General features: G+C 42.5%; 3 protein-coding genes across 3 annotated transcripts in view; 1 reads left to right on the top strand and 2 right to left on the bottom strand.

Moving 5' to 3' along the window:
• PPDPF (pancreatic progenitor cell differentiation and proliferation factor) overlaps positions 1 to 500 on the top strand; it is a 6,803-nt gene extending 6,303 nt beyond the window's left edge. The window contains exon 5 of the mRNA XM_043988608.1: positions 83 to 500. Within this exon, the coding sequence (XP_043844543.1) occupies positions 83 to 197 (115 nt within the window). The 3' untranslated portion in view covers positions 198 to 500. The remainder of the gene's footprint in view (positions 1 to 82) is intronic.
• Positions 501 to 5,104: 4,604 nt separating this feature from the next.
• Positions 5,105 to 23,539, bottom strand: PTK6 (protein tyrosine kinase 6). The gene is made up of 8 exons (XM_043988146.1): positions 23,304 to 23,539; positions 20,527 to 20,648; positions 16,376 to 16,539; positions 12,840 to 12,993; positions 10,607 to 10,768; positions 9,632 to 9,813; positions 6,351 to 6,504; positions 5,105 to 5,292 (listed from the first exon to the last, which is right to left on the bottom strand). Exons 1-8 carry the CDS (start codon positions 23,537 to 23,539, stop codon positions 5,105 to 5,107), a joined length of 1,362 nt encoding a protein of 453 aa, XP_043844081.1.
• Positions 23,540 to 45,986: 22,447 nt separating this feature from the next.
• On the bottom strand, positions 45,987 to 71,170 carry SRMS (src-related kinase lacking C-terminal regulatory tyrosine and N-terminal myristylation sites). The gene is made up of 8 exons (XM_043989637.1): positions 70,776 to 71,170; positions 58,217 to 58,338; positions 54,771 to 54,937; positions 53,320 to 53,461; positions 51,880 to 52,038; positions 49,275 to 49,456; positions 47,900 to 48,056; positions 45,987 to 46,283 (listed from the first exon to the last, which is right to left on the bottom strand). The coding sequence occupies exons 1-8, from the start codon at positions 71,153 to 71,155 to the stop codon at positions 46,090 to 46,092; spliced, it is 1,503 nt and encodes a 500-aa protein (XP_043845572.1). The 5' UTR covers positions 71,156 to 71,170; the 3' UTR covers positions 45,987 to 46,089.
• Positions 71,171 to 71,709: the final 539 nt, after the last annotated feature.

Raw genomic sequence — 71,709 nt, 5'->3', positions numbered from 1 at the left:
CCCAGCACCTCCTTGAGTGCTGGTGCTTTCTGTAGCAGGGAAATTGATTGATGTTTGACTTCTCCTAATGCTTGACTTGCAGCTCAAAAACTTTCCAGGTTGCTCATGGCACGATCACCTGTGACCTGGCTCAGGAGGCCATGAGGAAGCGGCATGTCAGCGAACCCAGCAAAACCAACACTGGGCCTTCTGCATGAGCAGCAGCACCCTCTGTGCTGCTCCCCTGCTTCTGAAGTGTGCTAGGCATCAGAGCCCATTTCCCCTTCCCCCCCCCTCCCCCTTCCCTTCCCTTCCTTCTCCGAACCTATTCCCTTAGAATAGACAGGCTGCTTAAGTGTAGAAATAGTTGTGTTGTGTGTGTGGTTTTTTAAAAAAGGAAAACAAAAGCAAAACACCAAAAAACAAGTAAAAGAAACCACACTTATCGTTTGTTTTTTTTTACTATCCAAATCACCTGTGTGCTTTCCAGCAGCCTCAGTAACTTTGTTTACTTTGTACTCAACAGAAACTAATAAACTTTGAGCAGCCTTTTAATGCTGTGTGTGCCTTAGTAGAGCATTTTCCTCCCTTTTGGCTTGGCCCATTCCTTCTCTTGGTAGCAACTCTAATCACCTATTTGCAGCCTGGAGTGTGAACCAGATTAAAAATCCAGTTTCTTTGAAAGGGCATTTCCTATATTAGAAAGAACCTGCTGCAGGTGGTTAAGCAGGAAGCAATTAGCAAGAGAGAAGTGGGATGATCAGGAAAGAAGAGAAAAAGACTGAAGAGGAGGAACTCAGTCTTGCCAAAACTGAGGAATATTCAGTGCTTGTCTGTGTCTACTGAGGAATGCTTGAGGGGGTATTGTGCTTCCCCTGCCCCTCCCTTTCACTTTAGACTTCCCTTCTACCTGCTGTATTCTTAACCCCAGACCTCCCTCAGGATCCTACCATCCTAGGGCAAAGAAACCAGGGCCCCAGGCTATCTGCTATGTATCCCCCAAGAAAGACTAGAAAGGTAGGGACCCCCCAAAATAAGGCCTGCATTGTTAGGAATGGAGAAGAAAGCATACGCTGAGGAACTGCCAGGTACTCTAAGCCCCTCTTACTATAGGAGAAACTAGATATTTCTTAGAGACCCTCAAGGAACCAAGGTCAACTAGGAATTAGCTGTGACTTCCTTTCATTTCCCAAAGAAATTGTAATTACCAGAGTCCCAACTTTGGCACTCCCTACCCCGCTTCACCCCTAGCTGTAGGGGGACAAAGGGGTAACTCCTAAATGAATTGGCAGCACGCTTTGTCTGCTTTTTTCTTTCTTTTATTTTTTTTGCAGAGCAGTGAAGGTTAAGTGACTTGCCCAGGGTCACACAGCTAGTAAGTGTCAGATGTTTGACACCGAATTTGAACTCAGGTCCTCCTGAATCCAGGGCCAGTGCTTTATCCACTGTGCCACCTAGCTGCCCCCTTTGCTATTCTAAGAGAGAATATGAGTGTTAAGCCCCATGCTCAATCACTAGAAGGTGAACTTTATGAAGGAGGGCAAGAAATAAGCATTTACATCACACCTGGTATATGCTTAGCACTTAACTCATTTAATCCTCACAACAACCCTAGCTGGTAGGTGCTATTATTTCCATTTTAAGGAAACAGGCAAATGGAGTTTAAATGACTTGTCCAGGGTCCACACAGCCAATATAGGTCTGATTTAAACTGGAGTCTACTTGACTCCAAGTTCAGTGCTCTATCCACTGTGCTACCAACTGCCACATGAGCCAAGAAAGTCAAAGCATCATGGGAGGTTTGTCCACCTTTCTTCCCTTTCTCCCTTACCCCTTTCCTGTGCCGTCCAGACAACTAACTAGCCCTGATTCATCCAGCAGTTGCAGTTATATAGTTAGGCACTGACTCGGGTAAACACCTGAAAATCTAGAACTATACAAAAGATGGAGGAACAAGAAAAGTTTGCTGGTTTATTCAAATTATGAAATAATTGTTTAAACAAGTTACCTAATGCATGGAAGTAGGATTGTATTTGTGCTGTTGTTAGAACCTGTGTAGTGCTTGAAGAGACCCTGGGGCATAAATTAGCCTTGAAAGCACCTGCTTGCCTTCTCATGTAGGCAGGTGGATTTATGAGATTGGGGAAGAACTCTTCCCAAGAGGGAGATTTCTCTCTGGAGTCACTCTCCCTCCATTCCTAATCCCATTAATCCTGGCATTCAGGGCTTTTACCCAGGCCTTGCCATATCACCTTGAAAGGTAATGTTGTTCTTAACCCCAAGACTCAGGGCTCTAACACTGATTAGCTGTGTGATCCTGGGCAAGTCACCTTCTCTGGGCTTAGCTTGCTATTAAAAATGAAGTAGTTGAACTAACGGATCTCTAGGGTCACTCCTGCTTTAAGACTGATTCTATAACTACCTGAAGTGAAGGAAGAGGGGGTAGATGATAGTCATAGCTGCAACGATTAGGAAAGCTTGCTGTCTTGTCCTGGGCACTGGCATTGCCTCCACCCCACCACCAGGGTGCAGGTCAGCCCTCCAGTCAAATATGTCCTAGGACAGAAGAGCAGATGGCTCTTTTTAACCTAAACCTAGCCCCTGTTTAAAAATAGCCATTGTTAGACTGGGAATAGGTGGCATCTCTGTCAGCAGTGGATCCTGGGACCTGCATGGGGACCACTCACCCTGCCCAGGCAACTGCCCTTGACTGTCCTGTATTCCATAGGATGTAACTGGCCTATTCATTTTACAGTCTTTCTTTACCCTGGGATCTTAAAAGTAAAGGGGGACCAATAGCCTCTGATTTTGTAGCAACCCACCAATCCCACCAAGCCACCAGCAAGACCTGCCTAGCACCTTCTCTGGTAGAGAGGTCACAGGTAGGAGAATGACTAGAATGTGCTCTTGCTTATAATCTGCACAGGGATTTAGGAGGAAGAGAAGGGTTCCCCACACATGACTAGCCTCAGCACAGGCAGCTATTACCATTGGAAAGCTGACTCATCCCAGTTGGGTCAAGGGTGGGGCTCAGCATGAGGGAAGCCAGGAAGCTTAGAAGTTTTCAGGGTCAGTGGGCCATTTGAACCAATTCTACCACTTGCACTAGTGAAATAAAAGAGAAGTCAGGTCTTAATGGATGTGTAGTGCCTGGATCCAGATTTAGGAATTCAGATGCCAAAGGCCAACATAGCTGGAAACACTTCAAACAAACTCTACCCAGAGGAAGCCTGAATGTCCTTAGGTTCAGGGCCTACTCACTCTACCCCCAATCCCAAAGGACCATCGGGAAAGTGGTCCCAGAGCTCTGCCATCTTTAACAGGCATCAAAGGATCATTAGATATTAGACTTAAAATGGTATGGTAACCTAGAGGTTAACTAGTCTAACCCTCTCATTTTACAGATGAGGAAACTGAGGCCCTAAGAAAATAATGTGAATCAAACAAGATAATAAGTGCCAGAGATAGGATTTGAACTGAGATTCTCTGGCTCTATCTTCATTCCAGCCTCCTCTCTCTCTCTCTCTCTCTCTGAGGCAGGAGATTATTAATTTGTAAACAACAATGTTTATAGACCAGATGATCCAAGCCTTACAATTCAGAGAGGATAAAAAACTACCTCCCCAAGTAGCTATCTTGCTTGTCAACAGACACTGAGTTTTTTGGAAGCAGGGATCAGGGCTGAAAATAGTACCTGATAGCAGGAGGATTGCTGCAGTTTCCACTAAATATCAGCTTTAGACTCAGGCTGTACCCCTGCCAAAGTCTGAGCTGGATACAGCTTAAATTACAAATTAGAAGATAGAAAGTTCTCGTGATAAAGAATTAAAAGAGGGGCAGCTAGGTGGCGCAGTGGATAGAGCACTGGCCCTGGAGTCAGGAGTACCTGGGTTCAAATCCGGCCTCAGACACTTAACACTTACTAGCTGTGTGACCCTGGGCAGGTCACTTAACCCCAAATGCCTCACTAAAAAAAAAAAAAGAATTAAAAGACCCCTTTTCCTTTCCCCATTGCTGTTTTATTATTTTATGCTAAGACTGCCTCCTCAGGTCAGAGTTTTTCCCTTCCAAATAGAATGAACCATGATATGGCGCAGGTACACCTCAGAATAGGGCAAGAAAGGACCTGAGAGGCATCACATCCAAACCTTCTTCTTTAACATGTGAGGAAATTAAGGTCTGGAAAGTTTGTGAATTGTTCAAGGTGACAGGTCCTCTGGCACCAATCCAATGCATTTTTCTCTGCACCACATGGCCTCTAAATGAGTCTTTTTTTTTTTGTGGGGCAATGAGGGTTAAGTGACTTACCCAAGGTCACACAGCTAGTGTCAAGTGTCTGAGGCAGAATTTGAACTTGGGTCCTCCTGAATCCAGGGCAGGTGCTCTATCCACTGTGCCATCTAGCTGCCCCCATCTAAATGAGTCTTGACCAAGTATGCTGAAAGCCTCAGGAAACTTGAACCTCCATTTTCTGAATTTCTCATAAATATTCCCTGTAGCTTAGAGCCCATTTGAGGAAGAGTCCAGGAGCTTTTAATGTTTCATTGTAAATGAAATTTACTCATTTCATTCCAGGAAAGTTTTAGTAAATGAAATAGAAACAAAACAACCACTTTGCCTTCTGGGCACTTTTGAAGTTCAGCATTGACCCCAGTGTATTTATAGACTTCAAGTGACATTATATTTTGCATCCTCAACACAGCCCCAACTAGAAGGCCTGGGGGCCGGAGGAAGGAGTAGCAGCAACCACAGCAGCTGACATTTCCCCAGAGCTTTAAGGTTTAAAAATGTATTTCCTCACAACAGCCCTGGGAGAGAGGTAGCATTCATATTATTATTCCCATTTTACAAAAAAGAAACTGAGGCCCAGAGAAATGGAATGATTCTTGGAAGTCTGAGCAACTAGGGAATATTGGAGACTCAAATGCAGATCTTCTGCCTCAAGGTCCAGCAGCACTTTCCACTGGGACACACTGCCTTCAGATACAGTTCCCGTGGATCTTCTACATGCCCAAGGTTCAGGATCCTGGAGGAAGGGAGATCACTGAGCTTGCTCACAGGGTGTCAGGTAGAGGAATCTGTGGTCAGGAAACATGGAAGTGTGTCTCTCAGGCAGGCCCCCAACTCAGAGTGGGTTTTCATAATTGGTGAAGCTAATAAGTTTTTCTTTTAGGCTTTTGAAGCAGGGTCTCTCTCCTGGAATCAGATTCCAGCATTTACACATGAGGTCATAGATGGACGGTGGGCACTTTGTGGGGCGGAGCATCTGGAAGCCATCTAGGACTTTTATGTGAGCCTCATTATTGGACATCCCTAAGAAATAAAGGGAAACAGAAAGGATAAGAGTCACGGATATAGAGACTAAAGAATTTCTGAGCATAAGAAATAATAATTATCTGCATTTTATAACACTTTATAAAAAATCAAATATTATTATCTCCATCATATACATGAGATTAAGTCTAAGGGGGGGGGGTAAATGAATTTCCCATGGGTCAGAGGGAGGATTTGAACCCAGATTTTCCCTGATACTAAGTCAAACACTCCACAAGAGGTTTTATAGCTTCATAGATAAAAAAGACCAGGAAGATAACATCCTATACATTTGGACTCCATTCTTCCTCTGGCATCTGAGGTGACTGGGCACTAGTTCTACCAGACCTTTGGATCAGAGGGCAAAAACAAAATCTTCCTTCTGCCTTTGACTTGTAGGCTTAGGGGTATCAGAGCCTAGAACCCTTTTTACCTACTGTTGATCTGTGGGAAGTTGATCTATGGGGCAGGAAGGCAGCATTTGCTACCAGTAGCATTTTGAAAGTGGCTTAAGTCAGCTATTAAAGCAGGCAGAGCCCAGGACCCTGAGCTAATGTTCCTAAACTGGTCTTTAGACTGAGTTTGCTGACAGAAAGGAGAGCAAAGAAACAAGGTGTGCATTAGGCTATGCTTTAAACTACCTAAAGTATCTGACAGAAGGTACATCAAGGACTAGGAAGTAATGGCTCCGTATCACAAGAGCTGTATCATTGACAATACTCTTTGTTTATTTTTGTGGGGCAATGAGGGTTAAGTGACTCGCCCAGGGTCACACAGCTAGTAAAGCTAGTAAGATGTCAAGTATCTGAGGCCAGATTTGAACTCAGGTCCTCCTGAATCCAAGGCCAGCATCTTATCCACCGCACCACCTAGCTGCCCCCTTGACAATACTTTCCGAGCTTTCCCCTATTCTCTTGGGCATGTCTATGTCAAAAGTTATGGGACCCTTTCAGTAAATACTCATGGAACTCTGACACCTGCAATGTAGGACTACTTTCCCTCCCACCATCCATCCGAATTCCTTTGCCCTTCTGTTGGTAGTTCAGAGAATGCTATACCTGCATAAGGTATCTGTCCACCACTGAAAATTTCATAGAGAAGAATTCCAAAGGACCAGACATCAGATTTGGTTGAATAATACCCATAGGAGACAGCTTCTGGTGCTGTCCATTTGTAGGGGATGTTGTGTGCATAGGAAAGGTAAACATCATCCTGTAAACACAAAAGTTTTGTGAGCCAAGGAGAATAATAACAATAGCACCTACTATGCACCGGGCACCATCCTAAACACTTTAGAAAAATTATCTCATTTGATCCTTACAACAACCCCGGGAAGGAGGTGCTACTATTTTACAGATGAGGAAACTGAGGCAAAAGAGGTTAAGACATTTGCACAGAGTCACATAGTAAATGTATGAGGTCAGATTTGAATTCAGGTCCTTCTCACTCCAGGCAGGGTACTCTATCCACTGTACTACCTAGGTGGCCTGGGATGTGTCTGGTCTCAAAGCAGCTGTGAAATTCTCAGAAACCCTGCCTGAATTCAATATCATAAGACTGTTCAACTGTTTACAGTAGTTGAAATGGAATTTCCCCTAAAGAATGTTCTTTGGCAGACATACTATGGGGCCCACATCTCCTCCATTTTCCAATTGTTTAGAAGCACTGTTCCAAAGCAGAGACTGAAAGGCTGACCTCTTATGCCACTGTTTATAAGGGACCATTCTTTCTGATGCTTAAGAAAAGCCAGGAATCTCCCAGCATTATAGCATTAAAAGCACAAATAAGACTACCAAGGTTTGGAAAGTAGAGAGGGAGAGCAGGATATATAGTAGGACTGGGGACTCAAATAAGAGAAACCTGCAAATTATTAGGTTATACACTACTTAAGAGTAAGGCCTTTGTCCCAGCTATCTTTATGTCTGCGGTGCCTTGCATGTAATAACTACTTAATAAATGTTTGATGAAGGCCATCCCTTCTTCTCAATTCTTCAGCCTTTTTGTATCTCAATTTCCTCACCTGTAAAATTAAGGTAATAATAATGCTCAGTCCACCTTCTTGGCAGGGTTCACGTGGCATCAAATGACACAACCTCTGTGAAACTCTTCACAAACTTTACAAATAGTACCAATGTAAGACAATGCTATTTCTATCATCCCTTGGTGGAAAGAGGATTTCCAAGGCTTTCCAGACACCGTGAGGGTCTTATCTGGGGCCAAGTAGTCTTCCTATACACGGATCTGATCATGTCACTTCTCTCCTCAAATAATCTATGGCTCTTTATTGCCTAACAAGGGTAACATTCAAACACCTTTTCCTGGCATTCCAGGTCCTCCATAATCACCACAGGTGGTGCCACACCACTTTTCCAGCCTAATCTCCTTTCAAGGAATGTTATATTCCAGTTAAATTGGACTCCTTGCCACCTCCTGTTCATGACTGAGTTTCCTCTTCCCCAGTCCTTGTTTCCCATGCCTAAACATTTTCCCTATCAACCCCTTGACTCCAGCAGTAGCTTGTTAAATTCTTTTGTTGTTGTTCAGTCATTGAGTCCAACTCCTTGCAAGCCTGTGGACCATAGCAATCCAGGCCCTTCTATCCTCCACTATCTCTTGAAGACTGTCCAAGTTTTTGTTCAAGGGTAGGAATTTTTTTTTCTTCTGGGTAAATTCCTATCCATCTTTTAAAGACCAACTCAAATGGCACCAACTTAATGAAGCCTTCCATAATAGTTAGGAATGGCCTTTCCTCTCTGACTTCACAAACTACCTTATTCCTATTGCTCTCATGCACTTAGCTTGTGTTATTTTGTATTAGAACTATTTCTCTGTGTGTTATGCTCTTCTACTAACCTGAAATTCCATAAGAACAGAAATGATCTTCTCTGGAACAGTGAACAATACAGAGTAGGTGCTTCCTAAAAGCTTATGGAATTGGATCAGTTCGTTGAGGTGCATTGTACCAAGTGTGGCAAGTTTAAAGAAGCATGATTCTAGCCCTTGAAGAGTTTACTATCTAGCTGTGCAGACAAAATGTGAAGGTCACTGAAAAGATAACTAGGCAGTCAGTTATATGTGTCAGAGGCGTGGAACAGATAATAGATACTGTAAGAGGTCAGTGGAGGGAAAAATTACTCTGGGCTGGAGAAGTCAAGAAAAACTTTACAGAAGAGGAAAAATGTGAACCAGCCTTTTAAGGTTGGGTAGAATTTTGAATGAGCAGCTAGGAGTGTTGGGCCTGGAGTTAGGAAGACTCATCTTCATGAGTTCAAATCTGGCCTCAGACACTTACTAGCTTGTGACCCTGGGCAAAGTCACTTCACTTTGCCTCTGTTTCAACATCTGTAAAATGAACTGGAGAAGGAGATGACAAGCCACTCCAGTATCTTCGCCAAGGAAACCTCAAATGGGGTCACAAAGAGTTGAACATGACTGAAAGGACTGAGCAACAACAAAGAATTTTGAATAGACTAAGTGTAGGAAGAAGGAAACTCCATTTGCAGTAAACAATGAGCCAGATCCTGGAGGTAGGAAAGTCTATGTCATATTTGGAAAACAATGAGGTAGTTTAGTTTGGTTGGAGCACGGAACATCTGTAGGAAAGAAGGAAGAGAAGAAGACAAAAAGATTACTGAGTTCTCCAATGACTGCTCCCTGACCCAGTTGGCCAGCACTAAGGACAGCTACCCATCAGTCAGGAATCATAGACTCATAGACTGCGAGCTAGAAGGAACCTTAGAAGCCACCTAGACTAACACTGTCATTTGACAGATGAGGAAATGGGGACTCCTAAGTGGCATGCTCAAGACCACACAGGTAGCAATGTGGCAGGGCTGAGTTTTGAGCCAAGGTCCTCTGACTTGAAATACGGCATGCTTTCCACTGTACTACATTGCCTCCAAGAACTATAGTCATTTCCCTAATCATAAAACAAAGGAAATGAATCTTAGCTTTTTCTCTCCTGGCTCAGACTTCTTCTTTATAATGTTGGTATCCAGGGAGAGAAGTAACATTCATATTATAATGGAAAATACTGTGGACATGAAAACAATTTGGGGGGCAGCTAGGTAGCTCAGTGGATAAAGCACCGACGCTGGATTCAGGAGGACCTGAGTTCAAATTCAGCTCACACACTTGACACTTACTAGCTGTGTGACCCTGGGCAAGTCACTTAACCCTCATTGCCCAGCCAAAAAAAGAAAGAAAGAAAGAGAAAACAATTTGACCCTGAGTGGAACCAAATTAGCAATAGAGGAAGGAATCCTCTAAAGTAAGGTTTTTATGTACACTGCTGTGAAACGAAATTTGAAATGAAGGCTTTGGGATCTGAAGTTTTTACCTTGATAAGTCGGGCCAGCCCAAAGTCTCCTACTTTGCAGATGTTATTTTCCCCCACAAGGATGTTCCTGGCAGCCAGGTCTCGGTGAATATAATTCTGTGACTCAAGGTAGCACATGCCATCTGATATTTGAGATGCTATGTCTACAAGCTCTGTGGTGGGCAATTTTGCCCCTTCAGGGTCTGTGAGAAGCAAAGAATAAAGTCTCCATTGTCTTTACAACAGCTGTTCAGCCAGGCCAATCAAGGGGAAAAAATGGTGATGATAGGGATGGGGCAAAATACAGCAGAGGAGGAGGGAGTAAATCATTCATCATCTATACCAATAGAGAGGACTCAAAAGATGGATATTTTTAAAATTGCAGCTAATTATCAAAACTTACATTCTCTTAGGCTTTCTCATGCATTATGAATGTCTATGTGGAGGACATTTACTTTGCTCCCTTTCTCTTTATGGGATCTTAGGATCATAGGAATTGGAATTTAGTGTTCATTTGATCCAATTGCATCATTTTACCCAGGAGAGTAAGGGGACTTGTCCAAGGTCACACATGTAATATATAGAAGAGCCAAGATCAAAGAATGTCAGAGGTAGAAGGTACCTTAAAATTATCCAGTCTAGTTTTTTATATCCCCATTTGATAGATGAAGAAATTGAGTCCCAGAATGGGGAATTGACTTTGCTCAGGCCCATTGGAAGAGTCAGGATTTAAACCCAAGTCTGACTTCACAACCAGAGATCTTTTCCATTCACCACACTCCCTGCCTCTTTAACTCAGGTTAGAGTTCTCTGAGTACATACTGTTAGGGAAACAGGAGCTGGGGAGGCAGTCAGAGACTGGAGGACATTAGTCCTGAGTCAAGCGGGAAGGTCATTCTCATGGGCCAACTGTATATTATATCAGGCCTTGTTCTCCCAGTGCTAGTGTTTTGTAAGCCAAACCCTGGTCCCTTGGCTATCTCCTCCTGCTCTTACCTCGAAGGAGTTCCAGAAGGTTTCCTTTGGACATCAGTTCAGTGATGATGTAGACAGGGTCCCCAATGGAAGAGATAGCATACAGAGAGAGAATGTGTTTGTGGCGCAACTTCTTCATGGCCTCAATCTCTGAGTAAAAGGTGTGCTGGTGCATCAGGTCATCTTCAGGAATAGAAAGTCAGCCATGAAGTGAATTGATATAAACTTCCTGAATAGGGGCAGCTAGGTGGCGCAGTGGATGGAGCACCAGCCCTGGAGTCAGGAGTACCTGAGTTCAAATCCAGCCTCAGACACTTAACACGTACTAGCTGTATGACTCTGGGCAAGTCACTTAACCCCAATTGCCTCACCAAAAACAAACAAACAAACAAAAAAACCCAATAAACTTCCTGAATAAATGTACTATACATGGAAAAGAAAGAAGACTCCTTCTGGGTTGACCTCCTAGAAGCAATCCTAAATCAAGGGGGATATTGCACTGGATCCCATGAAAGAAGTGAATCATAAGATTTAGAGCTAAGAGGCAACTTCGATATCTACTCCACCACCTTCATCAATCAGCCTAACATGTATTAGGCACTTCCTATGTGCCAGGCACTATGCTAGATACTGGGGATACCAAAAAAAAAGAGAAACAGTCTCTGCCCTGAAGGTTCTTACATTGTACTAGGGGAAAGAAGCTATAAACAGATAAACAGCTCCCCCCACTTCTTTGGGAGAGTGAATCCATTTTGGAACTCCACTATGACTCAGCCTTGCTGACAGATGAATTGCCGTCTCACCTAACCCATCCTATAGTATGATGTGTCTCACATCTTTCCACCCCAGAGTTCTTGCCATCTGTCCTGCTTCTGTGTGTGTAATTTGACCCAGCTTTCCACCTCTTAGATTAGGAACAGCAATCAGATCAATACTACCATTGCTTCTGGAAAGGTCTGGACAACCTACCCTATTGCTCCACTCACCATTCCCATAACTCCCAAGGCCAAAATTCCCTTCCTTGGCCACCTTTATCATATGTATGTTGTCTCCCTCTATTAGAATATAAATACCTTGAGTGGAGGGACTTTTAACTTTTGTATTCTATGTCTCAAGCACATAACACAGGGCCTGAAAGGAACATCACAAGCATTTAAATGGTTTTTCATTCAGTCATTCATATGTAAACACAAGATCATTTAAGGAAGGATAAAGCATTATAAACAAAGGATATGGTGGCAGGGAAGGAGAAGAATCTTCCTTCCCTAACAAGACTTGAATAGAAATGGATAAAGCTGAAGGAGGAAAGATTAGTCTCCAGTCCCAGACTGAGAATGTATGGGGTGGGGATGGGGAGTGAGTTCTTTAGACCCCCCACACACACACACACACAAGCACAGAGAGGACTGAGGGAAGTAGAGGTCTTCTAGATATGGATAAGGAAGAAAATTCAGTGCAGAAGAGATTCAGGAATACAGATACAATTAAGAGATTGCTGGTAACCTTGAGAGAGAAGTTTCAGTCAATTGATTGGGATAGAAGCCAGATTACAATGATTTGTGGAGTAGGAAGAAAGGAAGTGGAGGCAGTGGACAGCAGCTTGGTTCTCAAACAGAAGGTGAGATATGAGATGATAGTTTGAGAGGATGACAGAGTCAGATTAAGAGATTTTTAAGCAAGGAAACAAACATTTACTTAGTAACTACTATGTAACCAGGACTTTGCTAAATGATTTTTATAAATATGATCTCATTTGATCCTCACAACAACCTTGGAAGGTAAGTGCTATTTATTATCCCCATTTTACAGTGGAGGAGACTGAGACAGACAAAGGTTAAGTGACTTGCTCATTATCAGACAGCTAGTAATTGTCTGAGATCAGAGCTGAACTCAGGTCATCCTGACTCTAGTCCCAGTGTTCTATCCCCTGGGCCACTTTAGATACTTCTGAGGAAGATCTGGGTTTTAGTAGGCAACAAGAAAAGAGCCAAAAGATAAAGAGAGATTGAAGATGAGAGCAAAATGATCAAAGGACCGAACTCCTAGAAGAAATAGGGTCAAGGATACAAGTAAAAGTCTTTTTCTTAAAGGTTCCCTGGAAGTTCTCTGACTTGGAGAAAGAAGTAGGAGGAATACTGAGAACAGGAGTGTGGAGAGGAATGCCCTACCGAAGGAGTTCTAGTTATATGCAATTATAGATCAAATGGGAACCAAGGTTATATTGTGACGCCCAGCCAAGAAGAATGATACTTACCCTTGGCAATGGCCTTAATGGCCACTTTGACTTTCCCTTTCCAGTATCCTTCAAAGACTTCACCAAAGTGTCCTGAGCCCAGCTTCCTGGTCAGGCTAAACTCTTCCCTGGGTCTTTCCCAGTCATCCCAGTGAGGCAATGATTTTGGCTCATGCTATAGAAACACAGAAATAGGTTGAAAGCTGGTTACACCCAAGGGAGGAGAGCATGATTAAGAACTTACTCTAAAGCTAGCTGAGCAGGATGAGTAGACTCATCTTTGGATTCATCTAGGACACCTTGCCCCCCCCCCACCATCCCCCATTTTATAGATGAAAAGAATTGAAGCTGAGAGAAGATAAGTGGCTTGCTCAAAGTCACACAGGTAGCAAGTAGTAGAGTCAGACCTGAAACCCAAGTCTATACATTTTAATTTGACATTTCTGACACTACACCATAGAACAAGCCCATTCAATAACATTTGCTGAGCCCTTCCATATGCTCACCCTTACAGAAGGGGATAAAGGAGGTAGCTTTCATACCTGTTCTCAGGGGCCACCATTAGTTTCCTCATCTGGACAGTACTTTTTGATTTAGGGAGTACCTAATTATCATGTGGCCTAAATTTTCCATGACAGTCTGGTCTGCCTTTGGACTATGTCCTAGGGGGCAGGTACATGGCACAGTGGATAAAGCACCAGTCCCGGATTCATGAGGACCTGAGTTCAAATCCATCCTCAGACACTTGACACTTAATAGCTATGTGACCTGGGCACTTAACCCCCAATGCCCGGCAAAAAAAAAAAAAGATGGAATATGTCCTAAACATCTATATTATCACAGCCTCCCAGAAGCATATCATCTCCTTGGCAAGTGTTCAGGCCAAAACTATAGAGGAGCACACATAATAGGTACCTAATAATTTATATTATTATTCTCTCTATGGTTTATCCCTTAGTGATCAGTTCCCATAGGTTCAATCTTCTTAATGCTGATGGTTCCCAAATCAGTTATAAAGAGTTTTAATCTCTTTTCTCAACTCTAGTCCTGAAATACCAGTTATATGATAGATATCTCCACCTGGATATCCCATAGGCAACTCAAATTCAAGGTGGCCAAAAGAGAACTTCCTATATTTCTACCCAAACCCCTCTTTCCTCTAGAATTTCCTACTTCTGATGAGGGAACCAGCAGCCTTGCAGCCATCCAGTTTGAAAACTTTAGAGTTATCCTTAACTTTTACCACTCTCTCACCCCATAGATCCAGTCAGTTCCCAAGTCTTGTCAATTCTACCTCCACACCATCTTTGCAGATGTAGCATAATGGATAGAGTACTAGACTTGAAGTCAGAAATATTTCCATTCAAATTCCACCTCAGATGAGTCACATAACCCTGAACAAGTCATTAAAATTTTCTTAGGGAATTCCTTCAATAGTTACTAAGGACCTATTCAACTCTAAATCTATCAATCTATGATCTATTATCTGTTCCCTTCTCTCCACTAACACAGCCACCATCCTACTTCAAATCCTCATCACCTCTGGAATGGATTGTTTATTGCATTTGCTTACTAATTGGTTTCACTGCTTTCAGTCTGTCCCAGTTCAATTCCATCCTCCAACTGTTGCCAAAGTGATTATTCCAAGACACACCTTTACTCATAAATATTCAATAGATCCCTATTGCCTACAAGATAAAATATCAAATCCTTAGCTTTGCATTTTAAGCCTTTTACTATCTGACTTCCAAAGACTTTTCCAATTTTACTTCATATTACTCCCCTTTGTACTCCCTCCATTCTGTTCAAACTAGACTATTGGCCTACACATGACATTCCTTCTCTGGCCTCTCTACCTTTTTGTCAAATAGTAGTCCATGTCTGGAATCCTCACCTTGGCTGCTTAAGAGCCCTATCTTTCTTCAAAATATAGGTTATGACACTTGAGACTTACTAGCTGTGTGACCCTGGGCAAGTCACTTAACCCCAATTGCCCCACAAAAAAAAAAAAGAAACAAAATATAGGTTATGTGCAACCTCTTACTCAAGACCTTCCTGTTCCCTATAGTTGCTAATAATCTTCCCACTTTCCACCCCTTTTGAAATTACTTTGTATTTGCTTATCTGTCTATGTGTGGTGGGCAGCCAGGTGGTACAGTGTATATAGCCAGGAAGATTCATCTTCCTGAGTTCAAATCTGGCCTTGGACACTTACTAGCTGTGTCACCCTGGGAAAGTCACTTGACCCTGTTTGCTTCAGTTTCCTCATCTATAAAATGAGCAGGAGAAGGAAATGGCAAACCACTCTAAAATCTTTGCCAAGAAAACCCCAAATGGGGTCACAAAGAGTAGGACATGGCTGAAAAATGACTTGGCCACAACAACTATGTATGGTAGAAACTATCTCCCCAATGGAAAGTAAGCTCTTTGAAGACAAGGATAGCCTTGCTTTTGTCATTGTATTGCCAGCACCAGGCAAACTGCCTTGTACCTTATAGGCACTTAAAATATTTGTTGTGTAGAATTGATGTTTACTTACATAAATTTCCAAATTAAGGTGCTTCCTAGCAAAATGAAAGAATATTCAGCAACAAGATCACACTAGGGACCCCTAACCTACTCTCAGCTTTGGGTAGCTACTTATTCTCAGCAGAAATGGACCTCTCTCTCCAGATGTTCTCTGAAGAGTCTATCTCTAATAATGGAATAATAAAAATAATAACTAGCATTTATATAGCACCTACTAAGTGTCAGACACTTTGCCTAGTGTGTTCCTTAAACAAAACTCTCAGGAGCAGAGAGTCCTTGCCCTCCATTACTCACCACCAATATTGAAAAGCAGCTCAGAGAGTGCCTCACTTGTGTGTGAAGGGAGATTCTTGCTGAGTTAGAGAATCAAAATTCTAAGTTAATGATTGTGCTTATTCTTTCGCCCACCCCTATGCTCCTTCCACAGTAGGCCCTTGTCTACTGATACCACCAAAGTCCTAAAATGAGAAAGGAGGAGTGGTCTTTCAATGGTCCCTGGGCTAAGTGAGACATGAAGGCTAAGATTCCAAGAGTCTTCCCACTGCACCTATCCCAATTCTTCCCTTTCTTGGTCCAAGATAGTCTTTCGCCATAAAGATCCCCAATGCCCCTCCCAACACAATTCCCACATCCCTTTTCCAAGAGCCTAAAAGACCAGCTGATTCTAGACTCTCTCCACAGTTGACAAATTTTATTGAGAAAAAATCTTGCATGGTTACAGAAGGTGGGGCTTACAACACAAACCAAACAAAAAAAAGACATAAAACAGTTTAAGAATCAAGTGGGAGTGGGGGAGGGAATAGTGGTGGATAGGACATCTCAGGAAAGGTTTCCAAATGTAGTTGGAGTGACTGAGGGACCATGCCACAGTGGCTAAGCTTGGAGGCAAATGGTTTATCACAAAAGTTCTCAAAGTCACTGCAAAGGACTCATTCTGGGTACTTATAGCCTAGGCTGGGGAAGGGAGGGGGCAGGTGGTTCTCCCAGCCAAGACTTAGAACAGAATCCTGATCCAGACCTTAATTTACCTTCCAGCAGGGTGTGGTGAGCCTCAGGCCATGGGACAGAGTCTTATTTTTGTGATACTGCACTAGGCCAGCAAGATCAGGGAAGGACAGTGTCGAATTCATGTAGTATCTTCCCTCAGCGTTCCTACAGATCTTGTAGTGTCTCACAATCTGGTTGTCCCGAACTTTGAAATCCAAGAGATAGAAAAGGAGAAAAAAGAAGATACATGCACATAACAGTCATCCTCAAAAATTGGAGAACCCCCCCCCCCTCGCCAAATCCAAGATCAGCAGACAATCACAAATTCAAACTAAGTGTCCATGGGGCGGCATGTTTTTCAGAGGAATTATATTTGGCATTCATAAAGGGAAAGACCTTTCAACTTCTATGTCCAAAAATGTGAAGAGGCAGCATGGTCCCTAGTAAATTACCAGGAAGTTGGAGCATCTCTCCCAGGTTCTGTTTGAATTAGAAAATTACTTAGCCTCTCTGTCTCCTCATTTTCCAATGATGAATATATTTTTGTTCATATCTTCTTCATCAGGATGCTATGAGATAAAGTGATTGTGAGCTCTAGGAGGGCAAGGCCAATGTTTTAGAGAAGATTCCATTCTTCACCTGGCTGCCAAATTGATATTTCTAAAACAGAGATCTGACTATGTCACCCCCAACTAAAAAAAACCAAAAAAACCCAAAACTACTCTTACTAGCTTCCTATTGTCTCTCTGATAAAATACAAAATCCTCAGCTTGGCACAATTTGGCTTCTACTTATCTTTTCAGTCTTAATCCATATTACTTCCTTCCATTAACTCTATTCCTTTCAGTTCCTTTCAATCTGGCCTAACAGTCCCTTGCACAGTGATATTCTACCTGCTACCTTTTTGACTTCACACAGTTCTTCATCCCCTCTTCTCTGACCTCCCAGAATCTCCAGCTTCCTTCAAGCACAGTTTATGGACTTCCTATGATCCTTGTATTAATTTCATTTTGAATCTGAGTTAACCATGGGATATGCCATAGCTTCCCTAGAATTTTGTCATTGTTCAGTTGTTTGCAGAGTCATGTCTGACTCTGTGACCACATTTGGGGTTTTCTAGGCAAAGAGTGGTTTGCCATTTCCTTCTCTGGTTCATTTTACAGATGAGCAAACAGGGTGAGGTGACTTGACCAGGGTCACACAACTAAGTGTCTGGGGCCAGATATGAATTCAGGAAGATGAGTCTTCCTAGCTCCAGGCCCAGCACTCTATCCACTGTGTCACCTAGATGTCCTTCTTAGAATTAAGGGAATACCCAATATATTTCACCAAGTAAGGGTCCAAGGCTAAAATGACAGATCTCACTTTTTAACTGGTCCCAAGCAGTTTTTGTTTTAACTCACAGAATCTTAAAATGAACATAGATTCAGAGTATCGTAAATTTAAAGCTGGTAGGGACCTTAGAGATCATCAAACAAGCAAATATTTAATAAATATTTCTTTTATGCCAAGTACTGTGTCCAGTGCTGAAGATACAAAGAAAGAGCAAAAATAGCACAGGCTCAAGGATCTTACATTCTAATGGAGGGGGACAACATATAAAAATCAGAACATAAAGATGGGTAGAGAAAAGATAGATAGTAATGTTTGAGAGGATGGCATTAGCAGCTAAGATGAGAAAAAGTCTCCTGGAGGAGATAGTACTTTATCTTGAGTCTTAGAGGTAGCTAGGTATTCTCAGAGTTGGGAGACAGGTTGGGGGTGAGGATAAGAGAACATTTTATGCATGGGAAACAGTTGTTATAAAGGTTTGGAGTGTGGAGATATAATATCATGTTTGAGAAATAGCAAGGCAGCAAACATGACTGGATAGTAGAGTGAATGGAAAAGGGCAGCATATAAGAAGATTGGAAAGGTAGGATAAACTTGGTTCTGGAGGTAAGAGAGAACCACTGGAGTTTATTGATCAGGGAACTGACATGGTCAGACTCAAATTTTAGGAAAATCACTTTGCCAACTTGGTGGAAGATGGATCGGAGTGGGGAGATATTTGAGGAAGGGAAAACAATTTTAAGGCTATTGCAACAGTCCAAGAATCTGAACTAATGTTGTGGCTGTGTAAGCAGAGAGAAGGGGACATGTGTGAGAGTTATTGTAGAGGAAGAAATTACAAGATTTGGCAACAGATTTTTGGATGGGGGACTACAGTGAGAGAAAGTGAAGAGTTGAGGGTGATACCTACATTGAAAACCCGAGTGACTGGAAGAATGGTAATCTCCCTTGACAATAAAAGGGAAGTTAAGAAGGGGTGAAAGAGATTGGGAGAAAGAAAATGAGATCTGTTTTGGACATATTGAGTTTGAGATGCTTATAAGGCATTTCATAGTTAATATAGTTGATATAGGACTAGAGCTCAGGAGAGAGTCTAGGGCAGGATACATAGACCTGGGAATCATCTGCATAGAGATGATCATTGAACCCATGGAAGCTGATGAGATCAATCAGTGAGAGTGTAAAGAAAAAGGAGAACAGAAACCAGGGCACAGTCTTGGGGCAACACCTCCCATTAGTGGGCATTACACGGGTGAAAACACAAGAGACTGAAAAGGAGCAATTAGGCAGGTGGGATGGGAACCCAGAAATAACCATGTCATGAAAACCTAGAGATGAGACAATATGCAAGAGGAAAAGGGAGTCAACAGTATCAAGTGCTGCAGAAAGGCTACAAAGGACCGGTGTCAAGATTTGCAAATGATAACTTTGACAATCAGTGTAGTTTCATTTGAATGATGAAATTGGATGCCAGATTCCAAAAGGCTTAGAAGGTAGGAAGAGGAAAGCAGGTGGAAACACCTGTAGTGGATTACTTTTTCAAGGAGCTGAGATAGAAGAGATATGGGATGATTGCTAGTGAACATGGCATTATCTAGTGAGGGTTTTTAAAGGATCAGGAGACTTGAGAAAGTTTGTAAGCAGCAAAGGAGCCAGTAGATAGGGAGAGATGTAAAATTAGAGAGTGGGGATAATGGTGGGTAATTTACTGGATAAGATGGGAGGAGAGAAGTTCAAGGATGTGTGTAGTAAGGTTAGCCTTGGCATCATCATCTCATCCTACAATAAAGGAAGAGGTACTGGGGGATGCTAGTAGAGAGATGAGATAAAGAGGGGACAGAGAGGAGTTCCAGCAAATGAAATCAATTTTTTTCATTGAAGTATGAGTTGTGGTCCTTAGGAGAGAAGGTATAGAGAGGGAGCTTAAGAACAAAAGAAAAGGCATGGGACTGGCAGTGTCATGAGTGGGATAGAGAAACAATTGGGGGACAGCTAGGTGGTGCAGTGGATAAAGCACTGGCCCTGGATTCAAGAGGACCTGAGTTCAAATTTGGCCTCAGAAACTTGACACTTACTAGCTGTGTAACCTTGGGAGAGTCACTTAACCCTCATTGCCCCAGAGAGAGAGAGAGAGAGAGAGAGAGAGAGAGAGAGATTATTAGGAAGGAGTAGTAAGATTGCCTTGTAGTTTTTAGGGCCCAGTTGAGATTGACTAGCAAACATTTGTAGTAGCTCCAGTCAGCACAATTTCATGACTTCTTCCAGTTCTATCTCAATGACCTCAGTCAACTAGTCCAAACTCCTCATTCTATACATGGGAAAACTGAGGTCAAAAGAGATGAGATAACTTGTCCAAGCTCGCAGATGTATTAAATGGAAAAATCAGGATTTAAATTTCAGTCCCTGACTCCAAACCTTATATTGTACCATGAGACTCATAGACTATTAGATCTGAAAGAGATATAGAGGAGGAAACTTAAGGCTCAGAATATTGGAATAATTTGCTTAAAGTCACATGGTTAGTAAGTGATGGAGTCAAGATTCAAATTGCCCAAGCCCAATATTCTTCCTAGTATACCACATTACCTCTCCCTGCACCATGTTTAAGGTGACTCAGTTTGTCTTGGGAAACATATTTGTGCTAGATTTTACCATTAATGGTAGGGAGAAGGATGCTGGATGATCAAAGTAACACTTCCCATTAATGAAGGAGGTGGGGTAAGGATGTAGAAGGGGAGTTAGATTAGAGGGATGTCTCAGGTCAACTGACAAATAGAATGGCCAAATAAAATTCTGCAGGTTTTCAGAGGAAAGTCTGGAACTCAGTGGATTGTTCTATCAGAAAAAAAGAGAGTTTTACCTGAGAGAACATAGTCTGCTCCTATCTTCTCACTGATCCTGATGAGGAAGGTACCAGTTGCATTCTCTTCTGCAAGGAGCCTGTGCAGAGCTTCTGAACGAGAGATCTGTCCAAAAAACCAACTGCAAGAAATAGAGAAAGAGTGGTCCTAACGCAAACTCCCCAGAGATGTCTTGGCCCACAGAAAGGTCATTTGTGCTCCCTCTGAGTGAGGGCTCTTTGATCCTTCATCCATTATACCATAGTCATAGAATGACTTAGAATGATAAAACAGCCCAAGGTAGAAGGAGGCAGCAGCAGTGGCTCTGTATGGAGGGGTTACAACGCAAATTCAATTTAATTTAACCAATATTTACTAAGTGTTTACTGTTCACCACTAACTCTGCCCCTGGCCTGAGTTGGTCCCAGGAACAGTGCAACCAGGAATGATTTCTACCCACCTCCTTAACTCCCCACTACCCCATAGAGCAAGGCTTCATTAGGGCAGACCTAGGGAGGAAAGAAAACTTGAGGTATGTTAAATAATTAACCAGGAACCATATAACTCCTGGAATAGATTGTGATCCAAGGGGAAGTGATTGAAAAACTATAGGAACGAGTCATCAAACATTGTGGGGCAAAGGCAGACCATTAGCACAGAATCAGCAAGACAGAGACAGCAAGGAGAAGTAAAATGTCATAAAAGTACCCCTGACACATGGGGTTTGGGACTTGGAGGTGAGGAAGACAAAGCACTAATGTATATACCCTCTGGATATGGGAGTATTGCTTTCTTTTAGCTACTAGCCCTTTAAGACATATCACCAGTCTCCAAGTATCAGGAATAACTCCAAAGTATGACTTTGGACTATGAGCTAGGGGACATGTACTGCTTTGGTTCCACAGTCTCAGCACATTAATCCACCAGTCTTTTAATTGCTTGCACTACCTCCTTGGACTCTTTGGATGGCACTAATTGCACAGCTGTTCAGCTCTTATGTCCAGGCCAGTTTTGTGGACATTTCTAGCTTCCTATTGACTTCCTTCTTATTCCCTGAGAGCAGAAGACACTCAACAGAATCTCTAGGAGCTGTGTTCTCAGACTGTCAAAGCGAGTTTCTTTCATAAATGTTCAGCTAGCTCAAATGTTAGGGAAAATAAATGATAGCAAGAGGTTCTTAAAGAAATCATAACTCGGGTTGTAGGTGTTCTTTGGGTATACATGCTCAATACAGGAGGGGGTGGGAGAGGACAATGGGCAAGGAAGAAGGAAACTTAATCTGTTCCAAGGTCTCATCTCCAAACCCTGACTGCAGGCCACAAAATTACACAACACAAGCCCAAATGCCCATCTTCTCATTTGCTATTTCATTTGAGGACGCTCAAAGACAGCCGTGTAGCTGGGTTAACATCAGTTTATTACTGCTAGTGGCGCACTGGTTCCTCAGAAGCCATGTAGGAGGGGAAAATCCAGGAGTGGACACCCACTCGCACAGCTGTCTGTGTTTGGCAACACAGCCTTCTCCACCAGCTCCTCCACCCTACAGAGCTGGAAGGTGTTGCAACACTATTTCCCTCCCCCACTAACTAGGTTGTGATTCCAGTTTGTGGTTGTTTTGAAAGTGAGTCCTGCCATGTTCTTCCTTCTCTGAACTTTGAAAAGTCAATGAAGGATTTCTCTCTACACCAAGCTTCCCCTATTTATCCACTCAGAAAATAACATCAACTGGTCCCCAGGAAGCCTGGGCCACCATAGCTGAATGACAATAGAGTTGGGCTAGTGGCCCCCCCACACTCTTCTCTGAACAAGCTAGTATCCCAGTCAAAACTAGTATCCCTATTTCCTCCCAGCCCCAAATACAAAACTCTAAGCAATTGATCAAACCCTAAAAGAATCAGACCTTCCCCTACTTTATACTGTGAAATAGATGACATTAACATAAAGCCTTGTCTTTGGTTCAGAGAGGTTAAGTGATTTATCTATGGTCACACACTTAGTAAATATCAGAGGTAGGATTTGAACGCAGCTCTTCCTAGTTCCAGATCCATCATTTAGTATACCACATTGCCTCTTGTAAAAAAGACATTCGGACTTTTTTTTAAACCTTCATTCCTATTTATGCCAAAGAGGACTGGGCTGCAGACTACTCAGTAAAAATACTACAGCAATAGCACTGATCAATATGTTTGGCCACTATAATTGTTGAAGCTCTCCACTGAGGCATGGAGGAGTCATAATCTATACTGGTGAAGGAACATCCAGGCTAGTGAAATCACAGCTCTTTGAGGTACTGACAAGTGTTGTTCATTCCTTGGGATGACAGAAATTAACCAAGAATAACAAACTAACAGATCCTGGAACACCTGAACCCTTTCCCACTTGAAGTACACCCACCACCTTCAAAAAGCCCTCCTCTCTAAGTTCCAAGGAAGGGGCTGAAGGTCACTACAATAAACTGCTTTCAGATTTTCTCTGGCTTTTTCCTTTAAGAAGCTCCTGGGTTTTCAGTGGGATCCAGTCCCCTTCTCTGGGATTGGTAGTAGAGGAAACAGAGCACTAGCTCTGGAATTAGAGGGACTGAATTCAAACCCTTCCCCTGATGTTTACTAACTGTGTGACCTTGGACCTCCCTGATCTATAAACTGGCCCTTCAAGCACTGCCCCTTTGCCAATGCTAAAGGACCAACTGAGACCCCACTGGAAGCTACTCCCCCTGAATGGGATCCACAAGCAACAAATGTGACAATCCAAGATTTGAATAACCCTGGGCTTCTGCTCTCTGCTGGGTCTTACTTACGGTTCTGTCTCCACTGTCTGTTGTTCAGCCAGGTAATTGTGAGGGACATAGCCTTCCCCCAGGCTCCTTCCAGCAGCATCAAGCTTTGTGGCCCTCCACCAATCTTCCTTCTTCTCTATTACATGAAAAAGGTCTCCAGCCTGAAAGCTCAATTCATCCTCTGTCCTCGCCTCAAAGGCCCAGAGACTAACGTAGAGGTATTTGGGACCCAAATGCAAAAGATTTCCTGAATCCATGTTGAGAGGAGCTTCCGGATCCAACCTCTGGAATCCTCCTTTCTCAAAGGAAAGTGTCACTCAGAACACATTTCACATCCCCTGGGAACTTTAAGTATTTTGGCATCAGAGACTTGGTCCAGCTGATCTCGGGGCCTCACCCTGACAGAACTCAACTACGTGTAAGTGATTGCCACCAACTTGATGGGCTCTTCCCACAAAAGCTGCACCACTTCCTTCTGACTTCAGTGGCAACCTGCCCTGTGAGCCACTCCCCTGCTGATACATGACAATAGCAGAACCCCAACTAGATTATTGCCTTGTCATTAAGGTCCCTGTAAAACATACGAACTCTGAGCCAGAACTCAACAGCTCTTCCCACTCACTCACACCACTCCCTGACCTTACGACTTTATGCATAGATGGACCCAAAAGGGACAAATCCATATTTGGGATATGGATAATCTAATTAACAACTAATTATTAATTAATCCAATTAATAATATAATTAGATTGATGTTTTTTCTTCTCTTTCTGCTAAAGTCACTTCTAAATGGTTAAGGGATAACATCAGGGATAAAAAAGGAAAACAAGGGATTAAGAAAAGTAACAAGCAAATGAAGGACCAATCAACAAGGCAATAGGACACCCAAGTGAACTAGAGAGGACATATGAAGAAAGATGTTATCTGCATCCAGAAGAAAAGCTGATCAATAGAAGTACGTGTAGAATAATTTTACTTAGACACATATACAGGCATACCTATTTGTCTAATGGTAGCCATTTCTAGTAAAGGGGTGGGGGAGAAAGGGAAAAAAAGAAATCTATATGATAACTTTATTATATATTTAAAAGTGTAGGCGGCTAAAATTGGCCTCAGGTGCCCCAAATGGGCCACCCCTCCCCCAGCGTGACGGGCTCCCTGAAACTGTCCCAGGCATGCAAGCCTCGAACCACACCCTGCTCAGCAGGGATGTGCATGAAGGGCCTCAGAAATGCCGGAGCTTCCTCTGCCCAGCCCCCAGCTCCAGGAGTGCCCGGCATGGGGCTCCTCCAGGCCTGGGGGAGCCAACGAATTATCTTGGTGCGCATGGGTGTGGCCTGGCCCTAGGTTTGAGGAGAAAGAAGGGATATATAGGCTGGGGCATAGAGACACTCGAAGGTCAGTCAGGAGGAAGAGTGAAAGGACATAGTGAAGACGTAGGAAAGGAGGTCAGTTGGTAGTGAAAGCGGCCGGTAAGAGGAGAAGAGCAGTGAAAGGAGGACTGAGAAAGTTGCGGGGCGGTGGACAGTGAGAAGGAAGACTGAGAAAGGGGGTTGGTAGGGGACTGAGAAAGGAGACAAGAAGAAGTGCAGTGAGATCTAGAGTGAAGGAGAGCGCAGGCGGCAGACGGCTACCACACCCACGGAGAGGGAGCAACTGAGAGTTCAGGGTGGCAGGAGAGAGACTCGCAGGGAGAAAGGCAGCAGCAGAGTCCGGGTACCAAAGTTCACAGGTTGTATTTCTTGCTTTATCCTTATCTTTAAGTTTATTCTCATAAATAAACCCTGTGTTTGAGTTATATTGAAAGAGGCTTCTTAATCTTTTTTTTTATCAGTCTGGGAGAGGCAGTGGGGGAGGGGGAGCCTCCCAATTGGCTCTTCCCATATTAATTTAAAAGCTTACAGATTGGCTCAGTGGAGAAGACAGAGCTAATATTTTTTTACAGATTAGAGTTAATATTTTTTTACAAAAGGAATAGCAAGGTGTACACAAAAGATTTGTAGTTTCCTGTGCAATTATCTTTTTTATTATACTATGTTATGGAAATATTTGTTTTATTCCATAAATTAAAAATAAAACAAATTTTTTAAAAAACAAGGCAGTAGTAGATAGAGCACTGGCCCTGGATTCAGGAGGACCTGAGTTCAAATCCAGCCTCAGACCCTTGACACTTACTAGCTGTGTGACCCTGGTCAAGTCACTTAACCACAATTGCCTCACAAAACAACAACAACAATAAAAACCACCAAAAAAACCAAACAAAAAAAACCAAGGCAGCGGGCAGCTAGGTGGCGCAGTGGATAGAGCACTGGCCCTGGAGTCAGGAGTACCTGAGTTCAAATCCGGCCTCAGACACTTAACACACACTTACTAGCTGTGTGACCCTGGGCAAGCCACTTAACCCCAATTGCCTCACTAAAAACAAACAAACAAACAAACAAAAAAACCAAGGCAGTAGGGAAAGCATGTTGCTTCAGAGGACAACAACCTCAAAGCAATGAACTTGTTGCATGCCTCCTTAAGCTCCTCTTATCTGGGCACCATAGAGGATGGCACTTGGAGGACAGTCATTTTCAGTGACTCATGTTAAGTCATCTCTGAAGCTTCACTAAAATCTGGTCAGTGACCAGGGGAAGGTAGACAATGAGTCAAAAGATAGGAGAATCACTGCTCACAGTGTGATAAGTCTACCTTCACTCACTCCCACAGCCACCATCCAAGTCTTGCCCTCTTTCTCTGGAACAAGATACATACCTACTCTTCTTGCTAGTCTGTTCAGACCAGTCCTGTCACCTTCCCTCCCTCCCTATAGCCTTTTTGTTACTGATAGCAAAGTTCAAGCTTTCTGGGGCAGCTAGGTGGCACAGTGGATAGAGCACCAGCCCTGGAGTCAGGAGTACTTGAGTTCAAATCCAGCCTCAGACACTTAACACTTACTAGCTGTGTGACCCTGGGCAAGTCACTTAACCCCAATTGCCTCACTTAAAAAAAAAATTTTAAGCACTTCACAATCTGGCCCCAATATACTTTTTCAGCCTTATTATTATATGTTCACTCCATTCATACACTTTATAATCCAGTCAAACTGGATTTCTTACTGTTCCTCATGCCCAATACTCATGACTAGAATGTACTTCTCCCTCACACCTGTCTCTAAAAATCCCTAGTTTTCTCTAAGGTTCAGTTCAAGGATCACCTTCTACACTAGAGATTTCCTAATCCCCCCCCCAATAGTTCTTGTGCTTATTTTGTATATATTTCATAAATGCCTATGTTTGTGGATGTTGCATCCCCATCTATAGAATGTGAGTTCTTGGAGGGCTGGGACTTCTGTTTATGTATCTTCAGAGACTAACACAATGAATAACTGACTGGTTCATGGTAGGCACTTAAATGCTTATTGGCTGACTGACTAAGGGTCAGCATGGATACATCAGGGCTGTTTCATTTCAAGCTAGACTCTTTTCCTTTTTTGAAAGTATTACTAAATTACTGGTAGAGCAAGGGAATAGAAGCTCCATCACAAAGTCTTTTAAGGTTAACACTATGGATAAGAGAAAGACAGGAGCAAGATGACTGAATAAGTAGAAGTCCAACATGTAGATGGAGTTAAGACTGATACTACCCACATGAAAAGGGGCTGTTAAGCTGATACAGTTAACCTTTCCATGGGGGGCACCACCCTATACTGAAACACTCACCCTCTCCCTGGATACAGGAGGAGGAAAAGCAAGTAGTTGGGCATCAATGCCCAGGAGCCCTACCTCCTAGTGCTTTGGCACAAGGTCCTCTTGACTCAATCTAATGATAGGAGTTAAAATGCAAAATCATTCTCATGTAATATTTTATAAATTAATCAAAATTGGTCAGTTTTCTCCTACTAAGAGATCTGGGAAGATCTCAAAATAGAACTTGTATCCCATTTCCCATTAAAATTCTTACCTGGGGGGGGGGGCAGCTAGGTGGCACAATGGATAAAGCACCAGCCCTGGATTGAGGAGGACCTGAGTTCGAATCTTGCCTCAGGCACTTGACACTTACTAGCTGTGTGACCCTGGGCAAGTCACTTAACCCGCATTGACCCTCCCCCTAAAAAGCATTCCTACTTCCTCAGTGATTTCCTTTGACCCAGAAGGAAAATACACAGAATCACAGAATTTGAGAGATGGAAGGGAACTCAGACATTTAGTCCAACCCATATATAAAAAGAACCCCCACCATAATCTACCTAACAAGGTTCCATTCAGCCTCTGCTCAAAGACCTCCAAGGAGGGGGAAACCATTATTTCTCCAGGGAGCCTATTCCACTTTGGGAAGCGCCAGTGTCATCTGGAACCAAGCTCACAGTCTGGTGAGAGGGCTGAGCCCTGGGCAGGGGGGAGACTACAGGGGTCTATGCTGGTGCTGAGGCAGAACTTGGATTTTTCACCCCTGCTGAGAACCAGGAGGCAGGCTTGAGTAGCAGTGGCCCAGGTGGGGGAGGGGCACAGGCTTGTCAGAGCTAACAACCACAACACACAAAGCTGGTTGATCAGCAAATTGGCTTGTGGTCATCTACAGACCAGGGAACAGGCCAGGCAAGTGAAGAACCTCATCCTCCTTAAATCATATCACCTGGGACGTCTGAAGCTTGGGATACTGCAGCCTGGAAACAGTGCCCCACTTTAAGGAGCTAAAAGTCAAGTAAAAGAAAGGCAAGATGAGCCGACAGAGAAAGGTGAGGACCATAGAATGTTTCTTCAGTAACAAGGAAGACCAAGGTGCACCCTCAGAGGAAGATGTCAACATCAGGGCCCCTATATCTAAAGCTTCCAAGAAAAATATGAATTGGTCTCAGGCCATAGAGGTACTCAAAAAGGACTTTGAAGATAAAGTTAGAGAGGTAGAGGAAAAAATAGAAAGAGAAATGAGGGTGATGCAGGAAAGACATGAGAAAAAAGTCAACAGCTTGAAAAGCCAGATTGGCCAAATGGAAAAGGAGGTACAAAAGCTCTCTGATGAAAATAATTGCCTAAGAATGAGGACTGAACAAATGGAATCCAGTGACTTTATGAGAAACCAAGACACAATAAAGTAAATCCAAATGAATAAAAAAATAGAGGGCAATGTGAAATATCTTTTGGGAAAAACTACTAACCTGGAAAATAGGTCCAGGAGAGATAATTCGAAAATTATTGGTCTACCTGAAAACCTGATCAAGAAAAGAGCTTAGACACCATCTTCCAAGATATTCTCAAGGAAAATTGCCCTGAAATTCTAGAAGAAGCTAAAATAGAAATTCAAAGAATCCACCGATCACCTCCAGAAAGAGATCCCAAAAGGAAAACTCCTAGGAATATTATAGCCAAATTCCAGAGCTCTCAGGTCAAGGAGAAAATATTGCAAGTGGCCAAAAAGAAAGAATTCAAGTACTGTGGAGCCCCAGTCAGGACCAGAGGGCATGGAATATGATATTCCAGAGGGCAAAGGAAATGGGATTACAACCAAGAATCACCTACCCAGAAAAACTCAGCATAATCTTTCAGCAGAAAAAATGGGACTTTAATGAAAATGAAGACTTTCAGATATTTGTGATGAAAAGACCTGAACTGAATGGCAAATCTGACTTTCAAATACAAGAACCTAGAAAACTATAAAAAATTGGAGCTGGGGGACATACCTGGGGTGGTACAGTGGGTGACTGTCTTATGTCTGAGGCTGGGTTTTGGCTGAGATACCCCTGGGTCCAGGAATGATGCTTTGTCCACTGTGTCACCTAGCTAGGTGATGACATCTTTAGGGTTAAATTGAGGGGTGAAGGGAATGTACTGGGGGAGGGGGAGGGCAGAGGTGAAATCCTACATGAAAGAAACAGGAAAAGGCCTATGGAGTAGGGGAAGAGATGGGAGAGGAGCAGGGCAGTAAATGAATTTTACACTCATCAGAAAAGGCTCAAAGACCTTAAACTCATCAGAGCTGCCTCAAGGAGGGACTAACACACACCCAACTGGGTGGAGTAATCTATCTAATCTGGGCAGTAAATAAACCTAACACTCATCAGAATTGGCTCAAAGACCTCAATCTCATTAGAATTGGCTCAAGGAGGGAATAATGTACACACTCAATTGGGTGGAGTAATCTCTCTAAACCTGTAGGAAAATAGGAGGGGAAGGGGATGAAGAGAGAGGGGCAAAAGAAGGAGGGGCAGAGTCAGGGAGGGGACAGACAGAAGCAAATCCCTTTTGAAGAGTGATAGGATGAAAGAAGATGGATAATAGAATAAATATCATGGGGAAGGGAATAGAATGGAAGGGAAACAGTTAAAAATAGTAATCGTGAAAAAGAGAAAGGGGGAGAATTGTACAAAAAATATTTATAGCAACTCTTGGTGGAGGCTAAGAATTAAGAATCAAGGGAATGTCCATCAATTGAGGAATGATGGAAAAAACTGTGCTATATGATTATAGTGGAATGGTCTTGTGCTGCAGGAAATGACAAACAGGATGATCCCTGAAAAACTTGGAAAGACTAATGAACATCGATGTATTGTGAAGTGAGCAGAGCTGGGAGGACAGTGTACATAGTGACAGCAGTATTGTTCAGTGAGCAATTGAGAATGACTTAACTACTCTCAGCAATGCAATGATCCAAGAAAATCCCAAGGAACTAATGAGAAAGGTTACTATGCACCCCTATAGAAAGAACTGATAAAAAGAACACTTGTGGATTGTACATATATAACCTGGTTGAGATCTTGTGGAGGGGGGAGAAAAGGAAGGGAGGAAGGGAGAAAAATTTGGAATTCTAAATCTTATGAAAATGAATGTTGGAAACTACCCTTACATGTAACTGGAAAAAAATAAAATAAATGTTTGTTGCAAAATTAAAAAAAAAAACCACCAATGTCCAGTTTGGTCAGTTTTATGTATACTAATCTTTTTGGGGGCACGGGGCAATGAGGGTTAAATGATTTACCCAGGGTCACACAGCTAGTAAGTGTCAAGTGTCTGAGGCTGGATTTGAACTCAGGTCCTCCTGAATTCAGAGCTGGTGCTTTATCCACTGCACCATCTATATGTCCCAATGTATTTTCATTTTAACAAGGTAATAACAAAATGTTCTTGCTTATAGCCCTTTCTGACCTACTTTTTGTTTTCTTTTGTATATTTATAAATATTATGTTGATGTTTTTTTTCATCTCTAACAGTTCCCACATCACCACCAAGCTGACCCAATAGTCACCTTATCCTGGAGAAAAGCATAGCCAAGCAATACAAATTAACACACTGGTCAGGTCTTGAAATTTATGTTTCATTCTGCACCTCTAATCCATAATCTCTCTTTTTTGCCTTTCTTTGTATCCTTAATGATTAGCACAGTGCCTGGCATTTAATAGATGCATAATAACTGTTAATTGACTTGCCTGCCAGGAGGCAAAAGGTCTGTTTCATCATTAGTCTTCTGAAGGAATAATATTGGTCACTGTACTCAATTAGAATACTGAGACCTTTCAGAGATGTTTTCCTTCTGACAAATGGTGATCAAATTGTTCTTGTGATTCTGCTCATTTGATTCTGCATCAGTTCATATAAATCTTCTCACATTTCTCTGAATCTTTCATATTTATCAGATATTAAAATACAAGAATATTCCAGTACATTAACACAACCTGAGTTCTTCAGCCATTCCCAAATTGATGGGTATCCACTTTGTTTCCAGTTCTTCACTACAACAAAAAGTGCCATTCTCTATATATTTGTATATGTGAGTCCTTTCAGATGGCATGCTTTTACAGATGACACAAGGTTTATAGTGGCAGCTAAAGCATGAGATGACTGAGTCAGGATGCAAGAGATCTCTCTAGGATAGAATGATGAACTGAATCTAAGATGAAATTTCACAAGCATAGTGTAAAGTTCCATATGTGAATCCAGAAAACCAAATTCATAAGAATGCAATGGAGGAGACATGGTTTGGAGATGAAATGGAAATAGGGTGGAGACCTAACAGTTTGATGTTAAAGAGATTGAAGATTTTAGTGCACTGCATGTTCAGCATGAGACATCTATAAGATATAGTGGCAAAAAGTAGTCCTAATTCAGGAAGCATTAATAGAAGCAGAATGAAGATGGTGATAAATAGTTCAGCTGTGCTCTGCTTTGACAGACCACATCTAGAGTATTATATTCAGTTCTGAAAACTATGTGTTAGGAAGAGCAGTGGCAAACTGCAGTACATGCAGGGGAAAGATATTAGGATGGAAAGGGATTTAGAGACCATGCCATACAAGAATCAATTGAGAGAAGCTGGAATTTTTAACCTAAAGAAGGATACCTAAGTGGAACAAGATATTTGCCTTCAAATGGTTGAAGAACTGTCATATGAGAGAGAGAGATTAAACCATTCTGCTTAGACCAAGAGGATACAACTGAAAGCAATAGATGAAAGTTGTGGAGGGTTGTAGAGAGTTACAGGTTTTGGTTTAATATAAAAAGAATCCTCCTAGCACAATTATCCCTTCCACATCATGCGGGTTAGGGGCATGTTATTCCCCCCCCTTTCCCCCCCCAAGAATCTGGAAAATCCACATAAAAGTTTTTTGGGGGCAGCTAGATGGAGCAGTGGATAGAGCACTGGCCCTGGAGTCAGGAGTACCTGAGTTCAAATCTGGCCTCAGACACTTAACACTTACTAGCTGTGTGACCCTGGGCAAGTCACTTAACCCCAATTGCCTCACTTAAAAAAAAAAAGTTTTTTGGCCCTCCCTTCTTTGTTTGTTTTTTTTTTTATTTTTGCAGGGCAATGAGGGTTAAGTGACTTGCCCAGAGTCACACAGCTAGTAAGTTTCAAGTGTCTGAGGGTGGATTTGAACTCAGGTCCTCCTGAATCCAGGGCTGGTGCTTTATCTGCTGTGCAACCTAGCTGCCCCGGCCCTCCCTTCTTACCAGAGAAGAAGTCTGAATTAGTATGGTATTAAAAGATAAAATGTGTTGATATTATACAATAATATACATATATTTTATGCATTTCTGAATTTCTAAACTTCTGTGTCACTCTATTACCTTTGCATATTGTCTGTGGCTTCTGCGAAACTTCCCCCAAAAATCCCATTTAATTTCTTATGCTAACCCCATGATATATCAAAACTATGATGGGTAAAATGTCACTGTGGAAGGGATAACTGTAATTGGAACTGTCCACATGTGGAATGGACTTATCTCAGGAGGGAGGGAGTGTTCCATCACTAGAGATTTTTAAGTGGAGACTGGATGGTCACAACAATGATGATGATGATGATGATGATGACTGTTGTGGAGGGATTTCCAGCTTGGTTATAGAGTGGACTAGGGCTTTCTGAGGTCCCTTCTGGTATTCTGTAACTCAGTAGGATTTATGAATTCCATATTGACCCATGAAAGGGATGAGGATTCACTTTTTGACTTTTGTGTAGTATTTGTGCCAAATGGGTGATACAGAAAAATCAGTATTATGGGAGCTAAGTAATGATTTCTAAGGTCCCTTCCAGCTCTTGATCTTATTATTCTCTAATGAAAATGTGGGCTGCAGTGGTCAGGCAAACTTTCATGAAGGGGGTAGGACTTGACCTTGGTCTTAAAGGATAGGTGGGATTAGAGATACAGAGAAGGAAAACAATTTGTTAATGTATTTTGCTTAGCCATACATTTTTGTTATGAAAGAGAACTTCTACTGGGGGGTTATGAGTAAGTGGGTTGTGAAAGAAATGCAAAGGAAGAAAAGGAGGGAAAAGGGAGGGAGAAAGAAAGAAAGAAGAGAGAGGAAGGAAGGAAGAAGGAAGGAAAAGAAAGAAAAAGAAAAGAAAGAAGAAAGTATCAATAAAACATTTTAAAATACATAAAAGAAAATGAAAAGAAGTTCATAAAGGGATACAAATTTTGATTTTGTTACTACCTTGTTAAATTTATATATATATATATATATATATATATATATATATATATATATATATAACTGCATGTAACAGAAGTCCTCAGTTTCAAATATAGTCCTATTTTCTTGGTCTTCCTTTATTAAAACATTTTTTTGTTTGATGATGATTATTAAGTTTACCACAAAAAAAGAAAAGTGAGGAGATTCTGAACAAGAAAAATGAATAAGAGCTACCCTGGGAATAATATACAAGACACATTTGGGAGACAAGTAGACAAAAAATTAAACAGTCCCTGTCTTTAGGGCATTTACATTCAACTGGATTACCATTGTTATTAGGATTAAAATTATTATTCCCCTAAAGTGGGCATGATTCACTAGAAAAGGGGAAATAAAGCTTCCCAAGACAGCACTCTCTGACTTCACACTTTCTCTAAAATTCTTATGATATAATAGTTTATTATTGGTATCTTATCCTCTTTTAGACTATAAGCTCCGTGAAGGCATCAACCATTTCATAAATGTGCATGTCCTCCAACTCAGCCCAGTGCTTAATACATAACAGACAGATAAGAAATATTTATTGAATTATATTTTTTTCTTGTTAAAATAAACTCTGCCTGGACTCTGTTGTCTGGCCTGGACATACTTCTCACATAATTTGGTGCTGGTTCATCTCCCATAAAGACACTAGATGGCACCCAAAGACTACATTCCAAATTTCATCTCATAACTCAAGAGAAGCAGGAAATTCTGGCAGGATCCCAATCTTGGACAATGGTGACAGGTCTGACTAGAGTGGTTCAAATAAGGTAGTAGATTTAAAATGTTGGAAATGGTGGAAGGGGTCAATGTCTGGAGGGATTTAGACATTCAACTCCCCAAAAGCTGATGGCTAAGTCCCAGAAAAGTACTCCACCACCCCTAACTTCTCCAACTTTTTTGGACTGGAGTTCACCATAGAATAGGTCTGCCAGAATCATTGGCTATCTCCATTGTCCAGGATCACATAGCAAAGGTAAGAGGCAAGATTTGAACCCAGGTCTTCCTAGGCCTGTATCTATACTGCCTCTTTAAGACAAAGTTTGGTCTAGGAAATAACAAACACAATTTAGATCAGGGAGAAACATGTCTCTCCAGGTCCGTGGAAGAAGAGGAAAAGTAAACTGAGGGCCATATAGAAAAAAACAACTTAATTTAGATGTATCCTCTCATAGAAAAAGAAATACACAATTAGCTCCTAGAATTCTTTTAAAACCATGGAAGGGAAACGTAAATTTTCGTTCAATAATTATTTCACTCTAAACTCAGGCACTTACTAGCTCTGTGAAAGTGGGCAAGTCACTGAATTTCTATCTGCCTGTTTCCTCAACTGTAAAATGGGGGTGATAATAATAACACCTACCTCCCAGGATTCTTGTGAGAACCAAATGAGATAATTGTAGAGCACTTAGCATAGTGTGTGGTATATAGTAGGGGGCTTAATAAAAGTTTGTTTTCTTCCTTCTTTTCTAGAATGTAATTAAATTCCACATGAAGGTTATGTCAGGAATGATCACAGAAAAAGAGGGGAGAAATGGGAGATTATAAAGAGAAGACCAAAGAAGAGAAAGGGTTTATTCATAAAGGAAGAAAAAAGGAAAAGGGGAAATGAGATGAAGGGAAGAAAAAGAGAAGACAAAGGGAGGAAGAAGAGAAGAAAGTTGAGTAAATTTTAGGTGAAGTCATTCATTTTTGCTCTCTCTTTCAGTGATATTCACCTTAATCTAATGGCTTTTAGAATGTTCAAAAGATAACAGGATCATACATTTGACCTGAAAGGGAATTTAGTGGTCATCTAATCCAACTATTTCATTCCACAGATAAGGAAATTGAGTCTGAGTAACATTTAATGAGATCTCTGTCCAAAGTCACACAAGTAGTAAGTAGAGGAACTGAGATTTTAACCCAGGTCCTTTCACGCTAAATCCATTAATCTTTTTGCTCTACTACATTGCCTTTCTCCCTCACATTTTGGACCACCTGTGGGTAATTTCATAGGTTATGGGAGTCCTTCCAAAATATTATCTTCTACATCACCCCCAACCCCCACCACCTTCCCCCACCCCCACCCCATGCCTTAGCAAATGCATAATATTTAGAGCTGGAAGGGACCTTAGAGATCAGTCCCCTTAGTTTATGGATGAAGAACCCGAGATATACAGAAATTAAATGACTTGCATAAAGTCACATAGGGCAGCTAGGTGGCACAGTGGATAGAGTTCCTGGCCTGGAGTCAGGAAAACCTGAGTTCAAATCTGGCCTGAGACACTTACTAGCTGAGTGACCCTGGGCAAGTCACTTAACCCTGTTTGCCTCGGTTTCCTCATCTGCAAAATAAGCTGGAGAAGGAAATGGCGAACCACTTTGGTACCTTTGCCAAAAAAACCCACGTGGGGTCACGAAGTCAGACACAACTGAAAATGGCTGAACGACAAAGTCACACAGACATTATTTTGCAGAGTAGAGGTTGAACCCAGGTCACCTTATTACAAATCCATTCTCATTTCCACTGTACCATGAGGTTATCTTCATAAATCGCTGTGCCAAAACATTTCCCAGTGTCTCTTTCTGGTGAGGAGCTTCCCCCAATTTAACTATGCCGGTCCTCTCAAGACAACGCATAATTTAGCCCCAGACCTTTCAAGCTAACAGGAGGTTCCAGAGATTACACTATGGAAGATTTTGAGAGTCCAGGCACCAAGTAATAACAATAGCTTCTACCTAATATTGTTTAGTTTTTTCAGTCATATCCAACTCTTTAGGATCCCTTTTGGAATTTTCTTGGCAAAGAGACTGGAATGGTTTGTCATTTCCTTCTTTAGTATGCCTCCACTTTACAAATAAGGAACTTGGGCAAATAGGGGTTAAGTGCCCTGCCCAGGGTCTCCCAGCTAGTGTCTGAGGCCATATTTGAACTCAGGTCTTTCTGACTCCAGACCCAGCACTCCATCCACTGGGCCACCTTGCTGCTTCAGTATCTACATACCACTTTAAAGTTTTACACTGCACTTTGCATATCCCCTGCCTCACTTAAATCCAATTCATGTGCAAGTCATGACATCACCTTTCTGATGTCATTGGTCCTCTTCAAGAACAAGGACAAACAACAACAATCATGTATGCTTTTTCATTTTATCCTTACAAACCTCTGGGATAGGTTCTATTGTCATCCCCATTTTTATAAAAGGGGAAACTGAAGCTGACATAGGTTAAGTGACTTGCCCAGGGTCACAGAGCTAGCAAACATTTGAGGCTGAATTTGAATAGAAGTCTAACTCTTCTCTTCTCTCTATATACTATTTCACATGAGGATCTCAGCAGTTCCCATGTTTCATGGGATTCAATTATTATCTCTATGCTGCTGCTGCTGATTCTCAACTCTACTTGGAATTTTTTTTTTTTATCATGGAAGTTACCCAATCTGCTGAACTCCAGTCTCACATATCCAACTGCCCTATTAGACATCTCAAAGTAGATAGCCTCTAGACCTCTTACATTTAACACATCCAAAACTGAACTCATTATCTTTCTCCCCAAACCAGCCTCCCTTGCTTCTAAACTTCCTTATTACTGTGGAGGATATCACCACCCTTCCTGGACCCCAGGCTCACAACATAGGTAGTATTCTTAGCTCCTCATTAATTCTTATCTCCCATCTACAATTTCTTTCCAAGGCCTTTTTTTTTTTTAAAGAGATACTTTTCTTTTTCTTGTTCTTTTTTTTTTTTAAGTGAGGCAATTGGGGTTAAGTGACTTGCCCAGGGTCATACAGCTAGTAAGTGTTAAGTTTCTGAGGCCAGATTTGAACTCAGGAACTCCTGACTCCAGGGCCAGTGCTCTATCCACTGCGCCACCTAGCTGCCCCCCAATTTTTTCTTTTTTTTTTTTTTTTGCGGGGCAATGGGGGTTAAGTGACTTGCCCAGGGTCACACAGCTAGTAAGTGTCAAGTGTCTGAGGCCGGATTTGAACTCAGGTACTCCTGAATCCAGGGCCGGTGCTTTATCCACTGTGCCACCGAGCCGCCCCAAAAAGGAGTGACTTTCTTTTTTTTTCTTTTTTCATCAGGCAATTGGGCCTAAGTGACTTGCCCAGGGTCATACAGCTAGTAAGTGTCAAGTGTCTGAGGCCGGATTTGAACTCAGGTCCTCCTGAATCCAGGGCCAATGCTCTATCCACTGTGCTACCTAGCTGCCCCTCCAAGGCCTTTTGATTTTACCTTTACATCTCTCAAATATTCCCACTTCTTTGACATTGCCACCACCTTGGTATAGGCTTTCATCTATCTCCTCATGCTCCTCATGGCAATAACCTGCTGGTGGGTCTGCCTGCCACCAGCCTCATCCCATTTGCAGTCCATTCTCCAATCAGCTGCCAAAGCAATTTTACTTAAGCACAAGTCCAACCATGCCACTGCCCCCCCCACCCCACCCCACTCAAAAAATTCCAGTGACTCCCTTCCACTTCCAGAAGCAAATATCAAATTCTCTGTTTAGCATTCAAAGCCCTTCATAATCTGGCCCCTCCCTATCTATACTCTTTGATCCAATGGCACTAACCTCCTTAATAGCTAACATTTATATAGGTCTTACTTTGTGCCAAGCACCATGATAAATGCTTTACAATTATTATCTCATTTGTTCTTCACAACAACCCTTGGAGGTAGGCACTATTATTATCCCATTTTATAGATGAGGCAAACAGAGGTGAAGTGACTTTCCCAGGGTAGCATAGATAGTAAGTGTCTAAGGCTGAATTTGAATTCAGGTCTTCCTGACTCTAGGCCCAGTGCTCTATCCACTGCTCCACCTTGTTGTTCCTCAAAAAAGATACTCCAGGGGGCAGCTAGGTGGCACAGTGGATAGAGCACCGGCCCTGGAGTCAGGAGTACCTGCGTTCAAATCCAGCCTCAGACACTTAACACTTACTAGCTATGTGACCCTGGGCAAGTCACTTAACCCCAATTGCCTCACTAAAAATAATAATAATAATAAAATAAAAAAGATACTCCAACTTTTGGCTTCACATATTGTCTTTCAGTATCCTTACCTGGAATGCTTTCCTTCCTCACTCTGCCTACTGGCTTCCCTGGCTTTAAATTCCAGCTAAAAAGCATATTTTTTTGAGAGCCAGTTGTTAAACATCTACCAGCCCACATCTGGCTGCCTCCCTTACTTTCTACAAGAAGTCTTTCCCAATCTCTTCTTCATTCTAGTGCCTTCCCTCTGTTGAGTATTTCCTATTCATCCTATACATAACTTATCTGTACATAATTGCTTGCATGATGTCTCCCCCATTAGATTGTGTTCTCCTTGAGGATAGGAAATGTCTTTTGCCCTTCTTTGTGTCTCCAGCACTTAGAACAGTCCCTGGCCCATAACAGGTACTTAATAAATCCTTATTGACTAAGTGACTCTAAGTTCATCATTAGAACCATTAGACCACACAGGTGTCTAGGTCTGGCATCTTTATTCCCTTATTAACCATTATTCCCAACTCTTTGGTTTGGTCCTATCTGAATGGATTCTTCATGGACATTCTCCTACAGCCACGGAACCCAAAGAAAAGATCTGGCCCTAACTCTGTTTAGGTCCCCGCCCTGGAAATGGGACAGAAATATTGGCTTTGAAAGCTTGAGCACTAGCAAGAGCTGGGAAAGGTGACAGAAATGAGGAAGTCCCACAGTCCCTCCTTTGAGGCCCAGAGGACTTTCAAACCTGTTTGGCTTGTGGCTGGTAAGATATGCAAAGAATCTAAAGGTGTGAGGATGACCCACTTACCTAAATAGAGGGACTGTTCTCCAAATACACTTCCAAAGCCTTTAATCTCCCAGCTCAAGCCTTTTCTTTGCCTGACTTCTCCCCACTGCTGCCACAGTCTTCCACTGAGGAGAGACTGCCCTTTAAATAGCAGGAAAGAGCAAAACATTTCTAGTCTTCAGATGATTTGAGTGCAGGATGAACCAGCCCCAATCATTTATCCCTATCTGTGCTTGTAGAGAATTTCCCTTCCATTTCATCTTTCCTTTATAATACAGTAGTATTTTTCTTCCCCCTATATGTGGCCCCTAGTATCAGGGATGATAGGAATCCTTTGGAATTCTTAGAATCCCATTCAAATACTGGTCCTACCTACAATTAGTCAGTGTCCCCAAGATAAAACTGCTGAAGTTCTGACATGGAAATCATTAATATCTTTTCTGAATGAGGAGCTATTTCTCATTTACTCAAGTTGGTGACCTTTGACCTAGACTCCTAACTTTTCCTATAACACCACTTTTATCATGTTTTTCCCCTAATTAGAAACTATCCATGACTTCCCAGTGACTACAGGATAATGTACAAATTCGTTATCCCAGAATTCAAAACCATGATGATCTGTCCCCAACCCTCAATCTTGTCTGCCACTGTTTCCTTCCTTGTGTGACTCTCTTCAGCCATGGTGGCCTTTCCATCATCCCCTCCAATGGCCCTAAAATTTCCTAGTTTTATGTCTTGGTGAATGTTGCCTACTGGGATAAGGTGAGAATCCCTAATTGTTAAATTTTCAGAATCAGCAAATGCTACAAATCTGGACTTGATTTATTGTTTTGTAGACCATCTAGACTTAAGAAAGTGATAGAGAAAATATTAATAATGCAGATTAAACTTTAAAATGTTTCATGCATAATTTTCGAGGGGAGAACCAGTTATTAAACACTGACTAGCTCATCTATGGTTGCCTCTCTCTCCTCTCTGCCTCTCTGAATCCTTTCCTTATTTCAAGGACAACCCAAATCCTTCAACCCCTCCAGGAAACCTCTGACCACATAAACCTGCAGTTCTCTTTCCTGTCTTTGAATTGAATTTATCTATCATATCACCCATTTGGCATGTCCCATGCACTACCTCATAGAGTCAATAATATGTGTGCAATTATATTGTCTCCCCAGCTAAATTACAAACTTCTTGAGGTCAAAGTGGACTTTAAATAACTTTGTAGCCCCCAGAGGACATTAGTGTTTTGTATGTGGGGGGTACTTAAGAAATGCATATGGAGTCATTAATTGTTCATATGTATCCAGATGCTTGCAGCTGTTTCTACAAAGGCAATGTAAACTTAGTGGGAGAGATTATTAAATATGGTCTCTCACTGTCCATTCTACAGGAGTGACTGTGGACTCCCAGTCTCTCAGAAGCTCCCCCACCATTCCTTTCCTGCATGGCTATATATGTCTTTGGATGGGAGGAGACCAGTAGATGTGGGAAGCCCTAGAAGATGGAAAAAAGTGGATATTGATTGAACTGCTGACTGATTCATACATCAGTTCTTCAGCTTGCCATTAATTGGAGAGACACATGTACTCACTTTTACTCCCTCCCCAATTCCCTTCCCCACAGAGAACACACAACCTTTTAGAAAGCAATTTATGCCTGTTCCTGGGTCAGAATCCTCACCACTTTCCCTGGCTTATACTTAGAGACCAAACACTTTGGCTAGTTTTGATTAGTTTAACTTGGGCCTTGGCGAGGGGGGAGGGGGGAGGGGGGGCGGGGCCCAGGCGTGCTGTCTCTGCTCATTCCAGAGTATAACATAATTATAGAGCTTAAAGAGACCTCTAGGGCCTTCAGAGTCTGGATTCAGTCCCTGGTCTGTGGACTTTAAATACAACACTTCTTCCAGTTAACCATGCTTCTTCCTGCCTTGTCTCTACATTGGCATTTGGGTCATCTGCAAAATTAATTCTTCTGAGGTCTTGGTGTTCCAGACCAAGCAGACATATATCATCACTGAGAAAAATACTGGCATTAGAGCGATGGACTTTTGCAACAACATGCAAACAGTATCAAAACTGTGCACTGTGGGAAGCTTTGTAAGCCTGCTTTCCTCGTAAACTTCCAGGGACCAGGATTAGTCATCCTTTCCACCAGGATCACTCAAATCATACTGAGCACACACACACACACACACACACACACACACAACTTCTGAAGACATCCAGAGATAGGAACTTGCCAAAAACTAAGCCCCAAGTCCCTCAAAGTCACATTGCTAAATATTCACAATTGCAAAATTTTCTCTTCTGCTTAACCTAATTTCTATCTTGACAGTTGAAGTAGGAGGATGGCTTGTCAAAAATGCCTCTTGATGGAGATGGAATCTAAATTCTGGCCTCAGTTTTTCTAGCATCATAGAAAGTCAGAGAAGAAAAGGATCTTAGATCACCTGATCCAAGCAAGGCCCTCATTTTACAAATAAGAAACCTGACACTCACGTTTGAACCCAGGTCTTCTGACTCCTAATTTAGTGCATTCCCTCCCCAACCCCTACACAGTATTATCTCACCCAATACTTGGGTTCCAACTAGATACTAAAGAGCAAAAGTATTTACTTGACTTCAAATATCTGGATCTTTTGTGGGTAGAATACCCCTGGGGGTCTGCCAAGGAATTGGAGACTGCCAATTATCAAGAAAAAATCTACAGTGTGCCTGGACCCAGTGACTGAAGGGTTCAGGGCTATATTTGAAAGAACATTCTCTCTCATTCTAAGGGAGGGGTAAGAGTAAAATTATTCTCATGCTGTAGAATTCACTTAGAAAAAGGTCCAAAAAATTCTGGATCTCTTGTAAAAAAAAATGATTGAAAACCTAACTTTGAATATTATTTTGTTTTTTTAATGAACTGATATCCCCAGACTTGACCCCTGAGATTTTGTTTTTGTTTTTGTTTTGCAGGGCAATGAGGGTTAAGTGACTTTCCCAGGGTCACATAGCTAGTAAGTGTCAAGGGCCTGAGGCTGGATTTGGATTTAGGTCCTCCTAAATCCAAAGCCAGTGCTTTATCCACTGTGCCACCTAGAGTCCCCTCCAGATGTTTTAAAGTCCAGAAAGTCTCCTGTTTTGACTGCCTTTGGTAATGTCCATTTTGTGTTTCTAATATTAATCAGAGGTTCTTAACCTCAGGTTGGTGGATTTGTTTTTAATATATCTATGTCAACATATTGGTTTCCTTTCTGCATTCTTCCATAAAAAATAAAAATATTTTAGAAATTGGTTTCCTATGTGTTTCATTTTCTGCAGTTAAGAACGTGATTCCAAGAAAGGGGTCGAAAAGCTCCATCAGACTACCAAAGGGCTCCAGGACACAAAGGTTTAGAACCACTGATTTAAATAAACCCCACAAGCATTCCTCTAATAATATAATCTTTTTTTTGTTTTTGGGTGTTTTTGCAGGGCAATGAGGGTTAAGTGACTTGCCCAGAGTCACACAGCTAGTAAGTGTCAAGTGTCTGAGTTCAGATTTGAACTCAGGTACTCCTGAATCCAGGGCTGGTGCTTTACCACTGGGCCATCTAGCTGTCCCCCTCTAATATAATCTTTGCCAGATGACTCAGGTTTATGAGCCTGACCCTGGGATGGGGATGTGTTCTTCTCCCTTCCCCTCCTCATACCTTAGTCCTAGCTTTTCTTCAAGGTCCAGCCCAAGTCCCTCTACACCCCTGCTCTCTGCTGTTCAATTTCAGGCTCTTTCCCACAGCGCTTTACTCAGCTCAAACTTCAGATCATAGGATTTAGAACTGGAAAGAACCTTAGAGATCATTTAGTCTGTCCTCTTTTTTAACATGAGGGAATTGAGATCCAGAGAGGTTAAGTGACTTTCCCAAAGTTACATGGTAGAGGCAGAGATTGGTGCCCTGTGTGTATATTCAGAGCTCTTCTCACTTCTTTTGTTTTTTTGTTTTTTTTAGTGAGGCAATTGGGATTAAGTGACTTGCCTAGGGTCACACAGCTAGTAAGTGTTAAGTGTCTGAGGCCGGATTTGAACTCAGGTACTCCTGACTCCAGGGCCGGTGCTCTATCCACTGCGCCATCTAGCTGCCCTTTTCTTCTCACTTCTTGAGGACTCAGAAAAACCCAGCTCAGGGACCTCGGCAGAGGAAGTGTTTGTCTTCAGAGATAAACCAGGAAAAGTGTAGAGAAGTCTGACCAAATGGACTTTCCTTAGGTAACAAATACGTGAGAGCACATATTGTGTAGCTGTGGTCTTCGGGACGTGTAGATATGTTCGTGTGTCCCTACATGTGCCAGTGTGTTTCTACATGCATGGTACCTTTGTATTCTACTTTCCCTGTACCTCTGCTATTCACTTGCATTGTTAGTGCCAGAAGGGACCTTCTCAAAGTGTGGTCCAAGTACCCCTGTCCCCAAGACCTTCTCACAGAGTCCATGAGGTCAAAACTATTCTTGTAATAATACGAAGATATTATCATTTCTACTACAATAAGTATCAATAGATATAATCCACATAAACCAAAGCTCTTTGGGCAGTCAATCATTTTTAAGAATGTAAAGGGGAAAAAAATAATTATTGGGGCAGCTAGGTGGCACAGTGGATAGAGCACCGGCCCTGGAGTCAAGAGGACCTGAGTTCACATCCGGCCTCAGACACTTGACACTTACTAGCTGTGTGACTCTGGGCAAGTCACTTAACCCCAGTTGCCTCATCAAAATAAATAAATAAATAAATGAACATAAAGGGATCTTGAGATGAAAAAGCTTGAGAATCATTCATCCAGTTCAACTGCCATTTCACAGATGAAGAAACAGGATAAAATGAGATAATAAAGCATTAATACGTCCACAATGAATGGTTACCCAAAAAGCTTCTGTGACCTCGGGCTCCACTGACAGCAGCAGTGATTCCAGAAATTAAAAGATGGTAGTTTCACAGTACCGTGTCCTGGCCAAAGCATAACTGGAACACTTTATTCGGTTCTAGGCCCTGCATTTTAGAGTAGGCATTGATAAGCTGGAGAGGAGAGCAACCAGGATGGAGAAAGGTCTTGATTTTATGCCATCATGGATGCATTTTTCTTACTATCACAAGAAAGAGGGATTCAATTTGTTCTGTTTGGTTCTTAGAGGTCAGAACTAAGAAAAATGGATGGATGTCACAGAAAAGCAAATTTAGGCTTGATGTAAGGAAAAACTTCCTAACCATTAGAACTATTCAAAACTGGAATAGGATACCTAAGGTGGAAATTAGCTTCCCCACCCCAGGTCCTATAGAAAGAACCTTCAAGCAAAGGCTGGATGACCATTTCTCAGATATATTGTAAAGAGGGTTCTTTGAGAAGTATAGATTGGACTAGGAGGCCTCTGAGATTTATTGCAACTCTGCCATGTAAATGTCAGTTATTGCTATTATTACTATCATCACTACCACTCCATCTTCCCACTCTGTTTGTTTGGGGGTTTTTTTGGCAGGGCAATGAGGGTTATGTGACTTGCCCAGGGTCACACAGCTAGTAAGTGTCAAGTGTATCCACTGCACCACCTAGCTGCCCCCCATCTTCCAACTCTGTCCATCATGCCTAGAACTATCTCTTCTTCCCATCTTCACTGGCTTCAAGTCTCAGCTAAAATCCCACCTTCTTGGAAAAAGCCTTCTTTTCCCAATTCCCCATAATGCTAGTGCCTTCCCTCTATTATCTCCAATGTATCCTGTATATATCTTTTTTATATGTAGTTGCTTATATGTTGGCTCTACCATTAGACTGTGAGAGTAGGGACTGGGTTTGTTGAAGTTTGGAAGTTTCTTGCCACACAGTAGGTGCTTAATGCTTGTTGACATAACTATTAGTATATTTATGTATATCTTATTTCCCTTGTTCCTCCATAAAGGCAGAAAACATGTCTTATTCACATTAATATTCCCTGAAGCCCTCAGTATAGTGTCTTGGACATAGTAGGTGCTAAGTAAGTATCTATTGAATGAATGAACATATTGAAACTTATGCTGACTCAGTTACCCATTGTTCCCAGTCCTGCTTATAAATCAGTGTTGGGGGAGGCTTTGTTGGGAGAGGCATCACCCAGTCTGCAGTTTTTACACTACCTGCTATCCATCATGTAGCAGGTCACCCCCTACCTAGTCCAAAGCACAAAAGGCCTGTAAAACATACAATTTCACTTCATGAGCCAATGGCTTTGTCTCCAAGGTATTAAGCCTGGTTGACCGAATGGCTTACTAAATTGAGTCTTTTGGTCTACAGACTAATTTCATATCTCCCACCTGTTAAACATCAAATACAAGCAATTGGGGAGAAGCCTGGATGCAATGACCCATCCCCTTTTGCTGATGAGGGCCTATCTGAATTGCCTTTATTTCATTCTGAAAGTTATCAATAAAACCTGGCTCCATCTTGAATCCCCTGCTAATCTCCAGTGATCAGCCCATCAACATGACGCTACTTTGACATACTTTTAATAAACTCCCTTTAATTTTCTTTTTCCTGAGTTTTGCCTCATTAATCAGAATGAAGTCCTGAACAAAGAATTTTCCTTTTAACAAACATGTATATAATGAAAATATGTAACCATCAACATGCCCCCAGATAAATTCTATAGACATACTATTCCAGGATATTCTTGACATTCAGATGTCCTCTGTACAGTATTTACAATAAATATTTTCCTGAGGATGACTAGCAGTAAGGAAGGTTCCTTTCTTCTCCATTCTTTTCTCCCATAGGGGAAAGAGAATGATGAGGAGAAGAGGGGCAACAAAGGAGGAAATAGAAGGGGTTGTGCTGGGAGGTAGTGAATTTCCCTTCATTGGAGATGATCTAGCAAAGGCTAGAAGACCACTTGTCCAGTTTGTGGCAGTAGGAGCTTAGGAGTATAGGTTGGTTGGTCTGTGTGGTCTCCAAGGATCCTTCCAATTCTGAGATTCTGTGAGGAGTCTGAGAGCAGAGGGGTATCCAGACTCAGAGGGCATCAGGAGGACACTGGCAATTCTGTTCCCAAAGCCAGAGGTTGGGTTGGGGATATGTACAGCTTTTGGTTTGGGGAAGGAAAATGGGGAGAGAATGTAGGGGAAGACAACGGGGCATAGGTCATGTGAAGGAATGATGGAGACGTCTGTAGATGGAGCTAAGCTTCTCCCTGAGCACAGCAAAGGCAGGCCTCTCCTCAGCATTGCCCTTCCAGCACTCCAACATGAGCACATAGACCTCAGGGGAACAAGTGGGTGGTCGAGGCAGCCGGTAACCACGGGAGATCTGCTGAATGGTCTCCTGATTGGTCATTCCTGGAAGAAGCAACATACATTGGTGTTAGGAAAGAAGGAAGGTCAAGATGCAAGGAATTCATCTCCTTAAAGAAGTTTCCCTCAGAGGGGCAGCTAGGTGGCGCAGTGGATAGAGCACTGGCCCTGGATTCAGAAGTACCTGAGTTCAAATCCGGCCTCAGACACTTAACACTAGCTGTGTGACCCTGGGCAAGTCACTTAACCCTAATTGCCTCACTAAAAAAAAAAAAAAGGTTCCCTCAGGAGGAAGATAGCCTAGCTATAGGCTGTCACTTTTCCCAGGAAGACTTTCCTAATTAATGAAATGCATTATTCATTGTTCCAAAGCATAAAGAGCCTGTCAAAAACCCAATTTCACTTCATCACCCAATGGCTTTGTCTCCAGTGTATTAAGCCTGGTTGACTGAATGGCTTACTAAATTGACTCTTTTGGTCTACAGATACCGACTAATCCATTGCGTCTAATTTCAGTTTCCTGGGCTTGTTTCTTTTCTATCCTCATCAAACTGAAGTGAAGGTGGAGACCATGTTTTTTTTTCATCAGGTAAGACTCATCAAGGAAGAAAGCCTTGACTGTTTGCTTAGACCAGACACACTCTGAGTCAAGGCTATTTCTCCTGCCTGGGATTAGGGAAGCTGAGGAGTATGGAGCCATGCATGTCTCCTCTTCCTCTAGAATTCCTTACAACTCCTTTTTTTTTTTTTTTAAGTGAGGCAATTGGGGTTAAGTGACTTGCCCAGGGTCACACAGCTAGTAAGTGTTAAGTGTCTGAGGCCGGATTTGAACTCAGGTACTCCTGACTCCAGGGCCGGTGCTCTATCCACTGCACCACCTAGCTGCCCCCTTACAGCTCCTAAAGAAAGTCTGAAAGACATACTGAAATTGACTGACAAGGAAGTCTTTCCAAATTCATCAGAAGACAGGAATTTTTGAGCTCTTTGAAGATGACATTTATGTATTTTCTAATTTAATCATAGGACCATAGATCTAGAGCTGGAAGGGACTTCAGAAGTCATCACACCCAACTCCTTCATTTTACAGATGAGAAAATTAAAGACCTAAGAGGTTAAAGAACTTGCTCAATATAAGAAAGTGTCAGGGCAGCTAGATGGCGCAGTGGATAGAGCACCAGCCCTAGAGTCAGGAGTACCTGAGTTCAAATCCGGCCTCAGACACTTAACACTTACTAGCTGTGTGACCCTGGGCAAGTCACTTAACCCCAATTGCCTCACTAAAAAAAAAAAGAAAGTGTCAGAAGTGGGATTTCCATTTCCTGGATATGTCTCTTCTCTTCCTCTTCCTCATCAGGCTGGGGATACATCCAACTGGGACTCCTGAAGACCTGGGCCTTTTTTCCCATCATGTTAAGGGTTCCCTGAAGAAGAAAGCCTTGACTGCTCAGTTCAGAGGCTCCTGAGGCAAGGCTCAATCTATTGCCTCAGACTAGGGACTCCCAAGGGACAAAAGCCAACCTAACCCAGACCTAAAGATGTACAGGTATTGACTCACATGAGAGCCTTTGGAAATTCATCCAAGGTCAGGCAGGTATAAGCTCCATGGGGTAACACTGGCGTTCAAAGGACAGGCAAAAGAAAGCATCAGCTGAGGACCATACCTTCATAGGGACACTGTCCATATGTGAAGACCTCATAAAGCAGGATCCCATAGGACCAAACATCTGACTTCTGTGAGTAAATTCTATAATTGGCTGCTTCTGGTGCTGTCCACTTTACAGGGATTTTGGTGCTGCTTTTTGTGGAATAAATATCATCCTAAAAAGCAACTGAAAAATGAATCATTCTGGGGGTAAGAGGAAACAAAACACATTCCCCAGTCCCATCTCAACCTAGGAACCTTGAAAGAGGAGGAACAACAAACACATCACCCCCTCCCATACCTCAACTGGTTCTGGGCTATAAAGACTGTCAATCTGTTGGGACTTGGACTTTGCAACCAACTCTCAATTATTCATGCTAATTGAAACAAAGCTAAGGCAAAGATAAACCAATAATTTGGATAAACCAAAATCACTTATGTCATATTTATTTTAAGAATGAACAAAAAATTTTTTTAATAAATTTAAAAATAAAAAAGAATGAACAATATAGGGAAAGGAGAGAGAGGGAAGGAGGGATAAAAATTGGAACCCCAAATTATAAATTAAAATGTTTATTACATTAAAAAAAAGAATGAGCGGGGCAGCTAGGTAGCGCAGTGGATAGAGCACCGGCCCTGGAGTCAGGAGGACCTGAGTTCAAATCCAGCCTCAGACACTTAACACTTACTAGCTGTGTGACCCTGGGCAAGTCACTTAACCCCAATTGCCTCACACCAAAAAAAAAAAAAAAGAATGAGCAATATTATGTCATACTGACAATGAAATTTCGTTTCGATTGTCACTATAAGTCATATTTCAATTTGCTGAGCACAGGCTTGAGTGCATGTTGGGAGGAAGGCAAGACAGAAGATTACTGGAGGCAAGAGTAACCTACCATAAGTTTAACATACATTCAGAGTTTCAGGAAGTCAGACCTGGAAAAGACCTTATAGCTTACCTAGTCCAACCCCATCATTTAACAAAAATGGAAAATGGGGGGCCAAATGTTGTGTCTTGCTCAGGATCCCACAAAAATCCAGAGACCTAGTTTTAATACTAACTCTATTACTCACTACCTGTGAAATCTTAGGCAATCCCAAGGTACTATGAATCTTACTTTTTAACCTCTTAATGAAAAGGTTAGAAAAGGTTACCCAAAAACCTAAACCCTAGAGGGTAACCTATGTCTTCTGAATTTCAGCTTAAGGACATTTCCCACTACATGAGAACCAAACTGTGGTCCAGTACATGTTTCATTTGTGAACCACATATGATAGAGAAGGAACTGTTGCTATAGAAGGCAGAACTTAAAGGGATACAGATGGGAATAACCCAGCCGAGGATGGATTGGTGGCAGGGGGTAAAAGAAGAAAACCAGCAACCTTGATCTGACCTTCAGCAGTCTGGCCAAGCCAAAGTCTGCGATCTTGCAGGTGAGGTCATCTCCCACCAGGATGTTTCGAGCAGCTAGATCCCGGTGCACAATGTGCCTCTCCTCCAGGTAGGTCATCCCCTCAGCCACCTGGCAGGCAATACTCACGAGGTGGATGATGCTGAGGGCCCTTCCTTCTGGACCTAAAGGAGCAGCAGAGAAATTCAAGCCAATGAGGGTGACAATGGCTTCCTAGGGCTGGAAAGCCACAGAGACTGTGATACCTTCCAAGTGTCCACCATAGGTATGCAGGGTAGATGTGGGAGAGTCTAGTGTAGTAAGTATGTATGGGGATATGTACTGTCATGTATAGATATAGTCCCCCCCACTCCCCTAAGGTCTGCTCCAGAATGGGTTATTTTCCAGGGAAGGTACTCAGAGGATGAGGGAAAACGGGACATTTCTAGTGCTTGGTAATGGGCCTTCTTCGCACTGTCAGGTAGTTAGAAAGATGCTGCTGTCCATTCTTCTGAGGCCTGAAAACCAAGATAGAAGAGAGAGAATGCAAGGGAAGGGGAAGAGAATGTTGTAGAAAAGATTGAAAAGAAAGAGAGAAGAGATGGAGAGTGAGGATGTGAGAGGAGGTAGAAGGAAACAATTTCAGAGAAGAGATGAAGAAAGGAGAGGATATAGAGGAAGGGAGAATCTGAGGGAGATGAGGAGGGAAGGCTGTGGAGGAAAAAGAGAGAGGGAAAATAGAGAGATTGTGGTTAGAATGAAGGGAGGCTAGAGAGAAAGATAATTTGAGGGTGACATGGAGGGATGGAGGAGAGAGATGATTCAGGGATAGGGAATGAAGATGAGGGGAAGAGAAATGGAGGAAGGGTAGAGGGGGAAGGGAAGAAGGGGATGATGAGACAATAGATGTTCCAGAGAGCTGGAACAGAGGATTGGAGGGAAGAGGGCAGGAAGAGAAGGATGTGGGGAGGGATGTACAGGAGACTGTAGGGGGAGAAGTAGAGAATAGGACAATGAGGAGAGGAGTCTATGCGGAAGGGAGAATATGAGAAAGGGTATTAGAGTTGGGGGGGAGATAGAAAAGAGGAAGAATGTTGAGAGGAAGGTATGGAGGGAAGGAGCAGGAAAGGCCTTGGAAAAGCTGTAAGCCCCTCCCCTCCAAAATATGTCCTTGGTCCTTGTGGTCTTTTTTTTTTTTTTTTTGGTCCTTGTGTTCTAAAACTTTTGCATAGCAAGGCTGTAGCTCAGATCTCCTGGGGAGCACAGCTGTGGGACTGAAATGATTTCCAAAACCTATTCTTTTCCCTTTGGCCTTTCAGGAAGGCTGATTCATCCACGTAAAGAAAGGAAACTGGGTTTTCTAGGTCAGGACTTTTCACAGGTGACTGAGGATCAGTGGCATTCCCCAAAGACTGCTGACTCACACCCAGGCCCCTCCCTTCCATTCAGGTCCCTAGTCCCAGGATAGGAAATTAGGAGACTTAGACACCCTCTGCAATCAGAGAAAGGGCACAAGTTGTGGGAGCTAAAGAGGTCACACCAGGAACATTCTCCAAACTAGGACCATCATCCCAGTAGTAACATACCAGGGCAGCAAAGCTAAGAGCTGGCCTTGTCCTGGCAAGACCTGAACTTGTCAAATGGACATCATTTTCCTTCTTAAAATGTGTAATTATTATCTATGTAATCAGAAAGGGCTTTTTATCTTCAAAGAACTTAGTACATGTTTCTTAATTAAGCCCCATAGCTTCTCTGGAAAGTAAATATGTATCATTAATCTCATTATACAAGTGGAGAAACAGAGGCTGAGAGGTTATTAGTGTTATCATGATCATCTTTATTATCATTAGTTAGTACTTTGTAACCATGGACAGGGCCCTAACAATAGAACTAATGGGCACTTGGGTCCAGCTTTCTAGTGGTATCAGGGTCAGAGTTAAGGCTGAGTCAGGAAACAGGCTTTCTCCTCCATACCCACAGAGGCAGCAGAGTACTCGCCTGGGCCAAATGGGGCCTGGTCTCAATGTCAAAGCCCCAGAGGACCATTTGTCTGTCCCCAAGGCAGCACTTTGGACTCAGAACAAGCTTGCCCCAGAACCTCACACATAAGCCTATGATAGCATTTGTCTCTGGACCACCCACTCTAACCTAGACTGTTCTCTGAGCTTTTCATGAGTGTCAGCCTTGTCTAATGAGCTCTCCAGGACAGGGTCTGTACTGCCTCATTCTTCTATCTCTTCCACAGGCTAAGAAGAGACCTCTCCCTAAACATACCAACTGTTGAATGGGTTCTCTCTTCACTAAAGGGGCTGGGGATTCTGCTGAAAGCAAGGGAGCTGTGGAGATGAGGCTGAGAAGGAAAGCCATCGAGGGGGGCTGAGTAGGTCATGAAAGGGAGGAGCCATAGGAGACACAAAGAATAGGACCTGAGGGGGAGGGGTCAAAAGAGGACTCAGAGAGGGAGGCTGACAGGGAAGGACCGTGCTTGGTAACGGGGAGGACTGAGAAAAGGTACCAGTCCCTGATCAATCATCTGGATGTGGATTAGGGTTCTGCCTCCCCAGTGGTCTGTGGTTGGCAGAGGAATTGGGGAGAGGGGAGTACTCACTGCTGAGGAAGCTCTGGAGGTTCCCTTTTCTCATGAGCTCTGTCACAATGTAGACAGGCTCCCCGATGGAGCAGACCGCATGCAACCTGATCAGCTTCTCGTGTTTTAGATTCTTTAAGTTCTGAATCTCCTTGGTGAAGTCATCAAGCTTCATGTCAGCTGCAAGAAAGCAAGCAAGCATGGCCCATGAAGGCCTGGAGGCCACATGAAAGAGTGGGTACTGATGGCAACCTCCATCACCCAAGCTCGACCTTCTCCCCAATCACAGCCCTTCTGGCCTCTCAGGGACAATGGAGACCTGAACAAAGAAGGAACAGCAGACTCTCAGATCTTGTCCAGGAGTATATCAGGGGCAGACAATGGCATGAGAAGTGAGGATACTTGCATTTTCATGCATTTGGCTGTTACTTTGGACTGCTTAGCTATGCATTCCCGTTCATCAAATGTTCAAATAACACAAATCTAGGAGAGTTAGCTCATTTGACGACTGTCAAGATATACAGGCCAGAACAATGGACCAGATCTAACAGGATGAAGTTGAATAAGCATCCATGCAAAGCCCTACACTTGGGTCCCAAAAGTTAATTTCACAAGGGGAGAGAGGAGGTCTAACTAGGAAAGGTTCTATGGAAAAAGATCTGCAAACTCAACATGGGCCCATCAAAATAAGCTCAAGAGATCTTCTAGTGGATTAGTGAAGGCAGAGTGTCAACAACAAGGGCGGTGATGGTTTCCCTGACTCTTCCCTAATCAGAATACGCCTGGATAGCATTGTGTTCTACATGTCACATTGGAGGAAGGACATTTTAAAGCATATCCATAGGAGAGAAGCAAGGGCAATAAAAGGACTGGAGACCCTGCCATTTCTAAATCTACTGAAGCACCTTAGCCTAGAGAAAAGAAGTCTTGGGGGAAGATGATAGTCATCTTCAAATACCTAAAAAAAATCACTGGGGAAGGCTTCTTCTCCTTAGTGTTAGGGGGTAGAACAAAGAACAATGAGTAAGAGTTGCTATGGAGACAGATTTAAGCTCAGTGTAAAGAAAGACTCCCTAATAAATAGAGCTATACAAAAATAAATTGGACTACCTTGGGAGGTAGTGAGTTCACCATCACTGTAGGTCTGCCACTAAAGGCTAGATGACCACTTCTTAAGGATGTTGTAGGGTGAGTACATGTTCAGGATAGGACTGCATGACCTTTAGGGTACCTCCTAAGTCTTGAGAGCCTAGGATTTGGAGAAGTCTAAGCTTATGGGAACCATCCTTCTCTGGGCCAGTTGATGCTTTTCTTCCCCTGGCCACAATCTCCAATCCCAGACTGAGCCTTGCCTTACTAATGATCTCATGAAAGGCTGTTTTCCTTACTTATCAACTTGGGGGCAAAATGGGAGAGAGTAGAGTGAATGACAGGCCTTTACTCATCCCTCCCTAAACATACCAGACTTTATGATCTTTATGGCCACTGGAATCTTATTCAGCCACAAGCCTTCCCACACCTCTCCAAAATAGCCTTCTCCCAGCTTTCTTCGAAGGGCAAACTCAGACCGAGGCCGTTCCCATTCATCCCTCTCCAGTGGCCGCTGAGGGATGAAAAGAGACAGAGACAGAACAGAGATGAGCAGGGAAGGAAAGGGGAAATGAATAGACCTGCCTAGGGTTGACATGTAATGTGCTTGGTTACTTTTTTCTGGCAGAAGTGCAATTTCTTATTAGGAGGACGTAGACTCCCTCCCCCCACCTCCCCCATACACACACACACCTGCTGAGCTGGAAAGAAAGGAAGTTAATGGCTTCAAGGTGTAATCAGGGTGCTGGGGAAGCTCCTTGGCCCCCTCCCAGGAGGAAGCAGTCCTGGAGTGCGGAAAGTTACCTTGCTGAAACCAACATCCCAACAGGTCTTTCTGGCTGTTTCAGAGGAAGGCAGGATATGCTAGCATTCTCTATCCCTAAAAGCTGAAACCAAACCCTCTCTAGCATTCAAGCCTGATTCCTGCTGATGACCAAGAAAGAAAAGCTAAAAATTCATCTCAGAAAAGTTCTCTTCACATTTGGCCTGAAAGCAAGATGTTCCAAGAGCTCCAAATAATTACACAGGGGACTTAAGTGGCACTTTTCATGGTGTATGTGTCCCTCCATCAACCTTTTCCAAACACTAATTACCACCTGATGGCAAGTAGAAGTGTTATTATTTCTATTTAATAGCTGATGAGACATGGAGGAATTTTATCATTTCCCTTTTGTATCAGAGCAAGAGAGGAGGTGATCCTAGATAAACTCATGATTTATTGTTTCCTAGCCCTGAGCTCAAATCCAACAGGTAAAGCAATGTTCCTACCAGGCCCTCACACCCACGGTTTCCTTTCTCTGGGTGTCTGATAGAGCCCAGGGCATCTGGAACTCATTTCCCAATGGATCCTGATATTGCACATTCTGTGACCTAAGTCCCACACTCCTAGGTGAGAGAAGCCTTCTCATCAACAGTCCCAACCCAGAACAGTTAAGAAGTAGTCCAATCAGCTATAAAATGTCTAATGGGGCTGACATTGCCCCATATCCAACTGGTCCTAGTGTAAAATTCCCAAGGGATGATACCAGCTCTTTAACCCGGGTCTCTCCCCCTCCCCCACCCCCACATGGCCAGAGGAGAACACAAAAATGAGCACATAGGAGTGGGCTCAGTAAAGACTGTTTTTTTCATTGATGCTCTTTAAGCAACTTCCCAGGAAAGTGGGAAGAGGATAAGGAGGAGGAAGGAGAGGAACAAGGGAGAAGGGAATGAGGAGGGAGGAAGGGAAAGGGGAGTGAGACACCCAAGGAGGGAAGAGAGGTGGGGAGAGGGGAGGAAGGAGAGGGACAGGGAAAAAAGGAGAGAAAAGGAAAGGGCCCCACCTCTTGCACACAGGGCTGCAGCAGGGGTGTCTGGATAATCTTCCAGTTGGTTTTGTAGTAGGTGAGGAGCTCCTCCAGGCTGGGGAAAACCTGACCTTTCTGAATGTACAGGCCACCCTCTGGGGACTTGGCAATTCGGTAGTGGCAGACCTTGGCTTGTGTGCGAACTGTGGAAAAAAGTGACAGAAGGAAGGAAGGAAGGAAGGAAGGAAGGAAGGAAGGAAGGAAGGAAGGAAGGAAGGAAGGAAGGAAGGAAGGAAGGAAGGAAGGAAGGAAGGAAGGAAGGAAGGAAGGAAGGAAGGAAGGAAGGAAAGGGAAAAAGATGGAAGGGGAGGAAGCAAATGAGAAAGAGAAAAGAATGGATGTAAAGAAAGACAGGGAAGAAGAGATTGAGGAGGAGGAGAAGGAAGGTAAAGAGAGGTCAGGAAGGAAAGGAAGGAGGATGAAGGAAGGGAGAGAGAGAGAGAGAGATAAAAACCAAAGTTAGAAATACAAAAACAATGATTTTCTTTTCAATTTCCCTGCCATCCAGATCTATAAAAAATAGATTCATACAGTCGTATGAAGGAAGCAGATATTGATGGAACTCCAGAAATAGTTATAGGAACATTTAAATATGAGGAAAGGGTGTGTAGTTTAACCTGCAGCTAAGGCCTAGACAATCTTAAATATCCCAGAGTGGTGACCACCCAGGTATGACCTGTCACCAAAGGGCAAAGTTACCCAAGTAACCCTTGCTGGCCTTACAGGCCCATAAGAACAGAAAGAGCATTTGCAGGGCTGAAGTTTGGAGACAGATCACAAACTGTACCCAGGCTTAAAGACAAGATTAGAGCTTAGTTATTATCCCTAATTCTCTTGGGGGTACCACCATCCTTTTTAGTCACCAACTTCACAACCACAGAATCATTCTGGACTCTTCCTTCTCTTTTCCCTTTTATAGTCAAATAAGTTGCCCAATCTTGTTCATTCTACCTCCACCATACATCTTTCATTCACCCCTTCCTCTCCACACTCACAGCCACTGCTCTAGTTCAGGGAGTCCCACTTCTTGTCTAGACAATGTACTAGCCTCCTAATTGGCCTCCATGTTCCCAGGCTTTCTCCGTTTCAATTTATTCTCCATGCAGCTAACAACTGGATATATTCCTAAAGCACAGTTCTTACCATGTCTCTACTCAACTCAAAAAACTCTAGTGGGGTCCTCTTGCCTCTAAGATGGAACACAAACTCCTGTTTGACATTTAAAGATCTCTACAATCTAGTTCCAGCTTCACTTTCACAAATTATTATATCATTCTCTTTCACAAACTCTACAATCCTGCCAAACTAGCCTTCTCACTGCTTCTTGGACATGACATTCCATGCCTCATCTCCATCCATTGCACCAGCTTCCCTGTCCACAGAATGTAGTCCCTCCTCATCACCACTTCCTAGAATCTTTAGCTCCCTTCAATGTCCAGTTCAAGAACTACCTCCTATAGTAGTTCTATAGTTTCTAGGGTCCTCCCTAGTGTGTGTGTGTGTGTGTGTGTGTGTGTACGTGTGTATACATATATGCATGTGTATATACACACATGCATACATACATGCATATATACACAACATATATGTATTGATTATATTTAATTTTTGTGTATGCTACCACCTTCACTCTTCTAATAACACAATAATGTAACTTTTTTTTTTTTTTTTTTGTTTTTTTTTTTAATTTTGTGGGGCAATGGGGGTTAAGTGACTTGCCCAAGGTCACACAGCTAGTAAGTGTCAAGTGTCTGAGGCCGGATTTGAACTCAGATACTCCTGAATCCAGGGCCGGTGCTTTATCCACTACGCCATCTAGCTGCCCCACAATAATGTAACTTTGAGGGCAGGGATTTCTTTTTTGTTTTGGATCCCTAGAACCTAGCAGAATATCTGGCACATAGTCGGCACAATATCTGCTTCTTGAATTCAGCCTGACCTCTTTTTTTAAACTAGCAATATACAAGGCAAGTAGGGAATACTCAATAAATACCTGTTGAATTGAAATTAATTCACATTGGTCAGGTCACTATACTTCCCTGAAAAACAAAGTATTTTATAATATCTAGTAGATAAACTAATGTTAGTCACATTTTACATGGGTTAATTGAAGTACCCAGAATGGGAAGGAATTAGTCCCTGCACACATAGCTAATCACTGGGTGAATTCTAGCATCTGTGATAAAATAATGGGATTTGGCAGACACCCAGGGGCCCCACCTGAAGATTGATTTGGAATTGATTGAATTGGGTAAAACTGAGAAACTGATTACCTACTTAAGAATGATTAAATCAAGACCACACCTGGCCGACCCTGAGTAGGGTGTTGTTCTCAGAGGCTGTGGACTATGCCATCAACAGGACACCACTCTCAACCAATCAGCTTGAAGGACCTCCCCTTTTGGGGAGGGAGATAGGAAGTAGGAAGCTGAGGCTGACTTGCTGGATCTCCCTCTTTTCGTCCAGGATTCTGGCATGGTGGCAGCAGGGGCAAAACATAATAGAAAGATCTACTCCACATGTTCTCTATAGAAGCGTGGATAGCTAAATAAAGATGTCTTTCTCAACTTCTCTCTCTTCACTAACTTCTAATATACTTTAATAAATCCTTAAAAGCCTAAACTCTTGCTGAATTTATCAGTAATCTTAGCCAGTTTCCCCCAAAAAACTGAGGGGCAGGTTAGGACCCACATTTAGATTTTAAACATCACACATCCAGGGTTCTTTTCATCATATTACACTGTCTGAGCCGCTTTCCCCTATGTCATTTATAGCATTTTTTTTGCACAGGGAAACTCTTCATCCCATTCCTTCACCCAGTAACAACTTGTGAGGATCCTGAGATTACAAAACACTTGCTATGACCAAAAATTGTCATCACCAAGGCCACAAAGACAAGGAGTATGGATGGATCTGTGGTGTTCATCTTACTTTGGGGGACATAACTGAAAGAATTAATGGTTGTATTCCTTCTGATTAACCTCTTGAGGGTAAGTCACATCCAATCTCTTCAAGTCTGTCCAAGTGGCTCTCTGCTCTACTGTGCTCTATTATATGAATTCTTGACTATTCCAAAAGCTCCAGAATCCTTCCAGACAATCACCAAAACCCTAGACCTTCAGGGTCTAACTTCAAAGTCCAGTGGCAAACTCCTGCCAGTTTTATATCCTCACATTTTCAGAGTGTCTTTTACACCTCAGAAATCAGCAAAAACTCTAAATAGGACTTGATTTATTAGCTTGCTGATTGCTCAGACTTGAGAAGTGATGAAGAAATTGTTTGTAACAATATAGATTAAAAATAAAAGGGTGGCAGGGGTCCTGGCTGTTAAACATTTATCCCTGCCCCAAACCCACCCAGAATAGAACCGCCAGTCAAAGGATGTAGGCAACAGAGTGTATGACTTCTCAGGAAGAAATTACCTGACAGAGAGTAGTCTCCACGACTACTCTCACTGGGTCGAACCAGAAAGGCTCCATGCTGATTGGAGGAGGAGAGTAGAAGCTGTTGGGCCTCACTCCTGCTAATCCCATCAAAGTACCACCTGTAAAACAACCCAGGCAAATTGATCACATTAGAAGCCATATCAAGGCAGGTCGTCTACCTCATCCTCCTTACCTCCTCCTCCTCCTCCTTTCTAATCTTAAATATTTTATTTTATACATTTAAAAACACTATTCTGGGGGGCAGCTAGGTGGTGCAGTGGATAAAGCACCAGCCCTGGATTCAGGAAGACCTGAGTTCAAATCCATCCTCAGCTACCTGACACTTACTAGCTGTGTGACCCTGGGCAAGTCACTTAATCCCCGTTGCCCTGCAAAAAACAAAAAAACAAACAAACAAAAACCCCACTATTCTGAGAAGTTTATAGGCTTTGCCAGATTGCCAAAGGGGTCCATGACACCAACAAGGGTAAGAACCCCTATTCCAGAGAAACACATAAGTAGTCCAACACCAGCACCCAGCCCAATGAAGGCCTAAAGAAACTTCTTGGTAATGGTCCATGGTCCCTCATGTCAGGCAGCAACTCAGAACATTTCTGGAAGTTACTATCACTCAGGCAGCTGCCCAATAGGAAGCAGTGATATCATTCAGCACCTTTTCATTGAGTCCCATTGGGCCCTGAGATGAGCTCTGTAGAGATGAGAAGGCACAGACCTTTCCCTTAGGGAGCTCACAGTCTATATGGGGCCACAAGACTCACATATGAGTGCCTATTATGTAGCACAAATTCTAAATGCTCCCGTGGTTCATAGGAGGGGAACATAGGTATATAGGCTAGATACCTGGTAGAGTGTCATAATGGAGGTGATATTTGAACCTTAAATTATGGACAGGTAGAATCTGGAGAGGGAAAGAAAAGGGGGGCTGGGCCCCAGGAAAGGGGAGAGGGAGGAAAAACAGTCCTAGACGATTTCTGGAAGGGATTCAGCGGCAATGGACTAATTGTTTCCTGAGGTTATGAGCACCATGGCCTTGTGAACCCTGGCCCCCCATCCAGGCTCTCTGCCAATCAAGATTCCTTGAATCCATGCTTTTAATAATACCAGCTGCTACTTGTACCCAATCAGCATGAGTCATCAGGTGAGGTTTGCTATGGTTGGCTTGGTGCCCAGGAAGGAGTACTTTCTTGTAAGGAACATGAAAAAATTCCTTCTGTTCTGGTTCACCAGTGTGTCAGATCCACTCCACTCTCACATAGGTCATGAGGGAAAACACCCCATTTGACTCTGACTCAACTTCCCAGAAAGACAAAGGTATTCCCGCTTTTAACCTGTTCTGGGTATTTGATATAAAGCAAGAGTCATCCCATTTCTTTTTGTGAGGGCCTAAAACCCTCCCACTTCCTCATTTTTTCCAAAGGAAATTCTCATCCTTCTCAATTTAATAAGTATGCAGCAAGTGCCAACTTTATGCTTCCCTGCACGACAGAAAGGGCAATGAAATGGATGTCAGGAGACCTGTATTCAAGAGCCAGCTCTGTTATTCTCATTATGTGACCTGGGAAAAGTCACTTCATTTCCTCATCTGTAAAGTAAGGTTGGACTTCATGACATCCAAGGTCTTTCCAGCACTAAGATCCTTAATTAAGACTTCTACACAGGGGCAGCTAGGTGGTGCAGTGGATAGAGCACCAGCCCTGGAGTCAGGAGTACCTGAGTTCATATTTGGCCTCAGACACTTAACACTAACTAGCTGTGTGACCCTGGACAAGTCACTTAACCCCAATTACCTCACTAAAAAAAAAAATTTAAATTAAAAAAAAAAGACTTCTACACAACCATGGGAGCTCAGAGAATGGAAAGAGCCATGGTTTGGGGGGCTTAGGGAAGGCTTCCTAGTTACAAAGGGCCTTAAGGATGGATGGGACTTAGATAGAGAGGGGATTTCAGGAGAGGTTGAAACATAGATGTCTCTTACACCCACTAGCCCAGAATGCTTGGCCCATTTCCAAAATGTAATTTATTATCATTCCCCTAAAGCATAACTTCTCTATTTCAATAAATACCACCACCACCCCTCTGGTCATCCTCATTCACAATCACAGAGTCATTCTGAACTATTCCTCACTTTCATTGCCCACCAAATCTCATCAAATGCCAAGTCTTATCGATTCCACTTCCACACCACCTCTAGCATCTGTCCTCCCCTTGTCTCTACTCACATAGCCAACACCTTAATTCAGCCTTTATCACCTACCTCTTCCTTATCCAAGTAGCCTCCTAACTGGTCTTCCTGCTTCCAATCCCTGCCCTCTATTCTATCCTCTATAGCCACCACATCATAGAATTCAGGTCTGACTGACCATGACATTCCCATGCTAAAGTGGTGCCCTTTTGCCTCTAAAATAAAATAGAGGGGGAAGCTAGGTGGTGCAGTGGATAAAACACCAGCCCTGGATTCAGGAGGACCTGAGGTCAAATCTGACCTCTGACACTTGACACTTATTAGCTGTGTGACCCTGGGCAAGTCACTTAACCCTCATTGTCCCACAAAAATTAAAATAAAATATAAACTTATTTGTTTGGCACTTAAAAACCTTTACAATCAGAATCCAGCCCATCTTTTCCAGGTTAATTTCACATTATTTTCCAATATATGCTTCATTTTACAGTCAAACTGACCTACTGATATCAATTCCCCATATACAGCATTCCATAGTCCACCCCTCTGCTTCTACATAGCTAGTCCTTCATACCTAAAAATGTTCTCCCTCACCACCTCCACCCCTTAGGATCCTCAGTTCTTCTTGAAGCTTAACTGTAATGCCACCTTCCTTGACATTTGAAGCCTTTTCTGATTGCCCCAGATGTTGTTCTTTTTACCCTCATACCTCTATCCCTAAATTACTTTTTATTAACTTTATATGTATTTTGGGGGCAGCTAGTTGTTGCGGTGGATAAAGCCCTGGCCCTGGATTCAGAAGGACCCGAGTTTGAATCTGGCCTCAGACACTTGACATTTACTAGCTGTGTGACCCTGGGCAAGTCACTTAACCCTCATTATCCTGCAATGAATGAATGGATAAATAGATATAGATAAATACAAACTTTATATGTATTTTGAATTTACTTATGCATAAACATGTTGATTCCTCTAAATACAATGTAAGCTCCTGGAAAGCAGGGACTATTTCATTTTTGTCTTTGTATCCCTAAGTTCTAGCTGTTTCTTGGGCCTAGAAAGCACTTAATAAATTTGAATTATATTGAATTTTAAGAGAGAAAAGAAGGAGGGGGGGCATTCTCTATGAGGAGAACAACATGAGCAATGAGATGGAGTAGACCATGAATTTCATGCATAAGGGACAGTGATAATGTCTGGAGCAATGGATGCTAATACGGAGACAAAGCAAGTGTAACCTGCCTTCTGTCACATAGACATGGAAGCTTGGGGATCCAGTCCAAATCACCTGTCCAGCAGCTCATTCCCCTTCTTCCCTGCCTAACCTCCCATCTCTGCTCTCCTTGAGTGTGAGCAAAGGCAGATTACAAAAGAAATTGCTCCACTGATCATTCCTTCTCTCTCCTTTACTGGTTCTGTCCTCTCTGCCTGTGAGCTTGATAAAATACCCAAAATCTTTTTAAAAAGAGAAAAAGAAAAAGAAAAGGTTCTCTTTATTTCTTCTCCCTTTCTCTGCTAAATGTCTAAAAAGCACAGACTATTTACTCTACCTCTACTTCTTACAGTCCACTCATTCCTTCACCCTACAGTGTGGTTCCCATTCCTATCATCCAACCTTTCCCCTCACCAAGGCCTTTGTCCTTTTTGACCTCCCGATAGGACTTGTTACTGCTGACAAACCCTTCCTTCTTGGTACACTCTCCTCACTTGTTTTCTTTGAAACTCTTCTCTGTTTCCTCCTGCTTCAAATAGTCAGGCTTTTTCACTAGTTCCTCTTCTTCCTTTCACTCCCCAAAAGTGAGCATTCCACATCCACACACCCCAGACACACACTAGCACAAAATCTCTCCCCTCATCTCTCTCCCTTCTTCTCTCTACAGTATTTTCCTGGATGATCTCATCCATTCCCATTCCTTCAATTATCACTTCTACACACCTGATTTCCAGATCTCTCTATCCAGGCCTGATCTCTTTCCTCTGAGCTGATTCTCCATCTCCAGCTGCCTACCGTGTATGTTTCACTAGCCTCTCCAATTCAATATATCCAAAACTAAAATTATTATATTACCCTTAAACCTGCTCTCCCTCCTAACTTCTTCATTTCTGTTGATGTTGCCACCATCCTCTCAGTCACTTGGGCTAGAAACCTCAGTTATCTGGGATTCTCCCCTCTCCCTCATTCTCTTCATTCAATCAGTTGCCAACTCCTGTTGATTATACCTCTTCAAAATTGCCCATATTCATCCCTCCCTTTCTTTACTGCCACCACTCCAGTTTAACCTCCTCATCCCCTCTCTCCCTAACCACTGAAATAGACTTCTTACTGATATCCCTACTTCCCATTCCTCTCTTCTCCTATCTATCCTCCATACAACTGTCAAAATAATTGCACAGGCTGGACCACATCACTCATCTGCTCAAACATTTTCAATAGCTTTTCATTGCCTATTAAATATATATATGTGTGTCTATATATAGAGATATAGATAGATATAGATATGTGTGTGTATGTATATATATATATTTTTTTTTTCATGCTATTCCCCTTCAGGTACTCTTCATTCCAAGCAAATAGGGCTATCACACCTTGTCTGATTTTATCCTGACCTCTCCTATATCCTTGTTTTCCTATAAGCTATCCACCATGCCTGAAACATACCCTCTCTGAATTAAAATAATTTCCTTCCTTCAAGGCCCACCTCAGGCATCACATCCTCCAAAAACCCTCCCTTGTTTCCTCATCCCCTCAGTCTGATAATGATCTCATCATCTGCAAAATTCTCTTAGCTTTCTGTTCAGAGCTTTTCTTTGTACTTATGATCTACCATCTTATACCATATGTGGCATCGCAGAATCATAGATTTAGAAATCATTAAGTCTAACTTCCTTATTTTACAGATGAGAAAACTCAGGCCCAGAGAGGGTAATTGACTCTTGCAGAATTATGCAGCTAATAAGTGACTTAGGATGGGACTTGAACCCGAATCTCCCTGACCCTAGATCCAACATTCTATCTAATATACTACCCTGCCTCTTCAATGACTTATGTGAAAATTCCTTGAAACCAGAAACTGTTGCTTTTCTTCTTTGTATATCACATCTAGTTTGGGGTCTTGCATGTAGTAGATGCTTTGAAACAGTTTTTTTTTTTTAACATTGAATACAAGATCTGGAGCTAGACATTATCTTAGAGAAGATCTAGTCCAACCCTACCATTTCCACACATAAGTAAATTAAGGCATGAAAGGATTTGCCTAAAGTCACTCGGGTAGCAACAACCAGATGCAAACCCAGTTCCTCAAACCAGAAGGCCAGTTGTCTTTCCACTTTAACACGCTGCCTCAAAAGTCAAGAATGTCCATCATTAAACATAGATTACACCCCTCCATTGTGACTCAAATCCAGCCTGGATTTGGTCCAGTGGAGAGAGAGCTGGATTTGCTATCAGAGTACCTGTATTTGGATTAGGATCAAGCAAGTGTGCTCCCTCTGTAACCTTGAATTCTCTGGACTTCAGTTTCTTACCTGGAAAATGATGGGGTTGGACTAGATGACTCCTAAGGTCTCTTCCTGGAGAAGGAAATGGCAAACCACTCCACCCTCTTTGCCAAGAAAACCCCAAATGAGGTTACAAAATGACTGAACATCAACAAGGCCCCTTACAGCTCTAAATATGTGATCCCGTGATCACACAACCTTCAGTCTAGAAAGCCTCATCCATGAGGCCAAATAGCTGAGTTGAATCATCAGATAGCAAGGGTCCTGACTATGAAAGACTTTGAAGACCAGGGAGAGGCATTGTAGGGAAGTTGCTTATACATAATGAGGAAGCAGGGTGGGCTCTTGAGCAGGAGACACGAACAAATGTAAGCTCTTTGAGAACATGAAGTCTGTCGATTTTGTCTCTCTCACCTGAGATTCTGGCACCATCTTACATGTAGTAAGCATTTAGAAATTTTTGTTGTGTTGAACTTAACTGAAACCATCTCACATCCTTATTTTTCTAAACAAAATGATACTTAATATCCCACTTTGTTTTCCTCTTATTTTAAGCACTTTCTAGGACAGACTGTGGGATACACACTTAGCATCAACAATTATACATTAGCACTTTCATGGTCCCTGGTCTAGACTGGGAATTTTTCTGTCTTTTTTAGTCTAAAAACAACCCTACTATTTCCATGTAGGAAAGGGGTCTTGTGCATCATGTACTTATTTGGTTCTTAAAGATGGAATACTGGGATTGTAAAGAAAGAAGAGCAAGTTTGCCATTCATATTGGGGTGGGAGGAGGCAGGAAATGAGGATGAACAGTGATCCCTTCAAAGAAAGTGTCCCTTGCCTGGCTGGTAATCTTGATCAAGATTTCATGACCACTAGTAGGAATGGGAAAATGAGAGTTCTGGGTTGTCATCAGCCTAAGGTAGCTACTGGTGGTAAATGTTTACTGGCTCTCGAAAGGAAAAAAAAATATATGCACTATACACTTTTACATCTAATCTTCATTATTAACATTTTCTCTATCACTCTCTTAAGACTAGAAATCAACAAAACAGAAAATCGAGCCCTGATTTGTAGTATTTGATTATTTCAGAGGTTTAAATACTCTCAATGAAAATGTAACACTAAGCTCTCTGCCATTTGGAGCTGACTCCAGCACACCCTAGAGTGGAAGTCAGGTTAAAAAAAAAGTGACAGTGGGACTTTGCTAGCACATCCCTAAGAGATGTCCTTAGTTTCCTCTTGCAGACTGGCCAGGCTAGACCAATACACTCCCCATACCCAGGTAGACACCACCCAGCCCTCTTCCCTGATCCCTGCCTGCTCTTAGGAGGACCAGCCCTCCCTCTCCCCCCACAACAGGATGCCCTTGCGTCTGGGCCAGAGGAAGATACTAATTACACTTTGCCCTTTCATCTGGAGATCTCAAAGAGCTCCACAAATAATCATTAGCTCTCCCAGCCTGGCAGTATCTCATTTTCACAGGGAGGAACATAAAACAAGTCAGGAAAGGCATTTGCCCAGGGCCAGCTTGGTCCCCAGGCCAGGAATGGGACTCTTGTGGGGTTTGGTTGATGGGCTCCCCTACCACTCCCTAACCCAGCCCTGACACTAAGGTTTCTATGAGGCAGAGCCTCCCTGGGACAAACAAGGAGTTAGTCCATTTGACAGCCCTCTCCACCCACCCACCCACCCCAACCTTTGAACAATGAGTACAGGAGAAAACAATGGTCAACATTCCAGTGGGAACTAGTTAACTCATAAAGCTAAACCCTATCTTCTTCCCTACACATACAGGGCGGCTCTGAGTTTGTGAGTTTGTGACCTGGAGACTTCACCAGCTAAATGCAGTTACCCTGACTTGAATAGCCAGCTCTTTTTTTCTCTAGCTCTCACCACCATATACCAAGTATGTGATGTTTCAGGAAACACAGGAGGCCTTAAATGGTATGATTTTAAGGCATGAGAAAGATTTCTCTATCATCGCCATTATTCCATCACCCTTGCTCAATGACATCTGAAATTTCACCATTACAAGTCTTTTGCTTCAGACTCTGTCCTCTACCAAAAAATAAAGTTCATGGGAAAGATAACAATTAAGCCTATTTTGTTGGTTATTGATCCTTCAGGGTGAACAAATGTTCATATTGAAGGAAGGAAGGAAGGAAGGAAGGAAGGAAGGAAGGAAGGAAGGAAGGAAGGAAGGAAGGAAGGAAGGAAGGAAGGAAGGAGAAAGCCCTGGAACAGCCCCGGAAGTTCTCCATTTTACACTTGGGGAAATTGAGACAAATAGAGGTTGTAATTTGCCTAGGATCACAGAGTTAGGAAGTATCTGAAGACATAAGATTTAATAATAATAATGATAATGATAATAATAACCTATATTTATATAGCACTTACTAGGTGCCAGATGCTGTCCTAGGGTTTTTGTTGTTGTTGTTGAATCCTTTTGGTTGTGTCCAACTCTTAGTGACTCCATTTACAGTTTTCTTGGCAAAGATACCAAAGGGGTTTGCCATTGCCTTCTCCAGCTAATTTTACAGATTGGGAAACTGAGGCAAACAGGGTTAAATGATTTGCCCATGGTCACAGAGATAATCAGTGTCTGAAATCGGATTTGAACTCAGGTCTTCCTGACTCCAGGCCCAGCACTCTACGCACTGTACCGCCTAGTGCCAACAGAAGAAGGGATTCTGCTAAGAAGGAAAGGGCACTGACAGGGGAAGTCAAGAGCAATTAAAACCAATACAAATTAAATTTCAGTCTTCTAAGAGCTGGTACTAGTTGCAAGTCCTCAGAAAACAGACCCAGGAATTTCCTTAGATCCCTTTTAGATAGATCTGTCTCCGTTATCAAATTTATGCCACTCCCAGAGTCCATAGCTCTTCTTTGGAGTGTGGCATCATAGTACTGAACATGGGGGTCAGAAGGGACGTGGACTTGCATCCCACCTCTGACAATAACTGTGTGATCATGGGCAAACCAGATCCTTAAAGGCAGGGACTGCTTCATCTTTGTATTCCCAGCACTGTAGCACAGTGCCTAGTGAATAGTGGGTGCTTAATAAATGCTTGTTGACCGATCCATACTGAGTACTTACCTCACAGAGTTGTTATGGGCAGCAATTGGGAAACTCTGAGTGTGTGGGGTGGGGGGGCTCGAGCTCGCATGTGCAGAATTTAAAGGACTATACTACCTGGGGAATAATGGCTAAACAAATTGAGGTACATGGATGTAAGAGAATATGACTTTATCATAAGAAATGATGAATATGAAAAATTCAGAGAGGCACAGAAAGGCAGAACTGATAAAGACTGAAGTAAGCACAACCAGGAAATAAGTACACACAATGAGAGAGCAGTATATAAGGAACAAAAAAAAGAAGCAATATTGTGTAAAAATAATAATCAAGCCACACCTTCCCCCTAAGTGTTGTGAAAATACATATTCCTTTCTCTGCAGAAGTGAAGGATTCTATGGGTACATATACTATCAGACTGGATCTGTTGAGTAGTTTAACTGAACTGCTTTTTTTCTTTTTTTATTCTTTGTTACAAGAGACAGTACACTAGGGAAGAAAGAATGAAGAACAATGGAAATGAAGTTGATATTTAAAAAACAAAGTTTCTCAATAAATTTAAGTATAAAATATAAAGAGCTACACTGTCATATATAATTATTATAACTACAACTCAACTGATTTCTTCTGGGCCTATCAGCAGACCGGTTTCCATCAGCACATGCTAACTGAGGGGATCCTGCTTGGAACCATGCAGGTTCTAGGCTTCACTGTCAGAATCTAGAAAAAGAGAGGAATTTTGGCAGAGACAAAAATTTGAGCTCAGACACCCAGGGAAGAGACAATGTCACTTGTCCCTGTGGTTTTCCATGAAAATTGCAAATGGTTTTTATCTTGCTTGGCCTCTTCAAAGACAGAATGTTCCCTAAATATCAGTCTAGGAGACTATAGGATCTAGAAGATATGTCAGTAGGATGGAGGAGTGGAAGAGAGGAGTGGTCAGCTTAACATCAGAGACAAGAGAAACAGGACAACCTTCTCAGTGTTGAGTCATCTCAAGAAGTGTCTTTTTTTCCCATTTTTTCCCTCCCAACCCTAATGGATTATGCTCTCTGAGAACCATCCTCATTCCAGCCTAAAATAAAGTGCTGCAATTTCTCTGACACAGCAAAGAGTAAAATCTAAGTGACCTGTGTTCCTCAGAGATTGATAAGGGTCAGACTACCCTCAGGGAGACTCGAGATGAAGGAACTGAACACTATCACCACCCCAAATAACTATATCCAGCCCAACACTACACTGTCCAAATTGGGTCCTCCTTATTAACCCCTCCCTTCAGAGGGATAGGTGCAGGGAGAACAAGATTCTCAGAGTTCAAAGCCCTTCTATGAAAGAAGACATTCTTCCTTGGGTGAGAGAGTCTGACAAGAATGTGGCCTACAACCAAATCTGAGACCCCCATTGGAGGTGCCTTACTTCCTCTATATTTCTGTCCTTTAGCCATAACTTCTCCTCTTGCCTCAAACTCCCCATTTCCCCAAAACAAATAATAAATCTGGTGTAAATCCTTTGGCTCAGTACTAGGGATGACAGGGAAGACCTCTTTCTTGGATGTAATATGGATGGTTTGAAACTAAAAATTCCAAAACAAAATAATCTAGCAATAGGAAATGTTTGTTTGTTGGGTTGTGGGGGTTTTTTTATTGTTGTTGTTTGTTTGTTTGTTTGTTTTGCGGGGCAATGAGAGTTAAGTGATTTGCCCAGGGTCACACAGCTAATAAGTGTGAAGTGTCTGAGGCCGAATTTGAACTCAGGTCCTCCTGAATTCAGGGCTGGTGCTTTATCCACTGTACCACCTAGCTGCCCTTCAATGGGAAATTGACTCAAAATAAACAGTGCTCTACTAGACAGTAGTATGGCTGGAGTGACAACTTGTCCATGAAGTCTTCCCTGAATAATCCCATATCATAATGATCTTTCCTTGATTTTGATTTTTTCCCAACACTTGTGTATATACATGGTTACCATGCTAACACATTCCTGCCTTGCCCTTTCATACTATGTCTCACCAAACTAGATCATAAACTCCCTAAGGGCAGGAACTAAGCTTTCTGCTTCTTTTACATTTGTCAGAGGAACTCACTTAATCCTTAATAAATGCTCACTGTATTTCCTCCTTCCTTCCTTCATAAACATTTGTCTTCATCTATTCAAAGCAGAAGATCCAACATTCACCAAAACTTGCACACAGAGAATTATACTTGCTCAGTCTTTACTTCAATATGTCCACAACAGGAACCAGAGCTTTCTAGTTCTGTTGAACAATAAGTGACCTTTTTGCCCAGTTATATGAGGGTACCATTCCTGGGAGCTTGGTTCTACCTCCCAATATTTCCATGGACTGAGTCTCCCTGACTCATCTCTCTGGATACAAGTCCAGAACTCCCTGAACAATCATTGGTTGGTGACAAAGACAGAGTCAAGGGTCCAGTAGAACTGTTAGTATATAGACTGCCAGATCAGGAGTCAACCAGGGATCTCAAATCATAGGATCACTGATTCAGAGCCCAAAGGGTCTTTAGAGATCATCTAATCCAATCCCTTCAGCTTGTAAATAAAGAATCTAAGTCTTAAAGAATTAAAGTGACATCTAAAAAAAAAACCCTCTAGGGGGCAGCTAGGTGGCACAGTGGATAAAGCACTGGCCCTGGATTCAGGAGTACCTGAGTTCAAATCCAGCCTCAGACACTTGACACTTACTAGCTGTGTGATCCTGGGAAAGTCACTTAATCCTCATTGCCTGACCCCCCCCCCCCAAAAAAAAAGTGACATCCAAAATCACACTGATAATAATAGAATTACATCCTCTCATTCTAAACTCAGCATTCTTTCCACAAGGCTATGCTGCTCTTTAAAAGTTATTCTCACATTGAGAGATTTAGTTGAACTGATACAGAGTGAAATAAGGAGATGATATGCACAATAATTACAACAATGTAGAGTGAAAATAACTACCACAAAATAACCGAAAGATTAATGTTGAAAAATTGGCCCCAAGGAAAAAATATGAGAAGACATCTCCCTACACACACACACACACACACACACACACACACACACACACACACACACACACACACACCCCTTGCAGAGGTGGGAGGTGGGGAGAGGAGGCCAGTCCACAGGTGTGAAATATTGCCTGTCAGCTTTTTTATGTTTTTATTGGTTTTGCTGAATTTTTCTCTTCTACTTTAAAAAAATTCTTTGTTATAAGGGATGGCTCTCTCTGAGAGGAAGGAGGAGAAAAATAGGGAACTCCATCTAATTTTAAAATAAAAGATATTAAATACGAATCAATTTTTTAAAAGTTTTTCTTAGTTTTTCTCCTTGGTTTTCTTTTGGAATGGTATTGGGAAGAGGATCACAAGGACAGACTTTATTCACCCTTGGGAAAGAATAAGAATGGGGTACTTTCTAACAATTGTCAGGATTTAGAAATTCACTTCCTGATGTCAGGGCACTGAATATGAAACCTTTCTAGACTACTTCCATTTCTAAGGGCCTCTGATTTTCTGGTGCTGGCAAAGCCCATTAGAGTAAGAAGTAACAAATAAGAAAACACAATCTCTAAGCATGATTTAGGGGAAAAGCCAGGAAAAGAAGAGAAACTCTAACTTGTATCCTGAACTCACCACCCTGAACTCATGCCCTGGATAATAGAACTGAGTGACTTTAAAAGAGTAGGGTCCACAGTTTCCAGTGCAGTTATCTCATTGTTGAGGCAATCTTGCCCAAAAGACCTATAGTCAAACAATGAAGTACATATCTAATACTTACGGTTGATCAGAGAAGGTCTCCTGGGTGGCTTTGGCCACATAATTAATGGGTACCAGCCCAGTGCTTGGCCGACCAGAGAGCCTCCTGGCAAAGATGTAGTCACCCTCTTCTTTGATCACAAAGAGCTTGTCTCCTCGGCTCACACTCAGCTCATCTGCACACCTGGCTGTGAAGTCATACAGAACCATGAAAAGGACTGCAGGAGGAGGGCTGCTCGATTTTGGAGAGAGGGGTTCTGGGTCAGGGTCAGGATCAAGGTCCATTGTGACAGGATCAGGGCCTGGATATCTGGGGATGCAGTCATCAGGGATACTCGTGGGCCAAAGCTTGTTCCAAAAGAATGATAGGAAGGTCAAATGTTTCCTTAAGAAAGGTTCCATCCCGGCTGCTGAGAGACCCTCAGGGTACCAAGATTGTTTCATAAGGACTGACCCAGTTGGAAACAGGAGATAGATCTGAGTTCACCTGGCCCGGATGGGACACATCTCCCCAAGCATCTTCCTGTCTGTGTGAGGAACTGCCTCTGACTGCTCCCTCACTCCAGGAATGTCTCTGTGCTGTCTTTTCTATGCAAACTTCTGAGGGTGGAAAGTGAAACTTGAAAATCCTGTACAACTTGTTTTCCTGAACTCCTTAGCTAAAACTACACACACACTATCACACATCTGGGTCCCTAGCCGCAGCTAGAGCGTCACACTTAAGGCTTAAGGAGATTATAAAATTTGACCTCTAGAAAGGCATCCTATTTATTTTTGTAGAAGACAATTTTGATTTCAAAAGGAAAACAAGCCTCAGCCAAGGGGGCAGGGTGGAAGAGGGGGAGGGGAAGAAATTCTAAGGGTTTTTTCCCCCCACTGTAGATTTGTTTCTTAATACATAAAAGGATGGGCCAAATGATTTTTAAGCTCCTTTCCTGGCATGACAGTCTGGGATT

Source organism: Dromiciops gliroides, chromosome 2 (genome assembly GCF_019393635.1).
Source record: "Dromiciops gliroides isolate mDroGli1 chromosome 2, mDroGli1.pri, whole genome shotgun sequence".
Lineage (NCBI taxonomy): Eukaryota > Metazoa > Chordata > Mammalia > Microbiotheria > Microbiotheriidae > Dromiciops > Dromiciops gliroides.
The sequence above is the reverse complement of the archived record's forward strand: the minus strand, read 5'-3'. Positions and strand labels throughout refer to the sequence as shown.

Excerpts from the sequence above, each read along its gene's own strand:
- PTK6 (XM_043988146.1), bottom strand. The coding sequence starts at position 23,539 with ATGGATTCAGGAAATCTTTTGCATTTGGGTCCCAAATACCTCTACGTT. Across the intron at positions 16,540-20,526 it reads AGCAGACTATGTTCTCTCAG|TTCGGGACAACCAGATTGTG; the intron begins GTAAAACTCTCT and ends TGGATTTCAAAG. Across the intron at positions 5,293-6,350 it reads TGGACAGATACCTTATGCAG|GGATGTCCAATAATGAGGCT; the intron begins GTATAGCATTCT and ends TTTATTTCTTAG.
- SRMS (XM_043989637.1), bottom strand. The coding sequence starts at position 71,155 with ATGGAACCTTTCTTAAGGAAACATTTGACCTTCCTATCATTCTTTTGG. Across the intron at positions 53,462-54,770 it reads TGCAGCCCTGTGTGCAAGAG|CGGCCACTGGAGAGGGATGA; the intron begins GTGGGGCCCTTT and ends TTCATCCCTCAG. Across the intron at positions 48,057-49,274 it reads GCTTGGCCAGACTGCTGAAG|GATGATATTTATTCCACAAA; the intron begins GTCAGATCAAGG and ends GTTGCTTTTTAG.